This window comes from Perognathus longimembris, chromosome 1 (genome assembly GCF_023159225.1).
Source record: "Perognathus longimembris pacificus isolate PPM17 chromosome 1, ASM2315922v1, whole genome shotgun sequence".
Lineage (NCBI taxonomy): Eukaryota > Metazoa > Chordata > Mammalia > Rodentia > Heteromyidae > Perognathus > Perognathus longimembris.
In genome coordinates this window covers 143,820,748-143,883,028 of record NC_063161.1, presented here as the reverse complement: position 1 = coordinate 143,883,028, position 62,281 = coordinate 143,820,748, and the positions used below count along the sequence as shown (strand labels likewise).

Here is a 62,281-nt window from a genome sequence, read left to right as displayed (position 1 = left end):
TTCTTGACAAGGTACAGGTAAGCTCTAGTCCCCTTGGTCTCTTTGTTGTTTTAATTGGAAGTAAGAAAAGGGCTTTTGTGGCAAAGACTCCTTGGATTGCAGTTCGAAGCCAGCCAGGGCAGAAAATCTCTCTCAAACTCTATCTCCCAACTAACCAGCAAAGAGCCAGGCTGGAAGCATGGCTGAAGAGACTTATCTCTTACCAGCCAAATGCCGGAAGTGGAGCTCAAGTGGTAGAGTACTAGCCTCGAGCAGAAGTGCTCAGGGACAGTGCCCAGGCCCTGAGTTCAAATCCTGTGAATGCCATCGGGGACAAGCCATCCCAGCAACAAGCACCTAGATCCCTGGGACTCAGCCAGTTCAGGGAACAAGGATCATGGAGAGGAGTAAGAGGAGAATAATGTCAGATCCTAAATGGAGTCACTTTGTCTCGCCCTTTCAAAATTAATCAGAGCCGGGGGATCAAGAGGTAGTAGCTTGTCCATCCTGAGTATAAGAACTGTCCAAGTCATCCAATTTTTAATTTTGTGCCCTAAACCCTTCCTTTTGCCTTAATATTTTTTTTTTGCCCAGCCCCTGCCTCATGAGACTTCTTCCAGGCTTCATTCAAGGACTGGCATCTACCACCAAGGGACCCTGCTGCTCGCCTTCTCCAGGAGAGGCCACATTTCTGCCTTTTACCCCTAATGCCGACGCCCCTTGCCAGCAGGAAGCAGCCAGAGAGAGTCTTCGTCCTTTTTCATTACTATTAAAAGGCTGGAATGTTAGGTCCTCTCCCTGAGGGCTACATGCAGATGCCCCCACCTCATTAAGTCTCCACCCAGTTACCTGGGTAACCTGCAGACCTGGAGGCAGTTACCTCCCCTTTCCCTGAGGTCACCTCCTAATCCACCTTGCCACACCCCTTGCCCCTGCCCTAAATAAAGCAGGGCTGGGTGGGGGGTCGCTCTCTCTCTCTCTCTCCCCTCTCTCAGGCCATGGGTCATCTTGGCCACAGGCCAGCAGTTCGGTAATAAACTTTCTTTCCTGCCTGAATACCGCGTGGCGTTCTCCTTTACCGGCTGCCTACTTTAAAAACCTAACAGTGAGGAGCTGTTACTGGCCTTAAACTCCTGATTTTTATCCTCAGTGTCCCGAGTGCTAGGATTATGGACATATACTATTCTCTGCTATTCTCTTAATTCAGGTATTCTAGTGTTTTATAGAAAAATGGAGGAGAAAGGAAAGAAACAGGCTGGACTCGATCTTCCACAGGTGAGGACTGTTTATTGAACAGCAAGGGACAGCAAACGGCCCATGGGATCAAAGGTTGTGCAAGAAGGCAGAGTTGGAGTTAGGCTTTTGTGGGGTCTGAGCAGTAAGAGTGAGGTCACTTGAGTTCAGTATAAGGAGGTAAATGCAGGTATGGGCAGAGAACAGATAAGTATCATGATAAGTGACTCCTTTATCCAATGTCTCATGCTTTTCAATGTTCTAGCAGCTGTCAAGGTCTTGCCTTGACAGTTTGACATTCTTAGGGTCCAGTTCTCAGTCTTCTGTTCAATCTCTTAACCCTTTCCTGGTCTTACTGCTCAGCCTCAGAGTTCCCTACAGGTTAAGCCCACAATGGAATGTTTACAGCCAGACTTAGATCCAACTGCCCTGCCTGCATGAAGCATACCTTACCACACCTGGGATTCTGCCTGACATCCATATGGACCTGGGATAATAGGGTGTATGGGGCATACCTTGCATCATTAAGAGGCAATTAGCTGGCCCTGCCTGTTTTCCCAGCCCTGGGGCTGCTGGCTGTTATGCCAGAAGCCAGAAGGGGTGGTTAGCCCTGCCTGCCTTCCCATTCCATGGAACCGGGAAGGCAGTTCTAGCTGGCCCCATCTCCCAGCCTTGGGACCACGTGTAGCCAGGATGGAGCCTGGTGGTGAACCCGGAGGCGGTCCTGTGGACTGTGACATAGAATTAGGCTGCCCTCGGGGTTGGTCCCTCAGCCCTCCACCCTTGACAGACAGCTCAGGCTGCCCCTCTTAGCCCCTAGCTAGGTGCGCTACACCCCTCCCCTTCCTGCCTCTCTCTGACCCTTTTAAGAGTGTGACTCCTCCCTGATTAAACTGAGATTGCGAGACCTTTCTCCCAGGCTGTCTGATTGTCCTCCAGCGAAGGAGGGCTGGGTGTGGATGGTTCATCGACTCTTCATCTTTTCTTGGCTCACCTTGGCTGGGATGCACTTCCCCGCCTCTCCCGCTGGCCAGGAGAGCGCTGGGAGCTAAGGACCCCGGCAGCTGGTGCCCAACATGGGGTACAGGAAAGCATAGGTTTAGAAACTACCGGCAAGCCCAGTCAAGCGAGTTCCAAGAGGTAAGGATATACCCGGAAAGGATGGGGCAATCTCAAAGTCAGCAGGGTGATCTGGCCCTCTGGATGCTGAGATTTACACTGCAAAACACCAGACTGGACATTTCAGACTCCCAGGCCGTAAAGATTTGGGAGACACTGATGCACGCCGCCCCTTGGCTGGCTGATGCAAATCCCCTTACCTGGGATACGTGGGATCCGGTGGAGCAGGAAGTGGAAAGCAGGGAACTCAACTTGGGAGAGGAGCTCCCTCTCGCAGTCTTTCCAGTCCTCCGAGCCCTTAAGGCCTGCTTTTCCCCAGGCCCATTAAGGGAGAGCATCTGGGCCCGGGAAGGGTCTGCAGGGGAATGTCTTGGATGGGAGGGAGAAAGCCCTCCTGCTGCCCAGGAGGAGAGGGGCTCAATGCCTCACTCCGATGAGCCCATAGATGAACCACCGCACCCAGCTCTCCTTTGCCGGAGGACAATCAGACAGCCCGGGAGAAAGGTCTCGCAATCTCAGTTTAATCAGGGAGGAGTCACACTCTTAAAAGGGTCTGAGAGAGGCAGGAAGGGGAGGGGTGTAGCGCACCTAGCTAGGGGCTATGAGGGGCAGCCTGAGCTGTCTGTCAAGGGTGGAGGGCTGAGGGACCAACCCTAAGGGGCAGCCTAATTCCCACAGGACCGCCTCCGGATTCACCACCAGGCTCCATCTTGGCTACACGTGGTCCCAAGGCTGGGAGATGGGCCAGCTAGAACCACTTTTCCGGTTCCGAGGATCCCGGAAGGCAGGTGGGGCTAACCACCCCTTCTGGCTTCTGGTGTAACAGCCAGCGGCCCCAGGGCTGGGAAAACAGGCGGGGCCAGCTAATTGCCTCTTAATGATGCGAGGCGTGCCCCACAAGGGTGAAGGTCAGTCCTTCATATTCCATCTTTAGATACGTAAAAAGATTGGGCTAAGAGGGTAGCGGTAAGACCTTCATATAGAGTCTTTGAGTAGATAAAAAGATTGGGCTGAATGAGGAGAGCGGGAAAGAGGCCGGACTCTTCTTTGGAAACCCTTTGTGCTGTCCTGTGGGGATACATTGTCTGAACTGTTCTGTTTGGGATTTATGATGTAATCTGTCCCATTTGCGGCTTTATAGTAGGGGTATCATCCTGGTGCTGGTGGTCTTTTCAGATAAGGCCCACCCTTGTTATGCCAAGTCACGAAACAACCACCAAGAAGACCACCAAGACTCAGGCATCCCAAAATGCAAAAGCAAGGCAAGGCTTTATTCAAGTGGGCCGCAGCCTGGGCCTCGTCCTACCCACCGACACAGGGGAGGTTAGGAGGAATCCCCGAGCTGCGATTGCACAGAGCTTATAAAGGCAAAAAACAAAGTTACAAAAAACAAAGTTACAGCAATCAGGTGTTCAACCAAGCAAGATTAGGACATGGGTACAAATCTGATTGGCTCAGGGCTCGAGGCATTCTGGGGGTGGTTAGAGTTAAGCATTCTGAGTGGTTAGACTTCTTAACCAGCTGGGCCCTAATAAGCTTGCCTGAGTTTGCTCATAGTTTAAACAGACAACAAAATGGGGGCTGCCTGAAAATTGGGTTTACTTTAATTCTTCATTCCCCACTTCATTCCCCCCTTCTGATAGGTAACTCGAGAACCAATAGTGGTGGTTCTCCATCCTTATTCGTTTGATTCTGACTGAGAATCGGTGCCCACAATACCATAAGTTGTCGGTGGCACTTTACTCAGGTGGTAGCGGGTGTGGCTCAGGAGGAGGTCCAGTCTCATAAAGGGCCTTTAGCTTGAGCCAGATCTCTTGGTGGACTTGCTATAGGGCTCTGAGGGGGCGATAAAAGCTCACAACATTAGAAGTAGGAAATTGAAAGGGAATACCAAAATTGAGAGACACAGGGTAAAAAAAGACAAACAACTACAAAATCAATACTTGCAAAATTGTTTGGTGAAAGTTAACTGAACACCTCAGGGGGGGGAAGGGAAAGGGGGAAGAGAGAGGGGGGTATGAGGGACAGGGTAACAAACAGTACAAGAAATGTATCCAATGCCTAACGTATGAAACTGTAACCTCTGTATATCAGTTTGATAATAAAAATTTGGAAAAAAAAAGCTCACAACAAATGGGATTGCAAGTTAGGAATAACATTTAGATGACATCACACAAGTCCCTTAGCCCTGCAGATACAGGTACAGATAAACATACTTTTACACCAAAGCCCCAATTCTGACCCTATTTATATTATAGCCAATTTGATTACCTACCAACTTTACTCATATGCTCTAATTTTAAGACATACTGATACCATTTGTTACATACTCAAACTTTCTAGGGATTGTCTTTCTCACTTTTAAGATGCCAAAACCTTTTAATCTAAAGGAAACATTTTTGTTTCCCCAATTCTCTCTCTAAAGTCTTTCCTTATACAGTTTTATAATCTGTGTCTTATAAAATTTAACATATCCCCACTCACACCATCTTCTACTTCCTCATGCCATCAGTGACTTACTGGAACATTCTGTGATAATTTACTTTTTAAATCCCTTTCTTATCCAGAGGAAACCATTTTGTTTTCTCTATCCCTTTCTCCAAGGCTTTCTATACTAACTTTCCTCTTTACATTTCCTGGGGCTTCTTTGCTGCTAGAGTTTAAAACTGTCTACATTTTCTTTTCCTCTGGTTTGTAGTACCCGGTATATCTCAACTACATCAAGGCAATTTACTGTGACCCACCCACAGGCTGTTGGGGAAAACAAAGGTGGGGCAAGGGTCAGTCTGATGGTACTGCTACTCCTAAGAAGCCAGACCAGAGCCAACTATCATGAGTTACTATTTTAAAGTGGATTTCTCCAGTTTCCAGTGCCTCTAAGTGCCTAAGGTTGGCCAGTGGCATCTGTAAGATTCGCCCCTCCTCAGGAGGGCTCCATGAAGATGCCCCCAGCAGTTTAAATCTCTGTCCAGTTACCTTGGTACCTGGCACACCTGATGGCAGTTACCTCCCTCTCTTCTCTGAGGTCACACCCTAATCCATCTGGACACATTTTAATACTCTTGGACACCCATCCCACCCCAGGCATTGCCTGGAAGTGACTCTCCAGCCTGTCATACATGCTTTGAATTTAGCAGCAGGCCAGTTTGCTTGAAAATTTCTTACAATATCCAATTTTCTTAATAGAGCTAGTTAACTCCAGTCAACTCAAGAATGTCCCCCCAAAATTTTAGTTTTAGTAGATCCAAAGCACTTTCCAGCAGAAGTCATCTGCATGTGATAAGAGTCCCATCTGAAGATGTAGATTCTTCCAAATGACTGTTAGACTCTCCTTGTTCCTCACTCAAATGCAATGGACAGGGGCCATGGTAGTGTCAGGCACCAGTGGCTCCCAGTGGTTCCAGTAGAATGTCACACCTTCTGCTGGGTTACCTGCAACTTTCTCCATAGACTGGTTAGAGAAGCTTAACCTAAGTTAACCTAAAGCCTAACTTTAGTCAAATTTCCTAGTATTTTCATGATTCCTTCTTAAACACACTAGCTTTTGTAGGCTGGCACATCACTGAAATTCAAGACAGCTTTAGGCAATCAATGGCCCTTGGGTCATTTTGCCAGGGCAATAAGTTTAAATCAGATATTTCCAATAAGGCTAGGATTTTTTTTAAGCCAACATAGAAGGCTTGGCCTGTAACCATTTCTCACAAGTGCAGTCTCTGTATACTGTTACCCTGTTTTCCATGCCTCTAGTTTATCTTGCCTCATTTTCCCAAAAACAACTCTGGTCCCTTGGTCCTAAAAGGGGGGCTAATGGGCGAAGATCATCCATCTTCTATAACTTCTTCCAGCTGACTCAGGGACGTTGACCTTACCTAGCCAGGAACCTATAACCTTATTCTACTTTACCAAGGGGCTGCAGGATCAGATGTCCATTAGGAGCTTTACTCCAAACTGGAAATTACATTCAACATTTTAACTTTCAACTATATAGACTTCTTTTGGGGCTACCGCAGTGTAGCCTTTTAACATTCTAGTTTGTAAAACCTTTTTCCTGACTGGCTGGGGAACTGATCTCTGATGACCTAAAAAATGTCTACATTACCTTTTCAGGCCTTTAACAGATCTCAATAAGGACACAATCTCAGGTCTACAAGCTTCTTTCCTGAACAGATGTATCAGCTTAAAATTCTCACTGCCAGTCAGGGCTTTGAGTAGATGCGGGGGTTGGGATTTTAAACTATCCTCTCATTTGACAAACTTACCCTTACTACCCACTATCACAGATGACTGGCAATTTCCTGCCCAGTAGACAGACATGGGCATTAGAAAGGCATGCTTACGAACTATTCTTCTAGGAATTCCAGCTTTGATTAACTTTTGAAAGGCCCAACAGGAATGACTCTAGGATCTGACACCATGTCTGCCATCCATGTCTGCCTCTGGATGCTCCACCACTTTTGTCCCAGGAGTGACTTTTCACTGGACTTGGACTCAGGGCCTGAGTGCTGTCCCTCAGCTCTCCAGCTCAAGACTAGCACCCTACCACTTTGAGCCTCAAAGAGACTCACAACTCTGTTCCCAGCACTTCTGCTGGCCAACTAGAGATGAAGACTCTCACAGGGACCTTTCTCTGCCTGGGCTGGCTTCAAACTGCAGATTTCAGATCAGTGAGTCTTACAATAGGCCACTTTACTCCAATTAAAAGCAACAAGGTAGTCCACACAGAAGTAGTTTTTAAGCATGCTCTTACCTGGAACTTATTAAGGGCCAATGTTAGATATTGACAAACTTCTAGGAATCACCTGTCCTTTGTGGGCCTGCTGGAAACTGTTTTAAAAAAAAAAAACCTACAAAGAAACTGGAATGACAATTAAACATTTTGGTAGCCATAATTCTCCTTTTCTCACTTTGCAATAATCATTTAGGACAATTTTACTTCCAAATTTCTTTTAAATGTATTCTTGATTTCCAAAGCCTTTTTACTAACCTCTGCTTTAACACTAACACTTTGGCTTTTATCTGCAATGGAAAAACTCTGAAGCTTACAGGCATTCTGAAACCAGGTGCCGCCCTTTGCCTCCGGGCTGCTTGTTTTAAAAGAGCCTTTTTTTTTTTTTTTTCTTCAGTCCCAGTTACCGCATGGCATGAAGACCTTTGAACTCAAATGACAATTTTTCCTTAATGCAAGAATTACAATTCCAGAATTAGAAATAGTTATCAATTCAGCTTTCCAATAAATTAGTGAGAAACGTTGGCCCATTTTGCGATTTCTTCCTACATACATAGAGTTAATGAGAGTTTACTCTTATCCTCATTAGTTTAATATATATCCTTTAAAATCCAAATTACAAAAATAGCACAGGAATCGAATAATATCAGATAAATAAACTTTTCAACCACTTAAAAAACTTTTCCAATTCTTAGTACCTCTCAAAGGGCAGTTTTAGAAATTCCAGTCAAATCCGCCATTTTTACCACAAGATTTCCAATGTTCACCTGAAAACAAAGATGAAAGAAAGGCCTCCATTGGCTTGTCCTACCGAATGGCCTATCTCCATCCTACTCCTCAGAGCTTGATGAACTGTCTTGGTGCTGGCTTGTCTTCTTCCACCATGAATGGACGTCCCGTTATGGCTGTCCCACCACGTAGATTCCCTCCAGGGCCTGTGTCACCACGTGGACTGGCTAAGCTGCAGTGATAAACCTTTACATCCAAATTTCTGACACTTAGCTCTGATTATTTTAATTAAACATTTTTTAACTATAGTTCCTCTTTAAAACAATGCAATAATCCTTTGAAGCATTTGGTAATGCCCAAACTTGATGACCATTTGAATATAAACTTAAACTCACTCAATTTTACATCATACTAACAGTCTTGAACATGTTCACACTCACACATGCACACACACATACATATTCAAAAGATCTTAAAGCGTACAAAATAAACATCGGCCGTACATTTTCCAGTGTCAATCTTACTCTTTCAACACCCAAATTTTAAGACAAAACCTTTAACAAATGATTTTAGCATTTTCCAGCCTCATTTTCCAGGGCTTGATAGTCTTAGTAAAACATTTTAGCACACCAAATAATTTTCTGCTTAAAAAGGCTGGGTGGGTGGTCCCCCAGAGTTTTTTTGTGGACACTCACACTCTGATTGTGAACCGTCGCCTGTACATCTTTCCAAAAGAGACTGTCAGACTTAGAAACAACACGGGGATGACAGCACTGCGCGGTGGAGTCACTCCCTGCCGCCTGCAGGTGGCTTTGGCTGGCCCTGTGTCTGCCCCTGTAGGCAACTGCGGGTCAGGACTCGGGGCTGACGCGTCCGTGTCCTGGGCTGCTGGCGCCGGTGAGTTAACTGGGCAGGACCCTCCAGAGCGAAGGGCACAGCTGAAACATTCTCCTCAGAGTCCTCCTCTTGTAGGGTTAACTGGGGTGGGGAATATGGAGGGGGAAACATTTCCTCCTCCACGCTTCTTCCCTGGAGGACAGGTGGGTACAATTTTTTCTCTTCCTTTTTGGTTTCTCTTTTGTCTGGATGGCCCAAATGAGGGGTGTAGATTAGGCATTGCAAAGTCCTGATCTTACCTATGTCAAAGCTCCCCTGGGGTGGCCAATTAGTTCCCTTAAAGGTAGGTGGGCCATTCTGACTTGCACAGGGTGATCCACTTTTCCTTCATAAGGGCCACACTCTGGTTCTGAGCTATCTCCTTAACCTCCCTCCAGGTAGCTAGGATCAAGTCTAGGGGGCTAGATGGAGGTCCCCAAGATAGAACATTACCCACAGCTCTGATCAGATATTCAGTCCAAAAGGCTACAAAAAAAAAAAAAACAATTAATGCAATACAAAAGGAGGAAAACACACAGGCCTGAGAACAAGAAAAGCTATGAGTTGTAGATCTCCCAAGTTGGCCCGCTGACTCCTGTAAACTAGAAGCAGAAGGAGCAGACCCAAGTACAAGATGGGCGGGTTGAGTCTCGGTTAGGAGGCCCTCCTGGTCAGTTCCGGCCAAAAACCGAACTGACTCGTGCCCTAGAAGTATCAAGGCAGGGCTTCAGGGGTCCCCCTTCAAGGGTGGAGAGTCTGGGGCATCTTCCAGTCTTCCCAGGATTGCCGAGTAAGCGCATCCGCTTTGACAACCCCTTCAAGAAATACGAGTCGGAATGGTCGTCCTCAAAAAGGAAGCAAAGCAGACAAACAGACAAATTACAGGACAAGACAAATGAACAGCACTGTTTTCTTACCTTCGGAGTCTGGGGTCTCGGGGGTCTCTGGGGAAAATGTTATGCCAAGTTGTGAAACTACCACCAAGAAGACCACCGAGACTCAGATGTTCCAAAATGTAAAAGCAAGGCAAGGCTTTATTCAAGCGGGCCACGGCCCGGGCCTTGTCCTACCCACCGACACAGCAGAGGTTAGGAGGAAGCCCCGAGCTGCGATTGCACAGAGCTTATAAAGGCAAAAAACAAAGTTACTGCCGGAAGCCAAAACAGCTGTCAGGATGTAACATAAAGAAACTATAAAACTTAACTGATAAGAACACTTGATGCTTTTACAACCTTGCCTGTTAAGCCTAACATCTTGGCTAGCTTTAATTAACAACCTTGTGAACTTACCCAGTCCCTGTCCTGAGAAAGAGCATCCCACGGTTCTTTAACCTAGCAACCTAATGACCCAGGCTACCTGAGTTACCCTTCACTGATTACTATATAAGCTGCCCTGCGAAAATAAAGTTTGAGACCTTGATCAGAATCCTGTCCTGGTCTCCCTCCTTGTGTCAGGTTTGTCTCTCATTCAGGTCAATTCCCCCTCGGGCTCCTGTTGACGAAACCCGCAGGCCCGGGCAGTTACAGCAATCAGGTGTTCAAGCAAGACAAAAAACAAAGTTACACCAATCAGGTGTTCAAGCAAGCAAGATTAGGACACAGGTACAAATCTGATTGGGTCAGGGCTTGAGGCATTCTGGGGGCCATTAGAGTTAAGCATTCCCAGGCAGTTAGAGTTCTTGACCGGCTGGGCCCTAATAAGCTTGCCCTGGGTTTGCTCATAGTTTAAACAGACAACAAAACGGGGGCTGCCTGAAAATGGGGTTTACTTTAAATCTTCATTCCCCCCTTCACCCTGCACTTTTAGATAAGGTCAGGGGTGAAGTTTTCCTGAGAAACAGGAGGAGTGGAGGGTGGGGAGAAGGAGAAGGAGGAGAGTCAGTGGGCAATGGGGGGAACAAAGCAGATTCCCATCAAGTAGCATTTCTCTATCCTTTCTTTATTGTAAGAAAAAGGAGCAATTAAAACACAATTATAACATTTCAGATCTATCAAACCTAAATAATGAGAATATTTTTAAATATCCATTTGAAAAAGCATATGGAAGATTTCATGATTCTCAAGTCATTGTGAAGAATAAGTACATTCAATAAGAAGTTGACAGGGGGCCTGGGGATATGGCCTAGTGGCAAGAGTGCCTGCCTCATATACATGAGGCCCTGGGTTCGATTCCCCAGCACCACATATACAGAAAATGGCCAGAAGTGGCGCTGTGGCTCAAGTGGCAGAGTGCTAGTCTTGAGCAAAAAGAAGCCAGGGACAGTGCTCAGGCCCTGAGTCCAAGCCCCAGGACTGGCCAAAAAAAAAAAAAAAAAAAAAGAAGTTGACAGGGACTGGTGGCTCATGCCTACAATCTTAGGAAAGTCCATGAGAGTCTTATCTCCAATTGACACCAAAAAGATGCAAGTGAAGCTGTGGTTCAAGTGGAGACTGTTTAATTTGAGCACAGAAGCTTAGGGGCAGTGCTCTGAAGACCCAGGACTGTCACACACACACACGCACACACACACAAATACAGAGGCAAGAGCTTACATGACAGCATAGATAAGGAATTTTCAGCTGTCTTGTTGCTATTCCCCTTTAAATATCATGAACAACCTTAGAGTAGTAGGAGAAATCAGTTAAGTACCAATTAAACTCCTGAAATAAATATCAAATCAGGATACCCTGAGGTTATTGTGGTGTTTCAAGGACACTATGTGGACTCCAGATCCATAAGTACACTTAGAAGACTCTTTGTCTTTTGACTGTCTTGTCCTAAGACAGAGTTGAAATTGGCTATTTCTGGAAACAGTCCCATCAAAAGGATCTAGTTGGCCTTGAAAATTTGCCTTTTTGTTTGTTTGTTTGACATGTCCAGAGGCTTTTACTCAGGGCCTGGGCTCTGTCCCTGAACTTCTCTGCTTAAGTCTAGAGCTCTACTACTTGAGCCACGTCCCTACTTCTGGTTTTCTGTTTATGTGATACTGAGGAATTAAACCTAGGGATTCATGCATGCTAGGCAAGCACTCTATCATGAAGCCACATCTTAGCCCTGGAATTTAGCCTTTTACAAACATTGTTCCATGGATTTCCAAAAGCTTATGCTGAATCTGGTTTGAGTTTTGAGAACAATTGCCAACTGCTGGCTAACCACTATGATAAAGAAAGAACTGGTATTCCAGGGTGAGCTAGAGAGCCTGGCCCTGCTCATTAGACCTGTGCAGCAGCACCCAGACCCATCACCCAGGCACCAGGATCCCCACATCATAACAGGACACAGCCATCCCATCTTCCCAGCAGGGTTCCATTCCAGCATCCCCACTGGATGCCTATAATCTAACAGGTGGCACCAGGCCCCGTATGTTTCCCCCAGAAACACATATCTGTGATGAAGTTTAATTTATCAATTAGACATGGTTACTAATGTGGCTATTATAATAATAAATATTTATTAATGCTTGTGACTTGTTTATTTCTGGAGCTTTTTATTTAATATTTTTTAGAATGCAGCTAACTAGATGTTTGGAAAGCAAAACAGTCAGTTAGGACAAAAGATTATACATTCACCCTTGCATGCTTCTGTTAAACCCAAGTTTGCACAAAATGGTTATCAAAAGCATGAATAATTCTTCTGGTAGGGCCTTGTCCTTACTGACCCCATAGTCTAAGTATCATTTTCATGGCATGTCAGTGAACCTCCCTTTATGTCCCCCTGGCTCTTGTGTGTCCCCTTACAGACACTGTATGTCACCTCCAGATTGTGTGCAGATACCACATTTTTTGGACACACAACTATTGTGGAGCACCTGGACTATTTCAGTATCTTGGCTATTGTGAATAGTGTGGCAATTAACATGGGTTAGTAGGTGTCTGTATCATATCCTGGCTCATAAGGTTCAGGGTAGATGCCCAAGAGTGATGTGACTGGTTCTTGGGGAAGGTCTATGTTTAGCTTTTTGAAGAACCTCCAGACTGTGTTCAGAGTGGGCGATCATATTTACACATAGCTGGGATCGATGAGGGGGAAGAATTCAAAGCTAAAGGCATTGAAAACCTCTTCAAAAAATAGTAACAGGGAAATGGATGGAACTAGAACAAATCAAGTGAGGTAAGCCAATCTCAGAAAGAAACAGTAGATGTTTTTGTTGTTGATTTTGGTGGTGGTATTTGTTTTTTATTTTTTTTTTGTTTGTTTGTTTGGAGGTGGGACAGAGGAGTACAAAAAGGAAGGAGGAAGGGTGAACAAATGCAATTGAGCATGCACCATGTGGAAAATGAACTATATAATTTGTGGGCAGGAATGCGAGGGGGACCTAGGGGACAGCAAAGGCAATGTCCATAGAAGAAGTATTCTCATTACCCGATATATGAAATGGTAGCCCTCTGTACATTACCTTAATAACAACATGATATTTTAAAAAGGAAAAAAGATACAAAAACTTCATAAATAAAAAGAGGATGAGCACTAATATTGTGGGATTAGTGCCCTTATGGCTGTCACTAGAAAAAATATGTCCCATGAAACTACTCAATTTTTCAAAGCCTCATGAACTTGGATTAATGACAAATTTTGAAGCAATCCACAAAGGAAGGAGGCCCACAAGGGACCAGATTTTGAGTAATCTTCAGTGTCTTTAGAAGCAATTCCTAGGTAGTCACCTCCCGATGTCCACAGCATTGTTCACAGTGCTTCTTCTATGACACCTTCCTCCTTCTGTCCTGACCTCTGGAGTAGAATAATGAGAGGAGCAACTCTGGGATTTGATAGTCTAGCTCCAAATATGAATCCTCCCACTTACTGGCAGTGTTACCTTGGTATGACTACTTAACCTTTTTGAGTCTTTGTTTACACCACTGTAACAATAGGATAATACTAAATACCATGTAGAGCTATTATGTGGATTAAATGAAATAAAATCTGTCAAGCACATCCATTTCTTACAGTCTTTTTTTTCCATGCATCTCAATATTATTTCTTTACTTGTGGCCCAGGCCAGATGAGATTTGTGCTAAGATAAAGAACATTCCCACTGTGGGGCTGAGGATATGGCCTAGTGGCAAGAGTGCCTGCCTTGTATACATGAGGCCCTGGGTTTGATTCCCTAGCACCACGTATACAGAAAATGACCAGAAGTGGTGCTGTGGCTCAAGTGGCAGAGTGCTAGCCTTGAGTAAAAGAAGCCAGGGACAGTGCTCAGACCCTGAGTCCAAGGCCCAGGATTGGCCAAAAAAAAAAAAAGAATGTTCCCATTGTATCTATTTTCTTTGTAAGTAGACTCAGGCAAAATCCTAGGCTTGGAGTTCCCTCTGCAAACACGACCTTGAACAATACTTTGTTTGATGACCAGATTGTTTCAAGCTGAAACAAAAGGTCTCAGATGCAGACTACCTGATGCAATTTGACTTTCAGTATAGCTGTTTGGATTCTGTCATCAATTCAACATTCCTTTTTGGGATGTGTGAGACATTTACCCTTAAGAAGACATTCTGTATAAGCTCTAAACCTTTGTAAGTGGTAAATTTTTAAGGGTACACGTTTATGGTATACCATATGATGCGTATGAAACCTGGCATTGGAATGACAGTGGACTAGAATCAGGCCCATGCTCTGTTGGATCCATGACAAAGGAAGACTACTCTGTAGTATGGTGGCAGATGACAGGATGTTCATTCAATCCATATGATACTGTTCTACCAACTGAGACTTGCTCATCAGAGTGCCTTGCCATCCATCTGCAAGCAAGGAGTTCATTTTCCTGACTCACAAGCTGGCAGAAAAACACACTGTCACTCCTTCTTGTTTGCCACATGCATGAAAATCTTTTACTTCCCAGAAAAAATACAAAACATCTCATCTCCCTGTCCAGTGGAGTAGGAGGGATCCAGAAGTTGCTGACTCTTGCTTATTTTCTATCAGGCAGAAGTGGGGATCGCCATTGAGGAGAAACACATCTGCTTCTTCAATTTCAACACAGTAGAGTTGTGAATGACCCAGGTCAGCACAGCTCCTCAGCGGTGCTCTTATGCATTTCCTCTGCTGTTCCTTCAGCTACTGTACTACAGTCTGGTACCACTAGGCAGAGTTGGAAAACTAAGTATCTGAATAGATGAACCATTTCTCCAACCACATTGAAGAAATTTTAAGGGAGGGATGACATTTTGTTCTTTCCTTTTCTCATGAGCCCATCGTATAGACTTACACACAGAAGCAAAATACTTGCTGTTTTCTTGTAGAGAGAGGAAAGACTGCAGTAGTTAGGATCAGAGGATAAGGGAAAGAAAGTAAAATATACTGAGTTGGGCATTGGTGGCTTATACCTGTAACCCTAGCTGTTCAGGAGGCTGAGATCTGAGAATCATGGTTGAAAGTCATCCTGGGCAACAAAAGTCGTGAGAATCATATCTCCAATTAAGCATCAAAAAGCCAGAAGTAGAGCTGCGGTTCATATGGTAGAGTGCCAGCCTTGAGCAAAAAGCTTAGGCACAGGGCCAAGGCCCAGACTCTATGCCTCAGGACTAGCAGGAACACACGTACACATGCCCCCTTCCCCATCCCATACACACTCACACAGAAAGTATGGAACAGAAGATGCCTATTTTAATGATATATTCCAGGCCTATTTTAATGCTTTGTGATAGGTGCTAAGCAGCTTCTTTGATAGAAATAGTTTCTTTGTTCCTGAGATTTGTAAAAAGTGAGTCATTTAATAATTACCACCCTCATGTCATTCATAAAACAGATTGGGCACACATTCCATTTCCCAGTTAATTCCCATTCCCATTGGTTTTCTAATGCCAAGCTAGATCCAATGTTAAATCTGGGTCTAACTAGCAACTCTTTAGGGCATTCATTTTTCTTAGGAATGTGTTTTCTTGTTTTGTTTTTTGTTTTTTGGTGTTACTAGGGTTGGAACTCAAGGTTTTGTGGGTCTTAGGTAGGCACACCACTACTAGATCCACATTTCCCAACCTGAGTATGTGTTTTGATAGCTTTAAGGTCACTGAATAGGTGTAAAAGAGAAAATTGCCAAGTTTCAAAGGGCAGCAACAATCCTTGGCTTCATACTAGTGAATGGATGATTATTTCATGGAAGGGGAGGAGGGAAGGTGGCAACTTGGAGTTTAAAACTGGACTCAAGAAGTATATAAAGACCAAGGAACCTTGAAGTTGAACCAGGAAAAGACTGCACTTGTGGGGGAGACAGTTTAACCCACTGCAAAGATGAAGCTGCTGCTCCTGTGTCTGGGGCTGACCCTGGTCTGTGCCTTCCATGAAGGAGAAATGGATGTTGTGGAGAACTTTGATCCATCAAAGGTAGAGGCATGGACTAGCTCAACCTCTCACTTGGCTGGGCGAAGGGGAAGCCTTGGGGAAATCTGAAGCCAGGTTGGTCCTCTGAGGGCTCAGAAATTCTTTAACATTGTACACATGGGGTGGTTCCAGGCCTTCAACTATGGGTCAGCCACTGTTGGTGGAGGGACAGTACAAAGGGGCCTAGGTGCTGTGCCTATGGACCTCAGACCTAAAGCCTACTGCCGATCACATCATAAGTCCTGGTCAATGGGCCAGAGACAAGGAGAAAAGTGTCCATGTGCTTCTATTTTCTCAGTAATCTTACTTAATTTTTGCAGATTACTGGGAAGTGGTATTCCATTCTCTTGGCCTCTGACCAAAAGGAAAAGATAGAAGAAGAAGGTAGTATGAGAGTTTTTGTGGAATATATTGATCTCTTGAAGAACTCTTCCCTGTTCTTTAAATTCCATACCATGTAAGTATGTCCTTTTTGGTTTGGGAAGCCTTGCTTTTGTCTTGGACTTCTACACACAGAAAAAAGTAGAGTCACAGACACATACATACAAACACGTGGACACACACATGGACACAGGCAGTGGTGCACCTATGCATGCTGAGCTTGTATCCAAATCAGAATCCATCATCTGATATTGACCTGAGACTTGATGGGTCTAGGGCTTTGCAGGAATTAAGAGTTGGTTACAGGAAAGAAAAATGAGGGTGTCGAGTTGATTACAAGAATACATTTATATATTAGGAGAGGGAGAAGGAAGGGGTAGAAACAATTCAATCATAATTGTATGACAACATAGTATGTCTTGGTAAATGTTGATCAAGGAGATGCATCCCTTTCCACATTTGTTTTCTGGAGCAAAAGGGTGTAACAATGATTCTGCCTCATGAGTTTGCGGGAGGACCAAGCCTGGTGACACTTGTAAAGCATATTTCAGAGGCCGGGAAATGGAGAACACTGAGGTAATGAGGTAGACAAGTGGCTGTGGTATCATAGCGGTGGGAAACAGCAACCAGAAAAGGTTGTTTTAGTCATTCTTAAAGTATCAAATTGAAGCTGAGGTTTGAGTAGTAGTTAGCCTTGAGTTCAAATGCTCAAGGACAGTGCCCAGGCCCTGAGTTCAAGGCCAAGGACTTGCATAAGCAGGGCAGGGGGAGAGAAACAGACAGAAACAAGTAGTATAAATAAAACCTGTTTGGTAATTGTCAAATGTGTTCAACATAGAATGGAATCGGACACTCAAATGATGGTTAGAATAGTGTCTGGGGAAGGCAGGTTCCACCACGTATCCAAGACATCACCTCATTCTGTTTTACAGTAAAAATGGACAGTGCACTGAACTCTTCTTAGCTTGTGATAAAACAGACAAAGATGGTGTATATACGGTTAGCTGTAAGTATACAAATATGTTTCGAAATTATTTTTCTAACTGCACGGGATTTATTAAATGGCACTATCTTTAGGACCTTGCTCAATTATTATCACTTATTTCCCTAATATGTGGACTCCATTCTATTTGCCACATTCTGAATTTAAGGGAGATGTTTGTGAATTACAATGCCTGGCACATAACCCCATCAGATAAAGAGGACAACTTGGTCAAATGTATTTCCTGCAACAAAAATTAGATGGCAGGGAAAAACAGTCAAGTAAGTTGGGCAGGGTAGTTTCTCATTCATTGCAATAGTTGGATCACTGTCGATGGCCATTGCCACAGCACACTATGCAATACGCAGCTGCAGGTATGCGATGCCAGTGTCCTCACAAAGCCCACAGAGGTGTGTCACCCACAGAAATGCTGAGGGATGGGGATAGGTCTTACAGAGGGCAATGGAGGGGAAGTTGCTGCTAGATTGCTCACTAGTGAGCATTTTAGTTGGAAATTCCTTTATGGAGCCCAAGGAAATGCAAGTAGAGGGCATTTGATGTTTTCACTATATTTCTTTCAGAATATGCACTTGCTTTGGTGTGTGGCTGGGTAGAGAATGGTAAATAGTTTCCATTACTGTCATGTAATTAAGAAATTCTGAATTCTATTCTGATTTTTCCACAGATGATGGGAAAAATGTGTTCAGTGTGGTTGATGTGCAGTATGATGACTATGCTATGTTTCTTCTCAAAAATGAGGACAATTTTCAATTGGCTGAACTCTATGGTAGAGTATTTTATTATGATACTTATCTGTGGGTGGAAAGGGAGGGAAAGAAAGGAATCTTAGTTATAAAATGGTCTTCCCAAGGATCTCTGGGCCATCTCTCCCCCACTGAAGGCAGATGTTTACCTGTGGTCCTTCCCCAGGCTCAGTGGTGGGAAGATGATAAAATCTCCCAGCATGTCAGGAAGATACCCTACTGATGTCAGATTCTTCCTGAGAACCCAGCTGTTCTCACCCTGCAGAATCCTTGCTTCTTCATTCCTTTCTATGACCAATTCCCAAGGCACTATGGGTACTGTCACTCGCTTTTCAGGCCGGCAACTGGACATGAGAACAGAAATTAAGGAAAAGTTTGTGGACTTTTGTGCAAAACATGGAATTGCTGAGGGAAACATACTGGACCTGTCTGAAGTTGGTAAGTTTAGCAATCTAGCTTTTCTCTTCCTGAATTTTATGTCATAAAACGGGAAAATTCAAGGGAAGGTGATCTGTTTCCTTTGTTGCAAGTTGAAGAGTCATTTGATTTCTCTCAAAGAAATATGAAGGAGCCAGTGTCTAAATGTGTTCTTTTTCTGCCTCATCAGACCATTGTCTTCAAGCAAGAAGTAGCAAAGAAGCCTAAGCCTCCAGGTTGGTAATTACTGAGGTGAGAGTAGGTCGGGACCAGGGCCTTCCACAAGTATTGTTGGGTTCTTTCTTACTAAGGATTCCAATGCAAGTAATTTGGTAAGGAGGCTTTTGTGGAGAGCTTAATTTTGTATTTGGGCACCATGGATTCAGCACCCAGTCCTATCAGGACCTTGGGAGACAAATAAGTGCTGTTTACCTTATTTTTTTTACTGTGTAGACATAACACAAATGAAAAGAGGTCAGTGATTGGTAACATGCTAAGAGTCACTAAGATTTAAAATCTGAGATGGTAAGGAATAGAAGCAGTGAATATGAAATTTGAATACATTCACCTCTGTGTTTGTGGTCCATCTACCAGGTGAGGAAGCCATCTCCTCATATGATTATGATAGTCATGTCTGCCTTTGAACCCTGCATGCCCTTGACTTCCCACCAGGGAATGTCTGCCCCCATCAGATAGCCCTCCACTATGGAGAACAACTTCTGAGTTATTTCATTCACCTCTATTTCAGGCTTATTGTGAGACTCTATGCAGATAAATTATGTGAAAATATCAGCAAGTTGAATGAAATAAGAATTTAACAAAATGAACAATAGACTTTGCCATTAGTCATTAATATATGAAAAGTTCTTCAAAACTTCTTATGCTAAAGATAGCAGAAACAAGCCTTTAATTCTTCATTACTTTCTATTTTTCATAGAATCAGTTGGAGGAAGCCTAACACCACATGAGTAATAGGAGTGAGTCATTTACTCAGTACCCTGCGTTCCCCTATCCTGGTAAACCACACAAGTCAGAATGCCAGGGAGTTCTTTTTCTTCACCATTTGCCACTGTCATAGAATTTCTGTTTTGTCTTCAATTCAATTAAGAAAATGATTCATAAATTTCTATGCTCTCCTCTGCTTGTTCAGTGCTGAGTGAACACAGAATTCCTTGGGTTCCAAGTTTACCCCTTTCTCATCTCCAGGGATCTTCTGGAAAAGTTCCAACAAACACATAGATTTCATCCCTGCATCTTCCTCCCTAATCACCTGGAATGACTTAATCGATCAAGAATCAAGCTTTTCGCTACATTTCTCTGTGCCATGCCCAGGACAACTCTACTTGAATAAGTTCTGCCTCTACCTGTTCAATAAATGATTAGCCTGTAGTCATGTGACTTGTCTTTGTGTCTAGGAGAATGTGTGTGGGACCCTAACACCCTCGCGCGCAAGCTACCCGTCCCGCAGGGGGCTAGGCTGGAGTGTGGTCACACGTGCAAACCTTGGGTGTGTGCAGTCGCGAGACGCCCCTCCTCCCCTCAGTCTCTTAAAGAACGACACAGGACGCAAGTGTGGGCAATCTCAGGGTGAGCTTCTGGAACTCCCACCGGGTTAACTTGGGGGAGGGGAGGTTATATAACAGTAATGGTGGCAGGAAGGGGAGGGATTAACTGCATACTAGTGATAGGCTGACAAGCTGCTCATCATGATGATGTCACAGAACTTCCTCTATGGGCAGAGACCACAGCCCCCCAAGGACCGGGTCTCTGGTGTCTCTGGTGCCATTACGATATCACACATGGCCGAGGTGGAAGGTGGGGCTGGTTTGCTATCTCTTCCGGTAGAACCCGGAAGGGAGTAGGAGGGGCTAGCAGCCAAGCAGCCCCCAGGTCTTAAAGGTATTGCCATCCCCTACATCTCCCTCTTTTTTGTTTTTTAAAATAGCAGGAGATGCTCTAAACATATGGCATATGTAGGCATGAGGCAAATGTTGACATAAGATATATTTGGGGCCTCTTCCACAAAAGGGGTAAGTGAAGGGGCCATCTATTTGGCTCAGTCCGGAGAAATTAGAGTCCTTATCCTGTTTCTGCACCACTCAAGATAATGTAGGCATCGTTCCCCTTTTGGCGGTGAGGTAAAAGCAGGTTTAAACTCTGACGACTCTGGTAGTCCACAGCAGCCAAGCTGATAACTTTAACACATGTGGTTAGTAAAACATTTTATCACAAACATTGAAGTAAGGTGTCTAAATCCTCACACCTATCTTTTTCCAACATGAGCCTCTAAACTCAGTAGCAGGGTGAAAGGAAAAAGGGAAACAACAAGGTAATAATACTCCATTCCAATTTTCTGCAAGGCTGCGGGCTATATCGTCACAGCAAAACATTGCACCAAGGGACACCAGGCGGGGTCCAGGGAGCAAGCACAGCTGGCACTGGTCCACCACTAATGTACATAGGCAGGCTTTGCACACTTCCATGGAAGAACAGAAAAAAAATCCACCACAATCTCTGTTTTCGTAGAGAGAGAGCAAGGAGAGACATTTCTCCAGAGCGAGTGCTCCGGGCTTAATTTCCCAATCCGGAAAGGCACATACAATGCTCCTTCCTGCACTGTTTTGGGAAGATTTAACATTTCTTTTTTGTGTAAATTTAAGATATTAAGATACTTAATGTAAGCATAGCTGTCCTTAACTAGTCACGGGGGCCGTCCCCCCCTTTTGTTTTTTTAAAAAATGACACAGGAGGGCACCAGGCTGGGAGTATGGGCGAAGGTCATTTCTTCTGAAACTACTTCCTGCTGAAAGGGGGTGAAGTGGTCAGGGGCCCCTTATTTGCCTGGCACCGTCCAGTGTGGTTGGCAAAAGTACTCATCATTACCATGAGAATGGTCATCAGGGCCAGAGGGCGCCACGGTCTCCTCTGGCCAGCCCCTGCAGCCTGGGCACACCAGGAAGTCCCTAGGGCTAGGGCCTCCAATGTCCAGATCTGCGTTGGGCACAGTAGTGTAGAAAGATGATGGCCATGAGCTGCGAGTTCCCAGGTGGTGACCTCAGTGAGGGATGTTATTCTGTTAAAAGAGACTTTTGAAAAGGTCAGGCGAAAGACTGACAAGCTCATAGGGCTAGTTAACATGAATGGCATAGGAGAACATACCCTGGGCATAAGCCAGGAAAGTTCCATTTATAACATAAACCCAATTTTGGCCAATTATAAAGAAGGAAGAATAACTGAAGGAAGTGTTTAGTGCTAGTGGTCCAGTTTGGAGTAGCCAGTCAGAGGCTAAAATAAATATACATACATATATACAACTGGCAGGAAGAAGGAAAATGGACAGGTAACTATCCCTCCTGATCTCCCAGCTCTGATTAGTTTTGAAAGGGTGAGACAAGGCGACTCCATTTAGGATATGATATCATTCTCCTCTTACTCCTCTCCATATTCCTGTTTCCTGGACTGGCTGAGTCCCAGGAGTTCAGGCGCTTGTTGCTGGGATGGCATGTTCCCATCAACATTCACGGGGTTTGAACTCAGGGCCTGAGCACTGTCCCTGAGTACTTCTGCTTGAGGCTAGTGCTCTACCACTTGAGCCACGGTGCTGCTTTCGGCATTTCTCTGGTTCTCTTGAGCCAAGCTTCCAGTCTGGCTCTTTGCTGGTTAATTGGGAGATGGAGTTTTAGAGAGACTTTCTTTTGCCTGGGCTGGCTTCGAACTGCATTTCAAGGAGTTTTAGCCATACAAGCCCTTTTTATATTCAATTAAAGCAACAAGGAAAGCAACAGGAATAGAGCCCCATCTGTGACTTGTCGAGAATTGACCAGAAACTACTTGTCAGAGTTTTATCATAACACTTAGAGAACAGTAGACTGAATGAGATCTATGTGTCTTCAATTTAAATCATTTAACCTTACTGGAAAGTGGAAGAGAACACAGATAAATGACAATCGAGGGCAAAGGGTTAAAACAATGTAAAGGTCTCAGCTTTAGCAGTGGCTGTGTCCTCCATCCTGGATCAGCAGGCTTTATGCCATGTGTGATGGAGTGAAGCAGGAGAGATCTGGGCAGGGCTGTAGTGGCATCTCTCAGAGTCCCCTGGATAGATTGTCACCTCCTGCTGGATTGCCTGCAAAATTCTACACAGACAGGTTAAAGACATTTAAAATCCCCCAGCATTTCCTGGTTGGTTGTTTTGAGTATTCTCTGGCTTTTGGAGGCTGATACCCTTCTGGTTTAAGCAGGGTGATGACTTTAAGAGATTTTCCTAGTTACAAAATCCCAAGGTAACTCTGTGGCCTCCAATACAGCTATGATATCTTTGACCTGGCAAAATGTTAGCACTCTGGTTGTTTAAATTTCCATCTAGGAATGTACTTTAGCCTTTGCCTCAGCCTTATTTGCATCTGAAAGACTCTGAACTCAAATGACAATTTTTTCTTAATGCAGAAATCACAATTACAGAATTAGGAACACTTATCCATTTAGCTTTCCAATAAATTACTGAGAAACATTAGCTTGCTTTGCCAATTTTTTTTTCTTTGCATACAGGGTTAATGAGAATTTAATTTTATCTCCACTAGTTTATTATACATACTTCAAAGTACTTGCCTGATTATATTTAACTTAAGATGGTTAGGAGTCTTACTTATTATATCACAGTATTTACACAGAATTTAGTACCTGAATCCTTAGACTAATATCCAAAATAATTGTGACAAAAGTACTTTTAACCATGTTTACCAGAATTTATAAACACAAGAGATTTGGTCTCGGCATCTTGCCTTTTCAATATCTCCAAATTGCAAGAATAGCACAGGAATCAAATCACATCAGCCAAACAAACTTTCCACCCATCAAGAAAAACTCTTCCAATTTCTAATATCTATCAAGGGGTAGTTTTAGAAAATCCAGTCAAATTACTTATTGCTGTATTAGAACCCTTTGCTTGCCCCTAAATGATCCATTTGGATTAGAAGCCTGGGGCTTTTTCTTGCTGTAACTCCGCCTACAAGCTACACAGAGCTAAATGAACAGGTCACAGACCGCAGATTCACAGCAGGACGCCTTTGTTGTGAAGTTGCCAGGAGCCTCCCACCCTCCAAGTCCCTGCCCAGCCTCCAGGAATCCAACACGCCCACCAGCAGGGGTGGGGCGGGCGGAGGCCATCATGACTTATCAAGCATTGATAGCAAAAACTTAAGGCCCTGACTCTTTTAGTCAACAGGTATAATCCAGTCCAGTAAATTTGGGGCCGGCATTAGAGGTAGGGAGGGCGCAGGCACCGGCCAGCCCTAAAACCACGGGCAAAGCCGCCACTGCGCTCCGCCAGCCGCCACTGCCGGGCCCTAAGAAGCGGAAAAAGGGGGAGGGAGCCTGCACAAAGGCAGTTCCAGCCCCCAAACCACACGCTCCAGGGCCGCTGCCGCCGCGCCACCACCGCTGGCGGGCCCCAGAAGCGGAAAAGGAAGGGGGGGGCCGGCGCGAGGGCAAGCCGCCTCTGTGCCCGCCGTGCCCCAAGCCTCCCGCAAATTGGGACCTGGAAATCCCGAGTGGGGGGGGGGGGGGTCCCGGCCCGGACGGCAGCAACTGTCTTGTGCGCTGCTGCTGCCGCCACCTTTTGTGCTCCTCTGCCTCGAAGCCACCATGGCTGCGGGTCTCCCACGGGACGTGTGGTCCGCTCCGCCCTGCCCTGCCCTTAGCCGGGAGACTTGTGAAGCAGCACACCGTGGACTCACACGTGAGCCCATTCCCCCTCCCCACCCCCCGGCAGCAGAAATCCCTCGGCCCTTGGCCTGAATATCCCAAAAGTCCAATGTGGTCTTTTGGAGCACGAATTGAGTCTGCCCCATCTCCCTGCCGATGGGGGTACTACACACCCAGAAAACCATCCACAAACCAAGGGCTTACCGGTAGCTCAGTCTATATTCACCGTGGGCTTTCCACCCCACGTTCGGCGCCAGTTGTGGGACCCTAACACCCTCGCACACAAGCCACCTGTCCCGCGGGGGGCTAGGCTGGAGTGTGGTCACACATGCAAACCTTGGGTGTGTGCAGTCGCAAGACGCCCCTCCTCCCCTCAGTCCCTTAAAGAACGACACAGGATGCAAATGCCGGCAATCTCAGGGTGAGCTTCTGGAACTCCCACCGGGTTTACTGGGGGGAGGGGTTATATAACAGTAATGGTGGCAGGAAGGGGAGGGATTAACTGCATATTAGTGATAGGCTGACAAGCCGCTCATAATGATGATGTCACAGAACTTCCTGTATGGGCAGAGACCACAGCCCCCCAAGGACCGGTTCTCTGGTCTCTGGTGTCTCTGGCGACATTACGATATTACACGTGGCCGAGGCGGAAGGTGGGGCTGGTTTGCTATCTCTTCCGGTAGAACCCGGAAGGGAGTAGGAGGGGCTAGCAGCACCCAGGTCTTAAAGATATAGCCATCCCCTACAAATGTGTAGTTGACAGTGAATGAATGGGGGGGGGGGCAGGTCCCAGGTATCTGTACCCATAATTCTCCTCCAGTGTCTTAGAAGCTACATTGAGTTTCAAGATTCTCCTGCAGTAATTGTCTGTTATTCTGTCTTCATAAATCCCACTTGCCCTTTGATATGCCTGATTTTTGTGTCCCAATAAGACAGAAAGTATGTAAGACTTGTTCCATAACCTCTTGATCCTTCAATCTTTTTATGGTGGGGTGGGTGTTGATTGTGGGGCTGGGCCAGGACACTGTTCCTGAGGTTTTGTACACAAGAGTAGTACACTTTGAGCCACAACTCCACTTCTGGTGTTCTTCTGGCTAATTGGAGGTCAGAGTCTCCTGAACCCTCCTGCCTGGTCTGGCTTCAAACCTTGATTCTCTGATCTCAAGATCCTGAGTAGCCAGTATTACAGGTGTGAGTCACCAGAGCCCAGCTTCCTTGAATCTTTTTATTAATGGGGCATTGACAGAGAAATACTGTTGAAGTTGATGCCAGCATGCCAAATTACATGACATGTCTCATGCAAAAAAAGCAAGAATGAAAGAAAGGTTCAATCATGATAGTTATAAAAAAAAAACTCAGAAGATTATCTAGGAATTTGAAGCTCTGTATATTTTGCTGTTCCTTCATTTGAGAAGCCTAAATTGGGTACAGACAGTTTAATACAACTAAGTCAAGAATATGGTCTAAATTTCCCCCCACCTGGTGGGAGTCCACCATTTATGAAGCTCACACCAACTCGGGATGCCTAACCCCACCCCCCCGACTGGCAGGACCAGTGCCCACCAGTCTAAAGAGACCTTGACAGCCTAGTGTCCGAGACCAGGGTAGTTCACCCAGTGTGAGTCTGGAGACAAGTGCTTGTCACCCAACAGGCAGAGCCAGTGAATCCAGGGCCAAGATCCTACTAGTCCGGAGTTGCAGTGCCTCACTCTTTGAAAAGTAAATGGTAGTGCAGGACTTAGAAGGTGTCAACCTAAGATATAAGTGGGCACAATCTCCTGCACCACCATGGGGAAGCCTGCCCCCTCTGAGGTCCACACTAGTCCCAATCCAGTTCCTAGGCAGGTACAAACCCCCATGAAAGCATAGTCGGGATCTGTGTCCTCCACCCAGGGCTCATAGGAAGTCTAGACACACCATAGTGAAAACATTGGACTTAAAAAACAAGGACAGAGACAGACACAAAGAAACAGGGAGAGAGAGAGACAGAGACAGACAGAGAGACACAGTGAGACCTAACTGTAAGTCAGAATGACTTAAAGAAGATGGCTTAGTTCCTCTTCTTGTAGACTTCAGGAATCTAGTTCTTTCCATGCCCTATGCCCTGGAGCAATGGTGTCATCTTGCATAGTCCTAGCTGACTTGTAAGAGGCAAGTTAACAAAGACAATGGGGAACCTTGAGGGAGTGAGGGGAGGGGTGACAATGTCCAAAAAGAAATGCACTCTTTGCCTGAATTATGTAAAGGTAACCCCACTGTACATCTCTTTACAATAAAATTTAAATTTAAAAATATCCATTTGAGGAAAGCATTTTGAAGATTTCATGATTCTCAAGTCATTGTGGAGAACAATTATCTTCCAGGAAAAAAAAAGAAAGAAACTGTCCCAGGGCCCTGGTGGTTCATGCCTGCAAGCTTACCTACTCCAGAGGCCAGAAGTGGCGCCATGGTTCAAGTGGTACAGGGCAAATCTTCAGCAAATACAGAGACTCAGGAACAATACCCAGGCTCCAAATTCAAGTCCCAGGACTGGCCAAAAAAGAAAGGAATTGTTGGGCAAGGATGGATGATACATAACTTAGCTACTCAGGAGGTTGAGAGAGGAGAATTGCCCTTTGAAGCTAGCCTAAGCAGAAAAGTCCATGTGACTCTTACCTCCAGTTCAGCTCCCCAAAATTCAGAATTGGAGCTGCGGCTCAAGTAGTAGAGTGCTAGTCTTGAGCAAAAAAGCTCAGGTACAGTGCCCCGGGCCCTGAATTCAAGCTCTAGGACCAGCACTAAATTAATTAATTAATTGATTATAAATTCAATATTGTTATTACTGTTATTATCCATTTAATAAACATTTAAATTAAGACCTTCAAAAATCACTGTTACCAACTAATTTAATTAATGTCTCAGAACAAGGTTTAAGAATATTTATAGAAATACAAAGGATCTAATCATAATGTCTGGCATTTAATTTTTTAAGTTATCTGATGCATCCTCCTGCAAGCTACCTTAAGTCTGTGATCCTAGGTATTTGGGAGTCAGACATAAGAGAAGCACAACTCAAGGCCAGACTAGGTTGAGAGTTGGTGAGACTCCATCTCAGTCAATGGCTAGTTTCAGTGGCATGTGCCTGTCATCTCCAATGCCTGGAGAAGCACAATCCGCATACATACACAGTGGATGGGGCAGCTGAGCTCCTTAATATGCCTCATGAGTCATTTTCCTGTTACTGTGCCTCTATCCAGGCTTATGATTTTGTCCTGGTGGACCCAACAATATCCTCCATGGTGACTTATGACCAACAGAGCCTAACATGCCTACTGTCTATAGAGTTTTAGGGGGAAAGTTTATGCATCCTCTTTTCTGTCAGGGACCACTGCTCTCCACAACAAGGCTGGAGGCACTTGGCTACATGCAAAGGCACTATATCAGGGATGCCCAAGTGACAAAGGCCACGTGGGCAGAGTGCACAGAGGCATGCGCAGGAGAACAGTAGTCCAGCCCTTATCCCCAACTCTCCTCCCAAACCAAGATAAGTCAATAGCTACTTTACTCAAGAATGACAGTTTATGAGCTTACCTTCAGCTTGGGTCTTCTACTAAAATGATGTGTACTTTGTGTTAGAGGAACAACTCATTTACTCACCACTAGTTATATATAAGATTGACTGCTTTTCCTACTATGTCATGCTGGTTAATGAAAACTGCCTGAGACATGAACTAGGGGGCTTTGTGCTATGAGGTGGGGTGCTCTATCCTGACTGTCTTTGTGTCTTTGTTTTTTTCTCATACTGCACCTTCTCCCCTTAAAGGGACATGATCACTCTGCAAAGCACTATTCCATACTTCAGCCTTGGCCACTAACTGCTACTTACTATAACTGTGTGTGTGTGACATCCTCTGCATCCCCATATAAATAAGCAACTATGTCAAATCAAACTGCTTAGCATGCCTTAAATAAAATGGGCAATAGCATCTAAGTACTTATGGCTCATGCCTATAATTCAAGCTACTCAGTAGGCTGAAATCTGATGTTTATGGTTCAAAGCCAGCCCCAGCAGGTAAAGATGAGGAAGAAAGGAAAGTAGGAAAGAAGGAAGGAAGGAAGAAGATAGAGAGAAAGGAAAATGGGGAAAAGAAAAAAAAATCTCCTGTATCTTAGAATAATCTATGACATGCATCAAGCACTATCTGAAGTATGTGCCACTGTTTTTTTGTACATTTTGTTTCCATTTTTTAGTAACTTAAAACCCTTACATCTGTCTTCAACATATAGTATTTTTATTCTTATCCAACTTTTACTCAAGGTAATTCTAACATGAATGAGAAAAAAATGAGTGAGCTACATCAGAAACATGGTTGGGTCTTTCTATAATGCAAAAGTTTAATTAAATAACAAATAAACCAGCAAAGTTGCTTCTAATTCACCAAGTTATACTGAACATCACTTGGTAGTCATGAATCATTGGGCCAACAGGTTCTTTAGTTCCAGTCTCCCTTCCTTCCTTCCTTCCTTCCTTCCTTCCTTCCTTCCTTCCTTCCTTCCTTCCTTCCTTCCTTCCTTCCTTCGTTTCTTTTTTTTTTTCTTATTTATTGTCAAAGTTCCTTCATTTCTTTTGCTCTTTTTCATTATTTCTTTTCTTTGACTTCTTGATGTCTCCACTTTCTCTGGCCACTCTGAATGTCTTCAGTGTAACTTTTTTTTTTTTTCCAGTCCTGGGCCTTGGACTCAGGGCCTGAGCATACTGTCCCTGGCTTCTTTTTGCTCAAGGCTAGCACTCTGCCACTTGAGCCATAGCACTACTTCTGACCATTTTCTATATATGTAGTGCTGAGGAATTGAACTTAGGGCTTCATGTATATGAGGCAAGCACTCTTGCCACTAGGCCATATTCCCAGCCCATTCAGTGTAACTTTTAAGATTAACATTCTAGTAATGTTTCTAATGCTTTAGAGACATAACTTATGAAGTACAACATGTATAGCTAAAATGTTTGGAGATAATATTAAAGGAGTTGGGAGGGGATCGGGAGAAGATGGCGGAGGGGCAACAGCGCCCTAGCTGAGCTCCCTCCAACAGCACAGTTTTCCCACCCCAGAGAAACTTTTACCGCTAGATAGACAACTCAAATAAGTTCTAACAGTACAGGGATTCAGGCCAGGAAGGAAAAATCAAGTTAGCTGGTCTGAAAACACAGATTTGAGCTCTGGGCGGAGTCCCAACGCCACACTAGTGTGGGCGCCGGCACCGCGCTGCGCACCCGCACCCCGCACAACTCAGTGGAGACCAGGGAGAAATTCTCCAGACAGCAGCATACATACAGATCGCAGGGTGAGCACGCACAGTCTGAAATCACAGAGACAGCGTGAGTACTCCCACGAAAGACAGTCTCACTCGTGCCCAAAGAGCAGCTCCTCCCCCAACTGTGAGAGCAAAGCTCCATCTTTGACACTGACAAAGGGTCAGACCAGACTGGAGCGAAAGCCCGCCTGGGGAAAGCGAGGACAAAGCGGCCATCTTTGAGAAGGGCAAGAGGGACCAATTATCGAGAGCCAGCTCCGCCCAGGAGAACTCCCCTTGCCCAGGTGGGAGGCGTGTCCTGGGCCCCAGCTCGGCTAGAGGTGCCCGCCCTGCCCGTCGGAATTCCTTAATTAAAAAGCGAAAGTGGTGAGCAGCTATAGGCGGCACGGAACAGCCAAACGGTCCCATTTAGAAGCCCAATTCCCAGCCTGAAACAGAGCTGAATTCCATACCCAGCTCTGCCCAGAAGGCCGCCCTGCCCAGGAGGGAGGAAACTCCCCAAGGCAAGTGACTCTCAGCCGGGTAAACCAGGCCAGAGGCACCCTGCCCTGCTGAGTCTGCAGCCTATTCAAAGCCGGGTGTTAAAGGCAGCGGCCCCACAGCTGACAAGAGGAGCCACAGTTCCTGAGACCGCTCACGTCCCCACCTACAGAGCACGCCCAAGTCTTACCTGGAAGCAGTGGGAACCACAGAGACCCAGGATTGCACCAACAGGGGAGGAGAGTCAGAACAGATCCACCCCTGCAAACTGAAGGCACGTCAAACCAACCAAGTGGCAGAATAGACTAAAGACCATCGCAAGGAAACCAGAAACTGTAGAAAGCCCATCCAAACAAGGAAGACTTTTTCTTTATTTTATTTTATTTTTGTTTGTTGTTGGTTTGTCTCAAAAGTTTTTTAAGCTTTCATTTTTATTTTTTTTTCTTATATTTTCATTTCTGAAACATCATTGGTTTGTTTTTGTTTCCCATTTTCATTTGTTGGTTCTATCATTTTTTGTTATTGTTGTTGTTGATTTTTTTTCTTTTTTCTTTTTCTGGTTTTTTTTGTTTGTCCTTTTTATTTTATTTTATTTTTTAAATAACTTTTCTTTGTTATGTGCATCTGTCTTCCAGTATTCTATCTTTATTTCTCTCTAAATACTCTCCTTCTTTAAAAATTACTTTCCCATGAATAACATCTCTACTCTTTACTGCTAACTCTCCACTGTCTATCATTTTAACCTTGTTGTTTCTACTGATTCTACTCTCCTCCCCATTTCCACGTCACTGAAACTAAACCAAAATCATCACCCCCCATACATTTTACTCTAGTTTCTTTATTACCTCTAACTTACCCTCTTGACTTACTACTAGGTCCTCCAGATCCCATTGACTCCTGGTTATTGGATAGAGGGTATCCCCACTTAATTCAAGTGAAGCAAAGGGGTTCATAGAGAAAGCCAGTCCAAAAGGAACTTAATATAAGAACAAGAATTGCTCATAGGGTTGTAACAGTAAATAAGTAACTACTGAATACAGGGCTCAGGATTGGTTGTTATATTGAAATTGTATTCTTTAGGAACACCAAATCTAATTTTATACACAGGTATAAAAGGTATGTGTATTTAATTGTGAACTTCTAAGATTTACACAACAGTGCTTGGTAAGGTCTACTTTGGGTCTTAAACGGTGCTCACAGGTGCTGGTAGACTGGCATTCGCAATCCAAATGGGCAGAAGGAACACAAGAAAGATGGCAAACAATGAAGTCTTATCCCCCACTCAAAACAAGCAGGAAGCAGAGCAGTCAATCAAAGACATAGAAGAGAACCCCCAAAATGCTCTACAAAGTCTACTGATAAACATGATAAATGAAAAGTTTGAATCTCTTCAGTCAATTATTCTAGAGTGTGAGTAGGCAAAGCAAAAATTAATGGAGAATTTCATGGCATCCACAAATAGAAAGATAAATGAACTTCAAGAATCAAATGAAAAGATAGCTATCCAGCTTAAAGATTTGAGAGACAACACTCAAAACCAAATTAATGAAGTAAAGAAGTCCATACAAGACCTAAGAAATGACATGGAAATCATCAGGAAAGACCAGTCAGAAGGAAAAGAGATTCGAAATCAAGTAGCTAGCCTACAGTCCTGACTAACTGAAGTAGGGGATCGAATCTCAGGAGCTGAAGATTCCCTAGAATCTATGGAGAAAGATCAAAAATCAATACAAATCCAGTCCGGTCAACAAAACAGATGGCTACAGGAGATTCAAGACACGATCAGGAAGCCCAATTTAAGAATAATAGGTATTGAGGAAAACATGGAGAAAGAAGTTAATGGGATAGGCAACCTATTTAACAGAATATTAGCTGAGAACTTCCCAAATATCCAGAAGGAAAGGCCTATACAGATACAAGAAGCATTTAGAACCACAAACTGACCAGACCAGAATAGGACATCCCACCGACACATAGTGATCAAAACAGGATCTGTAGAGTACAAGGAAAGAATCCGTAAAGCTGTTAGGGAGAAGAAAACAATCACATATAAAGGAAAAGCAATCAGAATTACCCCAGACTTCTCAGTAGAGACCATGAAAGCAAGGAGAGCCTGGAATGAGGTATACCAAACACCAAATAAAAATAACTACCAACCAAGAATAGTGTACCCAGCTAAACTCTCATTCATAGCTGAGGGCCAAATAAAAGTCTTCCACAGTAAGGAAAAACTGAAACAATATATCTCCACCAAACCAGCTTTGCAAAAAATCCTTAAAGATGTACTATACAGGGAAAATAGTCAAGACCCCAATACAGACAGAGAAATGAACCCTAAATAGTAAACATCAGATCAAGAAATGGGAAGACACAGCTTTTAACAAGATAGTGACAATGAAAGGAACAAATGATCATCTCTCAATCCTAACTCTCAACATTAATGGACTTAATTCTCCAATCAAACGACATAGGCTCATCAGTTGGACCAAAAATCAAGGTCCATCTTTCTGCTGCCTCCAAGAGACACATCTATCCAGCAAATGTAAACATCTTCTAAAAGTGAAAGGCTGGAATCAAATCTATCAAGCAAATGGCCCCCATAAGCAGGCTGGAGTTGCAGTCCTAGTATCAGACAAAATTGACTTCAAATTTAAAAAGGTAAAAAGAGACAAAGAACTTTACTACATACTAGTAAAGGGATCTCTCCTACAGGAAGATATAACCATTCTAAATATCTACACACCAAATGCAGGAGCACCCAACTTCATCAAACAAATACTACTGACTCTAAAAACACTCATAGACCCAAACACATTGATAGTTGGGGACTTTAACACTCCACTATCACCTCTGGACAGATCAACACGCCAAAAACTGAACAAAGAAACCACAGAACTAAGTAATTGCATAGACCAACTAGATTTAACCGACATCTACAGAATATTCCACCCAGCAGCAACAGAATACACATTCTTCTCCACAGCACATGGAACATTCTCCAAAATAGATCACATCTTAGGGCACAAAGAAAATCTGTACAAATTCAGAAGTATCAAAACCATTCCCTGCATTCTCTCAGACCACAATGGAATAAAATTAGAGCTCAACTCAAACAGCCACCACAGAAAATCCTACAAATCATGGAGACTAAACAACATACTGCTGAACCATCAGTGGGTCATTGAAGAAATTAAAACGGAAATTCAAATGTTTATGGAATTCAACCAAGATGAGGACACAAAGTACCAGCTCCTTTGGGACACAGCAAAGGCAGTACTCAGAGGAAAATTTATATCTCTGAGCGCATACACCAACAAACTGGAGAAACAGCAACTCAATAATTTAAGGAAGCACCTTAATCTCCTCGAAAGAGAACAACAAGCCAAATCTCAAGTCAATAAACGGAAGCAAATAATTAAAATCAAATCAGAATTAAATCAATTAGAGACGAAAAAAACCATCGAAAGAATCAACAAAACAAAGAGTTGGGGGCTGGGGATATAGCCTAGTGGCAAGAGTGCCTGCCTCGGATACACGAGGCCCTAGGTTCGATTCCCCAGCACCACATATACAGAAAACGGCCAGAAGCGGCGCTGTGGCTCAAGTGGCAGAGTGCTAACCTTGAGCTGGAAGAAGCCAGGGACAGTGCTCAGGCCCTGAGTCCAAGGCCCAGGACTGGCCAAAAACAAAAACAAAAACAAAAACAAAAAAAACCAAAAAGTTGGTTCTTTAAAAAAATCAACAAGAAAGACAGACCCCTGGCAAACCTGACCAAAAAATGAAGGCAGCACACTGAAATAAACAAGATAAGAGATGAAACAGGTAATATCACCACAGAAATAACCGAAATTCAGAAAATAATAAGGAAGTATTTTGCAAACCTTTATGCCGCCAAATTCAAGAACTTGGAAGAAATGGATGATTTCCTAGAAAAAATTCATATCCCCAAACTCAACCATGAAGATTTAAATCTTCTAAACAGACCTATATCCAGTATTGAAATAGAAATGGCAATAAATGATCACCCATCCAAGAAAAGCCCAGGTCCAGACAGATTCACTGCAGAATTCTACAAGGCCTTCTAAACAGAATTCACACCAATATTTCTCAAACTCTTCAATGAAATTGAAAGAGAACGTTCACTACCAGACACATTCTATGAAGCCACTATAACCCTCATCCCAAAACCAGGCAGGGACTCATCACGGAAAGAAGACTATAGACCGATTTCCCTGATGAACATAGACGCAAAAATTCTCAACAAAATTCTAGCCAATCAACTTCAACAGGTCATCAAAAAAATCATACACCACGATCAAACTGGATTCATCCCAGGGATGCAAAGTTGGTTTAATATATGCAAGTCAATTAATGTAATCCACCACATCAACCGGAGCAAGGTAAAGAACCACATGGTTTTATCTCTAGATGCAGAAAAGGCATTCGACAAAATCCAGCAACCACTTATGCTAAAAGCCCTGGAAAAACTGGGATTCCAGGGAACATTCTTGAATATAATCAAGGCAGTTTATGACAAACCAACAGCAAGTATAACTCTAAATGGTGAAAAACTAAAGCCATTCCCTTTAAAATCAGGAACAAGGCAGGGATGTCCACTCTCTCCCCTGCTCTTCAACATAGTACGAGAATTCCTAGCCAGAGCAATTAGGCAAGAAGAAAATATAAAGGGGATCCAAATAGGAAAAGATGAAGTTAAACTTTCTCTCTTTGCAGATGACATGATCCTATACCTAAAGAACCCCATAGATTCTACCCCCAAGCTACTAGAGCTGATCCAAAACTTTGGCAAAATTGCAGGATATAAAATAAACCCTCCAAAATCAACGGCCTTTCTCTATGCTAATGACCCAAAGACCGAGGCTGAAATCAGGAAAGCAACTCCTTTTGCAATAGCCCTCAAAAACATAAAATACCTAGGAATAACCTTAACCAAAGAATTGAAAGACCTCTTCGATGAGAACTTTAAAAGCTTGAAAAATGAAATTAAGTCAGAACTAAGGAAATGGAAAAACCTCCCATGCTCCTGGATTGGGAGGATTAATATAATCAAAATGGCAATATTGCCAAAGGCTATCTACAAATTCAATGCAATACCCATTAATATCACAACACCATTTTTTAATGAAATAGAGCAAGCAATCCAGAAATTCATATGGAACAATAAAAGACCTAGAATAGCAAAAACACTCCTAAGCAGAAAGAACAGTGCTGGAGGAATTATAATACCCAACTTCAAGCTGTATTATAAAGCTATAGTAATAAAAACAGCTTGGTATTGGCACCAGAACAGACCTGAAGACCAATGGAACAGAATTAAAGACCCAGAAATGAACCCACAGAACTACGCCTACTTAATCTTTGATAACGGAGCTAAAACGATAGTTTGGAAGAAAGATAGCCTCTTTAACAAGTGGTGCTGGCAAAGCTGGTTCAACACATGCAACAAACTAAAACTAGATCCTTATATATCACCCTGCACCAAAATCAATTCCAAATGGGTTAAAGACCTCAAAATCAAAACAGACACCCTGAAAACACTAAAGGAAGGAGTAGGAGAAACACTTGGGCTCCTTGGCGCAGGACGGAACTTACTTAACAAAGACCCAGAATGGCTACAAATCAAAGAAAGGTTGGACAAATAGGGCTGCATCAAACTGCAGAGCTTCTGCAGGGCAAAGGACATAGCTCACAAGATAAACAGAAAGCCCACAGACTGGGAGAAGATCTTTACAGGCCATTCAACGGACAAAGGCCTCATATCTAAAATATATGCAGAAATAAAAAAAATTCCCTTCCTCCAAAACAAAACCGCAAAGAACCAATAGCCCCCTCATCAAGTGGGCTAAAGACTTACAAAGAGACTTCTCTGATGAGGAAATGAGAATGGCCAAGAGACATATGAAAAAGTGCTCTACATCACTGGCCATAAAAGAAATGCAAATCAAAACAACATTGAGATTCCATCTCACCCCAGTAAGAATGTCATATACCAAGAAATCTAACAACAACAATTGTTGGAGGGGATGTGGCCAAAAGGGAACCCTACTTCATTGTTGGTGGGAATTTAAACTGGTTCAGCCACTCTGGCAAGCAGTATGGAGATTCCTCAGAAGGCTAAATATAGAACTCCCCTATGACCCACAGCCCCACTTTTGGGTATCTATCCAAAAGAACACAAGCAAAATCACAGTAAAGCCACCAGCACAACAATGTTCATCGCAGTGCAATTTGTCATAGCTAGAATCTGGAACCAACCCAGATGCCCCTCAGTAGACGAATGGATCAGGAAAATGTGGTACATATACACAATGGAATTTTATGCCTCTATCAGAAAGAATGACATTGCCCCATTTGTAAGGAAATGGAAGGACTTGGAAAAAATTATACTAAGTGAAGTGAGCCAGACCCAAAGAAACATGGACTCTATGGTCTCCCTTATTGGGAGTAATTAGTACAGGTTTAGGCAAGTCACAGCAGAGGATCACAAGAGCCCAATAGCTATGCCCTTATGATCACATAAGATGATGCTAAGTGAAATGAACTCCATGTTATGGAAACGATTGTTATATCACAGTTGTAACTACTTTCAACTTCCCATGTGTATCTGTAGCTTCTATTATTGATGATGTTCTTGTATCACCTTCCTGTGGTTGTACCTATACTATCTCTGTAATCTTATCTGAGTATATTGGAAACCATGTATACTGGTATTAGAACTAGTAAATTGAAAGGGAATACCAAAATCGAGAGACACAGGGTAAAAAAAGACAAACAACTACAACAGCAATACTTACAAACAGTTTGGTGAAAATGAACTGAACCACTGAACAACACATGGGGGGGGGGATGGGGAAGGAAAAGAGGGAGGGGGAGGGGGGAATGAGGGACGAGGTAACAAACAGTACAAGAAATGTATCCAATGCCTAATGTATGAAACTGTAACCTCTCTGTAATTCAGTTTGATAATAAATATATATATTTATAAAATCTACAAGTAAACCTAATAGATAGTAAAAGACAAAAATATTACACTTGGACATGGTAAATTAAACAGGACTCTAAACACACAGTGAGTGAGACCAGTGGAGGATCACAAGGCCTCAATAGCTATGTGCATACCATCATATAAAATGATGGTCATCAAAGTGAACTCCAAAAGTGAAAGGGAATATCAAAATAGAGAGACAAAGGATAAAAAGACAAATGACTACAAAAGCAATACTTGCAAAACCATTTGGTGTAAACCAACTGAACAACTCATGGGGGAAGAGGAAAGGGGGTGGGTGGAGGAGAGAATGAAGGAGGAGGTAATGAACAGTACAAGAAATGTACCCAAGGCCTAAAGTATGAACCTGTAACCTCTCTATACATCACTTTGGCAATAAATAAGAAAAAAAAGAAATATACTCACTGCCCCATATGAATCTGTAGCCCCTCTGTATCACACTTTGACAATAAAAAAATGGAAAAAAATGAGCTCCAAGAAATGGAAACTAGGGCTTTTTAATTGTACTGTTTGTGGTTCTTCTGTTTGTTTGTTTGTTTGTTTCTCCTTTTCCCCTTTGGTCATTGTTTCTGATTTCTGTACCTTTTGTATGTAAGCTTGTCTAATTTGGAGAGGGAAAGAGAAAGCACAGAAATGGGGAGACAAAGGGTAAACAGCAGTGCTACTCACTAGAAACTATGTTGGAAATGATCGACACAACTTGGGGTGATCAGTACAGAAAAAATAGAAAATGAGGGAGGGGATGACACAGTTTAAACAAAAATGGACTCACTAACTGATTTATGTAACTGTAACCCCTCTGTCCATCCTCTTTACAACAAAAATTAAAAATAAATAAAAATTATCAAGCCCAGTGCTAGCAGCTCATACCTTTAATGCTAGCCACTCAGGAGGCTGAGATCTGAGAATCACAGTTTGAAGCCAGCTGGGGCAGAAAAGACTATGAGATACTTATCTCCAATAAACTAATCAGAAAAAGGTGCAAGAGGCTCTGTGGCTCAAATGGTAGAGTGCTAGCCTTGAGCAAAAGAAATTCCAGGTCAGCACGTCGACCCTGAGTTCTAGGACCAGCAAAAAACAAAAACAAAAAAGGGCTTGTGCCATGATTCAAGTAGTAGAGCACTTGCCTAGGTTATGACTCACTCTGATAGTGTTCAACTCCAGGTGGCCAGTAGGTGGCAACCCTGCCCCTTGCTGTGTCTGCCACCTCTGAGAACTTCACTGGAGTCCTGAACCACTGATGGGAAATGTAGTGATGGATTCTCCTCTACCACCCACAGATGAACTGAGCAGATCCACACATGGACGGTGCAGGGATCTTGGAGACTTTTCTGGATCAGGTTTACCCAGTGTGAAGGCCATGTAAAGACACAGGAGAAGGTGTCCATCCACAATCCAAGGAGAGAGATCACAGAAGATCTCAGGCTTCCATGGCTGTGAAATTTTTTTAACCTCTGCTGTTACAACCAGCCAGTCTGCAGAGCTTTTGTTAGGGCAACCCTAGCAAATGCACGTAGCCCCGTTTGCAATCCCTCAACTGTCCACGCTCCAGCAACACAGGTTTCCTTTTGTCTCTTGAACTTTCTATAGCCTGCTTGCTGCTAGTTTCTGCATATCTCCTTTTCCCTCTTCTTGGAAGGCCCTTTGCTTATCACCTGATTGTTTCATAATCTTCCTTCTTTCAGTCCATTGCACTTTCATTTATTCAGTGCTAGCCATATGCCTGGCCAAAAACAAACAAAAACACCCCAGATCCTGAGCATGCAGCATTGAACAGGCATTGTGCCTGCCCTCAGAGGGCTGACAGAGTTTCCTAATTGGAGTCTTCAGTTAAACATCTTTGTATTATTATGGCCTATAAAACTTGCCAGTGGCAATGCATTTATTTGAATAGTTGCAAGCTTCCTATTAGATGTCTTGTGGCTGTTGTGCCAAACATATCACTTCAAGCACAATGAAGAGAAGACAGGTTGTTTGGAGCAGACTCAGAATGAGGCTAGTTGATCTCAAGCTTTCTCCTGGAACACTGTGGTTACCGCCATTACTGCTCTGGGTGGTAGAATCTTTGTCTTTTTCCTGCTGAATGACCTGTGGTCTTTAATGACCCTGTGGTTCTTTGTACCAGTCCTGGGTACTCAGTAAAGATTAGCTGATTCCCAATAGAAGTGCTCTGGAGCAATCTCTGATTAGAACAATCTCCTCGGGGTGGCTGGCAGCAGCTAAAAGCAAGAGCTAGCCTTCAGGTAAGAATAGGTCAACAAAATGGGGCTGATTTCAGGTATGTAATTAATTGTTTAGGGAACTAGTAAAGTGTTAAAAACAATATGTACTTTTCAAAAAGCAAAACAGGTCTCAGTAGCACTGCTGCCCATCTGCCATCCTTTGAAGAAAACACCAGAAGCATTGATTTGTTGTCAGAAAGGGAAATTTTCCAAGGCCTGTATGGGATCATGCAGCATTTCTCAATGTGGGTGCTATAGACATGTTAGATGACACAGTTCCTTTCACCTTGAAAGGACCAGCCTTGGCTCCCTCCCTCCCTCCCTCCCTTTCTCCTTTCCTTCCTTCATTGTGCTGGTACTGGGGTTTGAACTCAGAGCCTAGCATTCTCACTTGGCTTTTTTGCACATGGCTAGCTCTCTAGCATTTGAGCCATACTTCCAATTCCAGGTTTTTGCTTTTTAATTGGAGATAACAATCCCACAGACTTTTCTGCCCCAGGATGGCTTTGAACTGTGATCTTCACATCTCAGCCTCTTAAGTAGCTGGGATTACATGCATGAGCCACTCATGCCCAGCTTTCTATATTATCTTGCAACAACTGCTCAAGGAATGTTAGGCTCACAGAGGTTGATATAGGGTCTGACCAGTTGCACCCAGGTGTTCTTGAATTCAAAACCGATGATCGTTTCTCTATTACCTTTCCAATATATGGGCAATCTGATGTTCTTAAAAATTACAGAAAATTTAGGAAATGGCCAAAAGATGACTTTATGTCCTTTGATGAAATACTAGAATTCTATCTAATAAGATGTCTGGGAGTTCATCTCAATTTCCTGGCAAGTGTGGCTATGTTTAACTATTTACTACAAAATTTATGGAACTGTGAGATTAGAGCTCAATTTTTAAAAAGACTTGAGAAAGTGAAGATTGTTTTTGCCTACTGGATATGTGATTTCTTTCCAGTCAAGGGGATGAACACAATCTATAGAGGATTCTGGGCACTCACAAACAAATGGAAGATATCTTAAGCAAGGAGCCCAAAGGTGTAACTTCCATGAACACTTAAAATACTACTTATTAAAACAAATTCCAGGAAAGAGAAACATGTTTATGTTGGTGTGTGGTGTTATTTGTTTTTGCTTTGAGTTTTTTTCTCTTGGGGGAGAGCAAAGGGAAGGAGGAAGGGTGAACAAACGCAATTGAGCTATTCAATATGCACTAGGTGGAAAATATACTACATAATTGATGGCCAGGGATGAGAGGGAGAAAACATAGGAGAGCAAAGACATTGTCCAAAGAAGAAATGTGCTCATTATCTGACATATGAAATGGTAACTCCTCTGTAGAACACAATAATAATTATAATAAAATTATATTTTGAAAAGAAAAAAAGGAGAGAAAAACTTCATAACTCAAAACCAAAAGAGAATGAATACTAATACTGTGAAATTGTTGTCCTTATGGCTGCCACTGAAAAAAAAATGTCCTGTGGAACTAAATTTTTCAAAGCCCTATGAACTTGGACTAATGACAAATTTTGAAGTAATCCACAAAGGAAGGAGGCCCAGGAGGGAGCAGGCCAGCAGAGATGTATATTGCGTAGGAAGACAAAGCAAGGAGAAAGGAAAGAAGGAGAATGGGCCAGAATCTTTTGGCAAGCAGACTCACCATTACCCTGCTTTGTTACTGTAACCTTACCATGAAGACAATGGATCTGAGCTGGCCTTACCGTCAAAGTGCTTTGGGACATGAGTTTTGTTTTGTGTTTCAGTATCCCTCCTGGTCACACGTTTTCAAAACCCAAGCACTTTCTATTTTCAGATTCAATTAGTCATCTAGGGGAATTGTGTCTCATATGGTGGCAGAAGTTTCAGACTAAGGAGGAGGGCAAAGAGGTTCTTCTTCCATTCCTTTCCTTCTCTATGTGGGAAGAGTACTAAAACATTTTCTGGATGGTAGGATGGGATGCCGAAAATACAGATGTACAGTTCAGATTCCCCCTCTAAGAAGAGACTCGGTGCCTAGTTGTGACAACTTTTAACTCATCCGTGTTTATGAGCAGAAGTACTTCTCTTTATAGGGTGCTATCCCACTTACTCTGTCACTGAGCAAGACATTTTTCTAAGCTTCATTCTAAGCTTATTCCCCAATGAACTTTTTGTGCTCCTCAGTCCCTTCCTTTCAGAGGATCCAGCAGATTCAGATCGAGTTTGGTAGCTCCAAGATTCCTCTGTCACTGAGGGAAGTAGATGTTTTAGAACTGGTTTTGAGCTGGTTCTAGGAAATAGGGGTTTGGGGATCTTTCCATCCTGCCAGGTGAACCAAGCAAGCTTGTGTGTCTTGTTTTCTTCTTAGCACTAAATGTTGGCATAATGACACTTGAAAATTCTCATTGGCATTCTCAATGAATGATTTGTTCAATTATTGAAGAGTGTGGTTGGGGACAGGATCACTAAGTCCATTTCCAATGAACCAGTTAGTTTTTGTCAGGCCATCTGGCTAGAAGTAGACTGTTAGCGGTCATGTAAGTACTCCATAAGGCTCTTCTCCACACCTTGGCCATTCATTTCTAACAACTTGGAATAGACTATTATACACCCTTCCTTTGGAATCACTTGTGATACGCTGCCTATGTGTAGTTGGGTGCAGGAATCTTAATAGAGTTGGAAGTTAAACACTTGCTTGCAGGCCATGAATGGAAGAGAATTGTTGTGCATTTTGTTATGAAAGCAATTTCTAATTCCTTATTAGAAAAGCAATGATCCCTAAATCACCCATCAAAGACCTGAAGGTCAGAAGAGATTATTACTCACTCTTCACTTAATCAGACTCATATGGCTACACCCATAGTGCCCCCCTGTTATTGCAAAATCTTCAGACATTGTCTTTAGAAGCAATTCCCAGGTCACTACCTCCCTGATGTCAACAGATTGTTCACCCTGCTCCTTCTATGGCACCCTTCTCCTTCTGTCCTGACCTCTGGAGTAGAATAATGAGAGGAGCGACTCTGGGATTTGATAGTCTAGCTCCAAATATGACTTCTCCCACTTATTGGCAGTGTAATTACTTAACTTTTTTGAATCTTTGTCTACACCACTGTAACAACAGGATAATACTACATACCATATGGAGCTATTATACAGATTGAATGAAATAATATCTGCCAAGCACATCCATTTCTTACCTTCTTTATTCGGAGCATCTAAATATTACTTTTATATGTCTGGCCCAGGGCAGATGAGATTTGTGATAGGATAAAGCATGTTCCTATTATACCTATTTCTTTTTAAGTAGACCTGGCAAAACCTTAGCCTTGGAGCTTCCTCTCCAAGCATGACCTTGAACAACAGTTGGTTTGATTACCAGATTGTTTCAAATTGAACTTTAAAGGTTTCAGATGTAAACTAACTGATACCAGTTGACTTTCAAATACTAGTTTGGATCCTGCTGTCAATACTCTATTCCTTTTTAGGGTATCTGGGAAGTTTTCCCCTAAAAAGGCTTTTTATATAATCGTCAAACCTTTTTAAGTGGTAAAATTTAAAATCTACACATTTATGGTATACTGTATGATGTATATGTAATCTGGCCTTGGAACAACTATCGACAAGAATTAGGCCCATACTCTGTTGGATCTATGACAAACATGGGAAGACTATATCTGCAGGGTGGTGGCAGGTGACAGGGTGTTCATTCAACCTATCTGCTACTATTGTACCAACTGAGACTTGTTCCTCAGGGTGCCAACCCTTCCAGTTGAAAGAAAAGAGTTCACTTTCCTGGCTCTCAGGCTGGGGGAAAAACACACTGTCACTCTTTTTTTGATTGTCAGATAAACACGTTTTTTGCTTCCCAGAAATAACCCTTCCCTCTCCCTGTCCTCCAGAGGAGAAGAAATCCAGAGCTCTTACTTGTTTTCCATCTGTCCTTGTGTTCCTTAGATAAAGCTCTTCCCATCTAGTTCTGGACTTACACCAAATCACATTTCCACTTTCCTCCTCTCCCATCTTTTTCTTCATAACTATTAGCTTGTATGTTTTCCTATACCTTTTAAGAACTTCCCCACCTTATAGATTGTTTTCAAGTAACCCTGGTTCTGTCCCAGAGCTTCTGAAGAGCAGAGCTCTCACCTCCTTTGGTCTTCAGAGTGCCTGGTATAGGCCTTGAAGAGTGGAGGCACTTGATAATGGCAGTTGAGTTGAGTCAGTATGTTCTAAATATCTTTTAGCCAGACATGGTGGTGTATACCTATAACCTCAGAATTTAGAAAGTGGAAGCAGAAGGATTATGAGTTTGAGGCCAGCTTAGACTCCAGGTGACCCTTAGCTACCGAGTAAGATCTTGTCTCAAAATAAAATAAGACAAAGTAATAGAAAGCTATCTACAGATACATATACTTAATACATTAAAATATTCTACATGCCAATGCTATACTCAATATATCGTCTATTATGCAATTGATGTATTTCCAGTAGATGTGGGCCAAACAAACTGCTATTGTTGTTGGGGTTTTTTTTGGGGGGGGGGGTTGCATAGCTGAGGAACAGACTCAGGGCCTTGCACTTGTACACAGTGTTCTTTTTTCTTTTTTAGAGTGTTTCTTTTTTCTTTTTTGTCAGTCATGGGGCTTCAAGTCACAGACTGTGCACTATTTCTGAGCTTTTATGCTCAAGGCTAGTACTCTACCACTCTGAGTCACAGCTCCACTTTCAGAGTTCTGCTGGTTAGAGATAAGAGTCTTATGGACTTTCTTGCCGGGGCTGGGTTTTAATCATGATTACAGGCGTAAGCCACCAGCTTATGTCACTTTGTTTTTAATATGATTTTACTATTATTGTTTTATTTATGGGGCACTGAGGAATCAAACCGAGAGCCTAAAGCATGCTAGGCAAGCACACTACCACTAAGCAAATTCCCAAGGCAAGTGATCTTCCACTGAGCTAAATCCTCAAGCTCCAAGTGAAATTTTATAAACTGAATCTTACTTCCATTGCTTATTTCATCTGGTAGATACAATACCTGTTATCTTATTTCTTTATTTTGTGAAGAGAGAATCATTCTACCTCATCTACTTCCCCAATATACAGATTTATCTGTGTTTATTTATTCATTTTCTGTAACTTACGAAAGTTTTCAGATCATTATTCCTCAAATTCTACCATATATATATACATATATATGAATTAGTTAAAGAAATCCTAATATAAAACAAAGTACCACTATGGGTTGACTGATTATTAGTTCAGGTTTTGTTTTGTCAAGCAAACTAGTTATATCATGATGCTTAGATGTTTTTGATGCTTTAATTTTGTTCACTTTGTTCACAGGCTCTTTTGGAAATAAATAAGCCAACCACCACATAAGATGGTAGACTTGAAATAGAGTCAGACGTCTAGCCAGAGTGGAGTACAGTTAGGTCAGGCCTTAATAGATAAGATCATACAAAATAGAGGCTTCAAGTCTAGACTTTAGTTTTGTGTTCTACCCTCTCCTCTGTGGCCAAGTAATATAAAAATGAGTCACTAGCTGGTTGTAATAGACATACTTACAAAGGGATTTTCCGTAAATTCCCCTTATTACTACAAGACCCCATACTGTTTAAAAACTGGCAATAATAGATGAAAATTACAAAGATGAAGCTATTGATGAGGCATACATAGGAATCAGGGTGAACAGGATAGATCTCCACCTTTCGAAGGAGGTTAGCCTCCTCACAGGGAATGAAACAGGAGCAGGAGCTTACAATCTGGCCTGTAAGGGCAGCCTTAGGAAAGGGGATGGAATGAAATCAAGAGGATCTACACAACAAGGGTAACCAACCCTCCTATTCCACGAAGAGCTGGATTCAATCGGGAAAACATGAGGGATTACAGGCTGCCAGCATTCTTGGAGGAAATCATTTGGTGAGAATAAACTAGTACATAACCCTGTCACCATTCGTCAAACTCAGTATTCCATCCCAGGTTCAGAAATCTCACAGCCACTTAGGATGGCTGAAGTCCCACGTGTTTCAAAATAGGACTGCTTAGAATTGGTTGACCACAAAGTGGGAATGATCACAAGAGTAGTGTGACATTTAAGTTTAACAAGACAACTTTTATTTATTTATTTATTTTATTTTTTGGCCAGTCCTGGGCCTTGGACTCAGGGCCTGAGCACTGTCCCTGGCTTCTTCTTGCTCAAGGCTAGCACTCTGCCACTTGAGCCACAGCGCCACTTCTGGCCGTTTTCTGTATATGCGGTGCTGGGGAATCGAACTCAGGGCCTCATGTATACGAGGCAAGCTCTCTTGCCACTAGGCCATATCCCCAGCCCCAACAAGACAACTTTTCAAAAAAAAAGAAGTTAATCACAATTGTGACTATTCTCTTAAAGCAAAGATAATAACTACCTATAAGACGGGTACATTTACTCCTCAGTACCATAAAAATATCATGAAATATTTTGGAGGAAAAATGTAGAAATAGTTTAGTGAAACTGTCTTTTGGATAAAACAGTAGTTTACCCTATTCTAAATGACTAGGTTAATTTGGGGGAGGGGATGTGCATGTGTGTACCAATTAAACCACATCTCTACTTCTGGCCTTTTGCTGGTTAATCAGAGACTTTTTTTTTTTTTTTTTTTTTTTTGCCATTCCTGGCTCTTGGACTCAGGGCCTGAGCACTGTCCCTGGCTTCTTTTTTTTGCTCAAAGCTAGCACTCTACTACTTGAGCCACAGAGCCACTTCCAGCTTTTTCCCCCCTGTTTATGTGGTGCTAAGGAATCGAACCCAGGGCTTTGTGCACACTAGGCAAGCACTGTACCACTAAGCTACATTCCCAGCCCCCAGACTTCTTATTGGGAATCTTTGATCTCAGACTTCTGAGTAGCCAGGACTATAGCCAAAAGCCACTGGGGTCGACTTGGAATAATATCTATACTATCAGATGAAGAAGACAACATTGTCATATGTACCTCCTGCAGCAAAAGTTAGCTGGCAAAAGAAAAAAATGGGTAGAATACCTTTTCTCACTAGTTGCAATCTGTTTGGTTATACCCACCAATCTTTGACATGGGAAAGTATTCAGTAAATAGTTTCATACATTTATCTTATCTGAAATATATGTAATCATGCACAGAAGCCAAAACAAATAGTTTCAGAGATAGAAAGTCATAGTTCCTACCTTCACTGCCTTGTGCCACCTCCTCCCATTCTCTTCTGTCTGGTTTAGGGAGTCCATTAGCACAAAACAGGAGGACTAAACCTGTAGCTCTCAATAACTGAGCATGGAATCATATTCACAGTATTCCTATACCTGGGATGGTGGTCCCCCTTGCTTTGCACACCCTCCCTAGCACTCAGGGGCTTTCCCTAAGTCTTGCCTTGTTTGTGACGCCATCTCTGATCTCATCAGCTCAATGTATGCCAGAACACACGCTGAGAATCTGGTGCTCATCTTTTCATGGAATCCCCACAGAAATCCATTAGTAGTTTGAAGGATGTTAGAAAGGAGAAATGAAAGCTCAGAGACGCTCACATCTCCTCCTTGATTTCAACACAATACAGCTGTGAATAAAGCCCAGGTCATCAAAGCTCCTTAGCGGTGCTCTTATGCACTTCCCCTGCTTGTGGCTTCAGCTACTGTTCTACAATCTGGTACCACTAGGCAGATTTGGAGAGCTAAGTATCTGAATAGATCAACTATTTCTCCACATTTATTGAAGGCTTTTTCAGGAAGGGGTGTGACACTTTGTTCTTCTCTTTTCTTATGGGTCCATAGTATAGACTTACACATAGAGGTTAAATACTTGTCAATTTCTTATAGGGAGAGGAAAGACTGCAGCAGTTGGGATCAGAGGATAAAGGAAAGAAATTAAAATGTACTGAGTTGGGCACTGAGTTGGCTCATACCTGTAATCCTAGCTGTTCAGGGGCTGAGATCTGAGTGTCATGGTTAAAAGCCACCCTGGGCAGGAAAGCTTGTAAGAACCTAATCTCCAATTCAAAACCAAAAAGCCAGAAGTGGAGTTGTGGCTCAAATGGTAGAGTGCCAGGCTTAAGCAAAAAAGCTTAAGCACAGCACCCACGCCCAGAATTGGCACATACTTGTGCATGCGTGCACACACACATATGCACACACACACAGTATAGAATAGAAGGTATCTATTTTAAAGATGTTGTTTCCCAGCTGTATTTCATTGCTTTGTGATAGGTGCTAAGCAGGTTCTTAGACAGAAATATTTTCTTTGATCCTGAGATTTGTAAAAATTGAGTCATTTGCTTATTAACAGCCCCCACGTTATTCATAAAAAAGATTCTCCACACATTCCATTTCCCAGTTAATCCATACTCAGAACATCCTGGCTTTCTAATTCCAGGCCAGATCCAATGTTAAATCTGGGTCCAAGTAGCGACTCTTTAGGCTACTCACTATTTTTCTGAAGAATGTGTTTTCTTGTTCTTTTTTCTGTTTGTATTTTGTTTATGATGTTACTGGGGTTGGACCTCAGGGCTTTGTGCTGCTTATGTAGGCCCTCTATTATTGGAGCTGTATTTCCCAACTGAGAATATGTGTAGATAGCTGTAAGATCACTGGATAAATGTAAAAGAGACAAATTGCCAAGTTTCAAAGGGCAGCAACAATCCTGGCTTCGTGACAGTGAATGAATGATTATGTCTTAGAAGGGGAGGAGGAAAGGTGGCAACTTGGAGTTTAAAACTGGACTCAAGAAGTATATAAAGACCAAGGAACCTTGAAGTTGAACCAGGAAAAGACTGCACTTGTGGGGGAGACAGTTTAACCCACTGCAAAGATGAAGCTGCTGCTCCTGTGTCTGGGGCTGACCCTGGTCTGTGCCTTCGAAGAAGGAGAAATGGATTCTGTGGAGAACTTTGATCCATCAAAGGTAGAGGCATGGACTAGCTCAACCTCTCACTTGGCTGGGCGAAGGGGAAGCCTTGGGGAAATCTGAAGCCAGGTTGGTCCTCTGAGAGCTCAGAAATTCTTTAACATTGGACACATGGGGTGGTTCCAGGCCTTCAACTATGGGTCAGCCACTGTTGGTGGAGGGACAGTACAAAGGGGCCTAGGTGCTGTGCCTATGGACCTCAGACCTAAAGCCTACTGCCGATCACATCGTAAGTCCTGGTCAATGGACCAGAGACAAGGAGAAAAGTGTCCATGTACTAATGCTTCTCTTTTCTCAATCATCTTACTTAATTATTTCAGATTACTGGAAAGTGGTTTTCCATTCTCTTGGCCTCTGACCAAAAAGAAAAGATAGAAGAAGAAGGTAGTATGAGAGCTTTTGTGGAATATATTGATGTCTTGAAGAACTCTTCCCTGTTGTTTAAATTCCATGCCTCGTAAGTGTAGCCTTTTTGTTTGAGAAAGGCAAAACTGAAACCTGGCTTTTGTCTTTGACTTTACATACACAAATACACATACACACACACACACACACACACACACACGTAGAGGCATACACATTTACATTAAACACATAGACACACACATGTACACAGGCAGTGGTGTACCTGTACATGCTTAGCCTGTATCCAAATCAGAATCCCTCACTTGATGTTGACCCAGGACTTGATAGGCCTGGGGTTTTTCAGGAATTAAGAGTTGGTTACAGGGCTGGGGATATAGCCTAGTGGCAAAAGTGCCTGCCTCGGATACACGAGGCCCTAGGTTCGATTCCCCAGCACCACATATACAGAAAACGGCCAGAAGCGGCGCTGTGGCTCAAGTGGCAGAGTGCTAGCCTTGAGCGGGAAGAAGCCAGGGACAGTGCTCAGGCCCTGAGTCCAAGGCCCAGGACTGGCCAAAAAAAAAAAGCAAAAGAGTTGGTTACAGGAATAAATTTATTAGGAGGGCAAAGGAAAGGGTAGAGACAATTCAATCATAATAGTGTGACAATATAGCATGTCTTACTAGTTGTTGACCAAGAAGATGCATCCCTTTCCATATTGATTTTCTGGGGGCAAACAGGTGCAAAAGTAATTCTGCCTCATGAGTTTGTGGGAGGAACAACTCAGGTGACATTTGGGAAGTATATGTGAGAGGCCAGCAAATGGGAACACTAAGCCAATGAGCTAGACAAGTGGCTGTGGTATAGTAACAATGAGACATAGCAACAGGAAAAGGTAGTTTTAGTCATTCTTAAAGAACCAAATTGAAGCTGAGGTTCAAGTGGTAGCTATCCCTGAGTACAGTACCCAGACCCTCCTGAGTTCAAGACCAGGAGCTGGTGGGAGAGGTGGTGGGAGAGAATTGGACAGAGAGAGAGAGAGAGAGAGAGAGAGAGAGAGAGAGAGAGAGAGGGAGGGAGGGAGAGAGAGAAACAAGTAGTATAAATAAAATCTGTTTATTAATTGTCAAATGTGTTCTAAATAGAAGTAGAATCAGAAATTCAGATTGTGGTTAGAGTAGCAGATGGGGAAGGCTGCTTCAATTGTCTCTAAAATATCACCTCAATTTGTTTGACAGTGTAAATGGAAAGTGTTTTGTGGGATATTTGGCTGGTGATAAAACAGACAAGGATGGTATATATACTGCTCAGTGTAAGTATACAAATTCTTCCTAAATAATATTTCTAATTGTAATGGGGTTTATCAAACTGTACTATCTTTAGGACCTTGATCAATTATTACCAATTTTGCTAATATGTAGAGCCCATTCTAATTGGAAATTCTGAATTTAAGGAAGATGTGAGCAAAAGCCAATGCCTGGCACTTAACCCCATCAAAGAGGGCAACTTGGTCAAATGTACTTCCTGCCACAAACATTAGTTGGCAGAATGAAAATAAAGTGGAAAGAAGTTGGGCAGGATAGTTTCTCATTCATTGCAATAGTTGAATCACTCCCGATGGCCATTGCCACAGCGCACTATGCAGTATGCAGCCACTGGTATGCGATGCCAGTGTCCTCACCAAGCCCACAGAGGTGTGTCACCCACAGAAATGCTGAGGGACGGTAACAGGTCTCACAGAGGGCGATGGAGGGCAAGTTGCTGCTGGGGAGAAATACTCTGCTTACTAATACTCTGCTAGCTAGAAATTTCTTTATGAAGCCCAAGGAAATGCAAAGAAAAGGCTTTAGATGTTTTCACTCTATTTCATTCAGAATATGCATATGTGTGGTTGGGCAGAGAACAGGTACTTTCCATTACTCTTGCGTAATTAGGCAATTCTAAGCTCTGTTCTGCTTTCTTTACAGATCATGGAACCAATGTGTTTAGTGTAGCTGATGTGGAATATGAAGAATACATTATATTTTTTGCCAAGAATGAGGAGAATTTCCTATTGGTTGAACTCTATGGTAGAATATTTTCATGATGATACTTATCTGAGAGGGTGGAAAGGGAGGAAAAGCAAAGAGTCCTTGATATAAAATGGTCTTCCCAAAGATCTCTGGGCCATGTCCCCACTGAAGACAGATGTTTACCTGTGGTCCTCCCCCAGGCTCAGTGATGGGAAGATTATAAAATCTCCCATCATGCCAGGAAGAGACCCGACTGATGTCAAATTCATCCTGAATACCTAGCTGTTCCCACCCTCCCAAATCCCTGCTGCTTCATTCCTCTCTATGACCTAGATATTCCCAAGATACTCTGGTAATTATCATTCTCTCTCCAGGCCGACAACCAGATGTGAGAACAGAAATTAAGGAAAAGTTTGTGGACTTTTGTGCAAAACATGGAATTGCTGAGGGAAATATAGTGGACATGACAAAAGTTGGTAAGTTTAGTTATCTACCTTTTCTCTCCCTGAATTTCATGTCACAAAAATGGAAAATCCAAGGGAATTTGTGTCCCTCGTTGCAAGCTGGAGACTCATCTGATTTCTCTCAAAGAAATATAAAGGAGGCGGTATCTAAATGTGTTGTTTTTCTGCCACAGAAGATCCTTGTCTTCAGGCACGAAGTGATGAAGAGGTCTAAGCCTCCAGGTTGGTGAATACTGGAGTGAGAGTAGGTCGGGACCAGGGCCTTCCATAAGCATTATGGGGTTGTCGCCAAAGATTCCAACGAAAATAATTTGGTAAGGAGGTTTCTGTGGAGAGCTTTACTTTGGCTTCAGGACCCAGTCCTACCAGGAGCTTGGGAGCAAATGACTTCACCAATTGAAGGAAAAAAAGTGCTGTTTATCTTGCAGTTCTGCTGTATAGATATAACACAAATGAAAGAGGTCAGTGATTGATAATGTGCTAAGAATCACTAAGACTTAAAATTGGAAATGGAAAGACAGTAGTAGGAGTGAATATGAAACTTGAGTACATTCACATCTGTGTTTGTGGTCCATGTTAAAGCTGAGGAGGCCATCTTCTAGACTTCTCATCAGGAAATATCTTCCCCTACATGATTGTCTTCCAAAATGGAGAACAGTATCTGAGTTACTTCATCCAGCTCTACTTCAGAATTTCTGTTGAGATGTTATCCAGATAACGTATGTGAAAATTTCAGCAACTTCTATGAAATAAGCATTTAATAAAATGAACAATAGACTTTGCCATTAGTCATTAATATATAAAAGGTCTTCAAATTTTCTTATGCTAAAGATGGCAGAAACAAGCCTTAATCCTTCATTACTTTCTATTTTTCATAGAATCAGTTGGAGGAAGCTTAACACCACATGAGTAATAGGAGTAAGTCATTTACTCGGTACCCTGCATTCCCCTATCCTGGTAAACCACACAAGTCAGAATGCCAGGGAGTTCTATTTCTTCACCAATTGCCAGTGTAATGGAATTTCTGTTTGATTTAACTCAAGGAATTCTTAGTGTTCTGCTTATTCAGTGTTTTCACCCCTTTCTCATCTCCAGGGATCTTCTGAAAAAGTTGTGACCTGAGTTCCAACAAACACAGATTTCATCCCTGCATCTTCAAGATCGTCCTCCCTAATCACCTGGAATGACTTAATCCATCAAGAATCAAGCTTTTCTCTACATTTCTCTGTGCCATGCCCAGGACAACTCTACTTGAATAAGTTCTGCCTCTACCTGTTCAATAAATGATTAGCCTGCAGTCATGTGACTTGTCTTTGTGTCTAGGAGAATGTGGAGCTGAGAGTGAATGAATGAGAGGGAGTCCCAGGTCTCTGTACCCATAATCCTCCTCCAGTGTCTTAGAATCCATATCGAGTTTCAAGATTCACCTCCAGTAATTGTCTGTTATCCTGTCTCCATAAATCCTACTTGCCCTTTGTCTGTTTTTTGTGACCCAATAAGATAGAAAGTATATGACTTGCTCCATAACCTCTTTACTCTTATATCTTGTGTATGTGTGTGAGAGAGAGGAAGAGGGAGAGGGAGAAGGAGAGGGAAGGAGGGAGAGAGACAGACAGACACAGAGAGAGAGACAGAAAGAGAGGGAGGGAGGAAGGGAGACAGAGAGAGAGGGAGGGAGGAAGGGAGGGAGGGAGGCAGAGAGGAGGGAAGGGAGGGAGGGAGGGAGGGAGAGAGGGAGAGAGGGAGGGAGAGAGGGAGGGAGGGAGGAAGAGAGAGAAAGAGAGAGAGAGAGAGAGAGAGAGAGAGAGAGAGAGAGAGAAACAACTGTGGGGCTTTAACTCAGAAGAGCCTGGGCACTGTCCCTGTTCTTTTATGTTTAAGAGTAGTTCTCTATCACTTGAGCCACAGCTCAACTTCCGGTTTTCTGAAGATAAGAGTCTCATGAACTTTCCTGCTTGGGCTGGCTTCAAACCATGATCCTCTGATCTCAGCCTCCTTCCCTACTTCCCATCCCCCCCTCCCTTCATCTTCTCAAACTCCTTCCTTCTCTCCCTCACTATTTCACTTTTTGAGACGGAATCTTGATGTTAGCCTAGGCAGGCCTGGAATTTACCTTGTAACCCACAGTGGCCTCAAATGCTTGATTTCCATTCCTCAGCCTGCCAAGTGCTAGGATTATAGGCATGTACCATCATGCCAGCACTGTTGTCGTTTTAATTCAGGCGTTTCCCTACTGTTTTCTAGGAAGTAGCGTGTCTTTCCTTTGCTCTTTCTTGTAAGGAAAAAGAGTAATTACAACTCCATTATAACAAGATATATCAAGCCTAAATAATATTATTTACCAATGTCCATTTGACACAGAAATGGTAGGATAAAGGTGAACCAATTCAACAGTGATACTCACTGGAACTATGTTGGGAATGATCTATACACTTGAGGGAGGGGGAGGATCCAGAGGAGAAAACTGGGAGAAAATGAAGGCATGACAATGTTCAAAGAGAAATGCACCCATTACCTGACTTATGTAACTGTAACCCCTCTGTGCATCACCATTCAATAAAATTTAAAAAACATAAAAAAATAAAATATCCCTTGACAAAAATGTTTTGAAGTTTTTATGATTCTCAAATCATAGTGGAGAACAATTATCTTCAGTAACACAAAAGAAAGAAACTGTGCCTGGACATTGATGACTCATGCCTGCAATCCGACATACTCAAGAGGTCAGAAGTGGCCCTGTGGCTCAAGTGGTAGATTGCAAGCCTTCAACAAATACAGAGGCTCAGGGACAGCACCAGGCCCAGAATTCAAGTCCTAGGACTGGCCAAGAAAGAAAAGGTAAAAGAAAAAAATTGGGGCTGGGGATATGGCCTAGTGGCAAGAGTGCCTGCCTCATATACATGAGGCCCTGGGTTCGATTCCCCAGCGCCACATATACAGAAAATGGCCAGAAGTGGCGCTGTGGCTCAAGTGGCAGAGTGCTAGCCTTGAGCAAAAAGAAGCCAGGGACAGTGCTCAGGCCCTGAGTTCACAGCCTAGGACTGGCCAAAAAAAAAAGAAAAGAAAAGAAAAAAATTGTCAGACACTGGTGGCTCATACATATAACTTAGCTACTCAGGAGGTTGAGATATAAAGGTTGTCCTTTGATGATAACCCACGCAGAAAAGTCCACGAGACTCTTATCTCCAATTAAGCACCCCAAAAATCAAGAATTGAAGCTGTGGCTAAAGGGGTAGAGTGCTAGCCTTGAGCAGAAAACTCAGGGACAATGACTAGGCACTGGATTCAAGTCCCAGGACCAGCACTTAATTAATCAATTAATTAAATGATCGATTGATTCCAAATCCAATAGTTATTACTGCTATTATCCATCTAATAAATATTTAAATTAACACCAGAAGGATCATTGTTACCAAATAGTTTTATTAACATTTCAGAAGAAGGTATTTTAATATTTATTTTAATATCTAAGAATATTTATAGAAACACAAAGGATCATAATGTCTGGCATTTAATTTTTTAAATAATCTAGTGTACAGCCAGGCAAGCTAGCTTAAATCTGTGATCCTAGGTATTTGGGAGTCAGACATCAGAGAAGCACAACTCAAGGCCAGACCAGGTTGAGAGTTGGTGAGACTCCATCTCAACCAATGGCTAGGTGTGATGGCACACATCCGCTAACCCAGCCAAGGGATGGGCTCAGTGGCATGTGCCTGTCATCTCCAATGCCTAGAGAAGCACAGTCCGCATGCATACACAGGGGATGGGGCAGCTGAGCTCCTTAACATGCCTCATGAGTCATTTCCCTGTTACTGTGCCTCTATCCAGACCTATGATTTTGTCCTGGTGGACCCAACAATATCCTCCATGGTGACTTATGACCAACAGAGCCTAACATGCCTACTGTCTATAGAGTTTTAGGGGGAAAGTTTATGCATCCTCTTTTCTGTCAGGGACCACTGCTCTCCACAACAAGGCTGGAGGCACTTGGCTACATGCAAAGGCACTATATCAGGGATGCCCAAGTGACAAAGGCCACGTGGGCAGAGTGCACAGAGGCATGCGCAGGAGAACAGTGGTCCAGCCCTTATCCCCAACTCTCCTCCCAAACCAAGGTAAGACAATAGCTACTTTACTCAAGAATGATAGTTTATGAGCTTACCTTCAGCTTGGGGTTACTCTTCTACTAAAATGATGTGTGCTTTGTGTTAAAGGGGGAACTCATTTACTCTCCACTAGTTATATATAATGTTGACTGCTTTTCCTACTATGTCATGCTGGTTAATGAAAACTGCCTGGGAAATAAACTAGAGGACTTCGTCCTGTGAGATGGGGTGCCTGGGTCTCCTGGCTTTTATTCCTGAGATTGTCTTTATGTCTTTGTTTCTTTCTCATACTGCACCATGTCCCCTTCTAGGTACCTGATCCCTGCAATACACTACTAGTTCATACTTCGGCTTGACCCCTGACTGCTACTTACTGTACCTGTGTGTGGCATTCTCTGCAGCCCCACATAAATAAGCAACTGCGTCAAATCAAACCCCTTAGCATGCCTTAATAAAATGGGCAATCTTAACTAAGCACTGGTGGCTCATGCTTGTCACCCTAGCTGCCAAGGAGGCTGAGATCTGAGGATCACAATTCAAAGCCAGACCAGGCAGGGACATATTGCCATGAGACTTATTGCCAATTGACCACCAAAAAGATGCACGTGAAGCTGTAGCTCAAGCGATACAGTATTAGACTTCAGCACGTAAGCTCAGGAACAATGCCCAGGTCCTGAATTCAAGATCCCCCCCCCCACACACACACACACAAACACACACAAAGGCAAGAATTTACATTACTGCATGGATAATGTGAGAGTTGTTTTTCAGCTGTCTTGTTGCTATTCCCCTTTAAATATCATGAACAACCTTAGAGCAGAAGGAGAAAAACAGATAAGTATCAACTAAACTCCCGAAGTAAATATCAAACCAGGACACCCTGAGGTTATTATGGGGTTTCAAGGACACGATGAGGACTCCAAATCTCTATGTTGGCTTAGAAGACTCTGTACTTGGACTGTCTTATCCCAAGACAGAGCTTTGGTTGGAACTACCTCTGGAAACAGGCCCATCAAAAAGGATCTGGTTGTCCTTGATAATTAGCATTTCAAAAATATTGTTCCATCGATTTCCAAAAGTTTATGCTGAATCTGTTTTGGGTTTTGAGAACACTAGCCAACTGCTGGCTAACCATTATGATAAAGGAAGAACTGGTATTCCAGGGTGAGCTAGAGAGCCTGGCCCTGCTCATCAGACCTGGGCAGCAGCACCCAGACCCATCACCAAGCACCAGGATCTCCATATCCTAACAGGACACCTCCAGGTTCCAGCAGGGTTCCAACACCCTCACTGGATGCCTAAAACCAATCAGGTGGCACCAGACCCAACGTGTTTACCCAGAGACACATATCTATGATTAAGTTTAATTTATCAATTAGACATGGTACCTAATACAGCTATTATAATGAACATTATTAAATCTTGTAACTTGTTTATTTCTAGAACTTTTCTTTTGTAAAGATGATGTACAGAGGTGTTATAGTTACGTAAGTAAGGTAATGAGCACATTTCTTTTTGAACAGTGTTACCCTCTTCTTCCTTTTCTCCTTCCTGCTTTCCCTCCCACCTAACCCCCCTTCTCCCCAAATTGTAAAGTTCATTTCCAACATAGTGTCTGGTGAGTATTGCTGTTGTATCGGTTCACCCTTTGTCCCACCATTTCTGTGATCCTGAGACATTTTGTTTAGCATTTTGAGGATGTAGTTAACTGAGGATAACTAAAACTATGGAAAACAAAACAACCAATTAGGACAAACAATTATGCTTTCACCCTTGCATGCCTCTGTAAAACCTGTATTCATAACATCATTCTCAAATTACATGAACAATCCTTCCAGTAGGATCTTGTCCTTGGTGACCCCACTGTAAGTGATGAGCCTCTCCTATGACCCCCTGTCTAGTATGTGTCCCCTCACAGGCACTGTGTCACCTCCTTATCCCAAAGTCTAAGGGTGCAGCTCCTCCCCATCACTGGACTGGCTTCCTGCACTTAGTTACACACTCCATCTAGAACTTAAGTGTAATGAAGCACATTAACCGTTGGTTCAGATGAAACTGTGACGACTACAAAATAGGCAATCAGGTTTGTTGTGCTAGCAAGTGTGGGCTTCTGTGACCTGCCTAGGAAGAATTAGAAAACCCATTTCGTAGTCAGGCATGGTGATACATGCCTATAATCGCAGCACTCAAGAGACAGAGACAAGAAGATCACCAGTTCAAGGCCAGCCTGGACTACATAGTGAGTTTCCGGATTACACAGAAAGTTAAAAAAAAAAAAAAAAAAAAGAAAGATGAAATGGAGGAAGGAAGGAAGGAAGGAAGGAAGGAAGGAAGGAAGGAAGGAAGGAAGGAAGGAAGGAAGGGAGGGAAGGATGGACAGATGGATGGAGAAAAAGAAAAGAAGAAAGAGAGAAAGAAAATAAAGAGATGACAGAAAGAAAGAAAGAAAGAAAGAAAGAAAGAAAGAAAGAAAGAAAGAAAGAAAGAAAGAAGGAAGGAAGGAAGGAAGGAAGGAAGGAAGGAAGGAAGGAAGGAAAGGAAGGAAGGAAGGAAGGAAGGAAGGAAGGAAGGAAGGAAGGAAGGAAGGAAGGAAGGGAGAGAGAGAAAGATGGATGAAGGAAGGCAGGAAGAAAGGAAATAAACAGGAATGGGAGAAAAAGAAAAAAATCTCCTTTATCTTAGAATAATATCTAGCGTGCATTAAGCACTGCCTAAATTATTTGCCATTGTTTTCAGTACATTTTTTTTCAGTTTTCTAGTACATTTAAAAGTCTTAAATCTATCTTCATTATTGAGTATTCTTGTTTTTATCAAACTTGTAGTCAAGTTAACTCTAATGTAGTTAGTAAGCTATGTCAGAAACATGGTTGGGTCTTTCTATGTGCAAAAACTTGGTCAAGTAGAGTAAGTTGGAAGTACAATGTCTACCATGGAAAGAACAAACCACGTACCAGGAGATCCTCAGGACAAGTGGCCATGTCCAAACAGAGGGAAACATGGGAACATCATGAACACTGGATTTCAAAATGCGCATTACTACCACCTCTGCAGAGAGCACAGACAGGAGACAGTCCAGAATTCCCTGAGTGAGAGCAGGAGAGACAGTGCAAGGTGACAAGGTTCTGCATGGATTAGAAAAGAGAGCCAACAGGATTTCATAATAGGCAGGAGTGTAATATGAGAACAGGAAGGGAAAAGATCAACACCTTAAAACTCTGGCCCAAGCAACAGGACACACACACACAAACACACACACATGCACACATACACACACACACACACACACACGATATGGCATTCACTGAGAAGAAAATGTCAAGACTTGTAAGTTTGAGGAGTGATCATGAGTTTCCAGTTAGCCATTAGATTTGAAATGACTATTGGACAAGTAAATGACAATGCTAAGCTATTACTTTTATTAGAGTTTCATACAAATATCTTTGAGAAGATGGTTCAGGACACAAAGCAATCACGGGATGTACAGAAATGCTATTGGGATTTCCCACACACACATATCTGTTTCCCTCATTTCTATTGCCTTGATGTCAGACTCATTTTTGCATGAAGACGCCATTCCGTCAGCCAACATAAATTAAGACCAAATCCATTTCATCTATGACCTAAGAAGATTAGACCAGCCTGTAATACTGATATCATCTATGCTCCAGAGTTCCACCTGAACAAACATCAGAAGCCATCATATCTACCTTAGAAAGCCAAATGACTTTGTCTTGAAGCTTCTGAATTAAGGCATAGCATTACCCCACGTGGAGCAGGAGATAATGCACAACCAGTACCTTAGTTCACAAGGAAGAGGTCTAGGGGGATTCTGCCTTATGAGCCTAGTAGTAAATCAAGGCTGACCTGGGTGCTTTCTGGGCCCAAGACGGTGTTTGCCTAAACACTGCCAAGTCTCTTAAGATTGTCACAAAGACTGCAAGTCACTGTGATCTACAAAAGAGATGGGCTAATGCAGATTCCTTACACATAGTATAATTACAGAGAACACAGCACCCCTGAAAACAGGAGGAGACAGGTCTGGGCAAGTTCCACTGGGCCACTAGCTGTATTTAAGGTAGCTGAGTGGGACTGGAAGGAAAGTACTTCCCTCAGAGGCATTACAGCTTCTTTCCAATGCAAAGCTGAGTGTCACTGAGGCAAAGCAGTCTCAATGTTGAATATATCATGTATATCTAGGACATCGTACAAGGCCTTTGTCTTTCTCTTCCAATAAGGTAGGTGCCAGTGGCCCAAGCTGATAGTTCTGGAGGTTGATATCTGAGGATTGCAACAAAGACAGCTCTGGAAGGAATATCTGTGAGATTCTAGTCTCCAATTAATCACTGAAAAGTCAGAAGTGACATTGTGGCTCCAGTGGTAGAGCACCAGCTTTGCGCAAAAGGAGCTCAAAGACCTCCCAAGAGCAGAAAGAAAGAAAGAAAGAAAGAAAGAAAGAAAGAAAGAAAGAAAGAAAGAAAGAAAGAAAGAAAGAAAGAAAGAAAGAAAGAAAGAAAGAAAGAAAGAAAGAAAGAGAAAGAAAGAGAGAGAGAGAGAGGGAGAGAGGGAGGGAGGGAGGGAGGGAGGGAGGGAGGGAGGGAGGGAGGGAGGGAGGGAGGGAAGGAAGGAAGGAAGGAAGACACCTTTTAAGAACTATAGAGACGCTGAGATCTGACCATCGTTGAAAGCTAACCAGTGAGCCTGCTGTAGTTCCATGGATGCTGGGCAGAAGACATGAGACCCCTGGTGAGAGACAAAAGATGGTTGGTCACTGCCTGGCCGGGGCGGGGGAGGGGAGTGGGGGGTGGCAGTGATCCTCAACTCCAAGGCCCAGGGAAGCAATGTCAGCAGGCTTAGTCAGGTCATCCTGCTTCACCTGAAGAACCCCAATCTGAGGAAACCCCAATCATTTAAGGCAGCTACTAGCAAATGCCTGACTTGTGCTGCCTATCAAAACAGGTTTCCTCAAGAATAGCCAGAGAAAACCTAGCTCTCAGTGACATAAAAATGAGTAGAGTTCTGGTCTTGTGAGTATTTCATTCTTGGATGAAGGGTCCATTCCATCCAGTTCATGCTGCTCCACCTCCCACATTTCAGTGTCTCCAGGCTGGTCAGCCCAAATCCAGAACCTGCTTGCCCTCTAACAAGGGAAGTTCTGGTGGGAATGCATTCTTATGGAGTGAATTCCATTTTTCTTTCCAATGTCTTGGCTCTGACTTGCATGATGCCCAGTGTGGAGCCTGAGGAAATGAGTTTGTATAAGAAGAAACAGAATATTCTTTCTCCTGTTCTGAGGGATGTTCTCTACTGGCAAAAGCTCAGTATCCTGCCATGTCCTCGCGTGACTCTTTTCGTCTCTCTAACAGGAAGATTTCGTTGTGAATTTCTTCACAGTCCTAGTCTCCTCAAAATCTAGTCTGAAGGGTCTGTGGGAAAATTTGTCTTGAATTTTGGCTAGCATAATGGAGTTGGTGATAAAAGGAATCACTGGTATTTTAATCAGAGTCTCAACTTGAGCCTGTGTCACTTTGCTTGAGGAGCTCCCTGGGAATTGAAGTTGGAAAGCACTGCTATTGATGAATTCCCCAAGTAACATAAGGGTCTACACGGTCTAAGATTCATTCCAGAGTGATCACATGGCAACGTGTGTGTGTGTGTGTGTGTGTGTGTGTGTGTGTGTGTGTGTGTGATAGTACTGGGGATTGAACTCAGGGTCTCAATCTCTTGCTTAGGGTTTCACTTAAGGCTGGTGTTCTACCACTTGAACCACCACTTACAGCTTTTTTGCTGGTTAATTGGAGACAAAAGTCTCAAGGATTTTTTTTTGCCTTGAATCCCAACCCTCAGATCTCAGCCTCTTGAGTAGCTAGGATTATAGGCATGAGCCACCAGATGCCTAGCAACTTTAGAGAAAGAACTAATCTCTAAGAATGTAATAGAGTCTATTTGCTGTAAATTTACAAAGAAAAAGAAAACCCTCTACACCCCTCAGTATATTTGCTCTTATTTCTGTGCTCCTCCTCAGGTCATGAGAGTCTCTAAGGACTCCATTTCCCTTCCCTACTTTATGGTGATGTACTGAAGTGACCCTCCTTTACATAATATTTGAGCACAATGGAGTTTAGGCATCTGCATGGGTCTGTCTTCTGATTTACCCATGTGGAGCCACTGAAAGATCAATTGCTGATGGGGGCGTGGGGAGGAGAATGCGAACAGTCCTAATGTTATAGAAGGTGGAAGGGAATGCTTTAAAACTCTAAACCAGAATGCCTCTTGGCAAGAATATTTTTTTGCCAGCAATTCCATAGGTCATTTGGTAAGAGCAGAAAGAAAGACGTGCTGCACAATGGTGACATCTGGTGGTTACCACATTAATCAAGTGACTGAAAGGAAATTTCTAGTAGGACATTTGGAAAGAACAAGTGTCTCAGGCACCAACAATGTGTTGTGGGAAGGGGTGGGGAGACATAGTGAAGAGGTAGTCTCATGACCTTTAGATTTAATTCAACCTTTAGGGTGTGATCACGTTTTAGGGTAATAATAGCCAAATATCAGTTTTCATATCCTGAAAACTTGGGATCACTAGGAACTTCTCCTAGTCACTCCGACTCCATGTTTTGTTTGTTTGTTTGTCATTTATTATTGAAACCCCTGGTAAAAGGTCTCAGTTCTAGATACACAGGAACTTATTTAACAAATCATTCATTCATTCTACAAGCATTTACAAAGAACTTTCTGGGTGTTGGGCTCTAGGCTAGATGGAGATGTTGGAATAAAACTATGCATTTCTCATTCGGAAGTAGCTCACATTCTCAAATAAATAATGTGGACACAGAACCCGAACCCAGATCCCCGATATTCCTGCTTAAGACCTCCACTTCATGTCATGACAGATCTCAGGCAGGAACCCCTGAGTTCATCTTCTAAGAACCAAATCATTTGAGTTATTTCCCATACCTTATACACACTTACTTATAAGCTCTAGGTGCTCTGGACAGGGCCTTACATAATCCAATCTCTTTGGCTTTCCCCTCGGAGCCTAGGGCTATCTAAATGATGTGTTGTTGTTGCTGTTGTTATTGTTGTTGTTGTTTTAAACTACAGCACTGCTATCAATGACTAACAATGACTTTTCTGATGAGCTCTCAAACATACCATTGTATATATCTGCCCAAGTCACTTTATATCCCTTCCTAATTTCTTGGCCCTGAGCCTGGGTTTGGTTATTATTCCATTCCCACT

The 62,281-nt window shown here is 43.0% G+C and overlaps 1 protein-coding gene and 2 long non-coding RNA genes across 3 annotated transcripts; 2 read left to right on the top strand and 1 right to left on the bottom strand.

The window, feature by feature from the left end:
* Positions 1-15,796: 15,796 nt before the first annotated feature.
* On the top strand, positions 15,797-52,233 carry LOC125352996 (allergen Fel d 4-like). The gene is made up of 6 exons (XM_048348434.1): positions 15,797-15,958; positions 48,436-48,574; positions 50,428-50,529; positions 50,847-50,948; positions 51,110-51,158; positions 52,032-52,233. The coding sequence occupies exons 1-5, from the start codon at positions 15,866-15,868 to the stop codon at positions 51,148-51,150; spliced, it is 477 nt and encodes a 158-aa protein (XP_048204391.1). The 5' UTR covers positions 15,797-15,865; the 3' UTR covers positions 51,151-51,158; positions 52,032-52,233.
* Positions 18,891-36,314, bottom strand: LOC125346636. Its single transcript, XR_007209988.1, has 3 exons — positions 36,303-36,314; positions 26,781-26,784; positions 18,891-19,568 (listed from the first exon to the last, which is right to left on the bottom strand). It is a non-coding gene; the product is annotated as an uncharacterized LOC125346636 (long non-coding RNA).
* Positions 28,795-29,210, top strand: LOC125346647. Its single transcript, XR_007209992.1, has 2 exons — positions 28,795-28,882; positions 29,101-29,210. It is a non-coding gene; the product is annotated as an uncharacterized LOC125346647 (long non-coding RNA).
* Positions 52,234-62,281: the final 10,048 nt, after the last annotated feature.

Excerpts from the sequence above, each read along its gene's own strand:
- LOC125352996 (XM_048348434.1), top strand. The coding sequence starts at position 15,866 with ATGAAGCTGCTGCTCCTGTGTCTGGGGCTGACCCTGGTCTGTGCCTTC. Across the intron at positions 15,959-48,435 it reads AGAACTTTGATCCATCAAAG|ATTACTGGAAAGTGGTTTTC; the intron begins GTAGAGGCATGG and ends TAATTATTTCAG. Across the intron at positions 50,949-51,109 it reads AGTGGACATGACAAAAGTTG|AAGATCCTTGTCTTCAGGCA; the intron begins GTAAGTTTAGTT and ends TTTCTGCCACAG.